The 70,058-nt window shown below is 47.1% G+C and overlaps 2 protein-coding genes, 2 long non-coding RNA genes and 2 pseudogenes across 7 annotated transcripts; 2 read left to right on the forward strand and 4 right to left on the reverse strand.

The window, feature by feature from the left end:
- The first annotated feature begins 5,182 nt into the window (after positions 1–5,182).
- On the forward strand, positions 5,183–9,192 carry LOC149911630 (uncharacterized). Its single transcript, XM_090133503.1, has 3 exons — positions 5,183–5,243; positions 5,349–5,477; positions 7,405–9,192. Exons 1-3 carry the CDS (start codon positions 5,183–5,185, stop codon positions 8,595–8,597), a joined length of 1,383 nt encoding a protein of 460 aa, XP_089989629.1. The 3' UTR covers positions 8,598–9,192.
- Positions 9,193–9,538: 346 nt separating this feature from the next.
- On the reverse strand, positions 9,539–15,276 carry LOC149911631 (zinc finger CCCH domain-containing protein 11A-like). Of its 4 annotated transcripts, XR_016463096.1 has the most exons (9): positions 14,052–15,276; positions 13,284–13,474; positions 12,872–12,995; positions 12,387–12,449; positions 12,054–12,140; positions 11,448–11,762; positions 11,298–11,347; positions 11,044–11,117; positions 10,547–10,586 (listed from the first exon to the last, which is right to left on the reverse strand). XR_016463096.1 is itself a non-coding variant. In XM_090133513.1 (8 exons), the coding sequence occupies exons 2-8, from the start codon at positions 13,335–13,337 to the stop codon at positions 10,574–10,576; spliced, it is 741 nt and encodes a 246-aa protein (XP_089989639.1). In that variant the 5' UTR covers positions 13,338–13,474; positions 14,052–15,274; the 3' UTR covers positions 9,539–10,573. The 4 variants fall into 4 exon arrangements, 3 of the variants coding, with proteins under 3 accessions (XP_089989639.1, XP_089989638.1, XP_089989637.1); XM_090133513.1 differs by lacking the exon at positions 11,298–11,347 and having other exon boundaries at positions 9,539–10,586; positions 11,033–11,117; positions 14,052–15,274; XM_090133512.1 differs by lacking the exon at positions 11,298–11,347 and having other exon boundaries at positions 9,544–10,586; positions 13,284–13,446; positions 14,301–15,271.
- Positions 15,277–16,266: 990 nt separating this feature from the next.
- On the reverse strand, positions 16,267–20,951 carry LOC149911632 (uncharacterized). Its single transcript, XR_016463086.1, has 3 exons — positions 19,812–20,951; positions 19,035–19,343; positions 16,267–16,767 (listed from the first exon to the last, which is right to left on the reverse strand). It is a non-coding gene; the product is annotated as an uncharacterized LOC149911632 (long non-coding RNA).
- Positions 20,952–21,177: 226 nt separating this feature from the next.
- On the reverse strand, positions 21,178–22,220 carry LOC149911633 (uncharacterized; annotated as a pseudogene).
- A 6,874-nt stretch (positions 22,221–29,094) lies between these two features.
- On the reverse strand, positions 29,095–46,267 carry LOC149911634 (uncharacterized). The gene is made up of 5 exons (XR_016463074.1): positions 45,029–46,267; positions 42,667–42,961; positions 37,722–39,712; positions 36,953–37,076; positions 29,095–30,226 (listed from the first exon to the last, which is right to left on the reverse strand). It is a non-coding gene; the product is annotated as an uncharacterized LOC149911634 (long non-coding RNA).
- Positions 33,600–36,904, forward strand: LOC149911635 (olfactory receptor 4M1-like; annotated as a pseudogene).
- Positions 46,268–70,058: the final 23,791 nt, after the last annotated feature.

Raw genomic sequence — 70,058 nt, forward strand, 5'->3', positions numbered from 1 at the left:
AACATGGTCTTAAGACAACTCCCCTAGGACAGGATCTGTAGCAGAACTGGAGCTTAACATCCCCCATCAGCAGTGCGGTTACAGGGGGCACTCCAGGAAGCCTGCTCCTTACCCAGCTGCACACACACCTCCCAAGCAGCACAGTCCAAAACCGCATTGCAGAGCCTTACTTCAAAAGTTCCCTATCTGTCCGTGCCCATATTTACATTCTGAAGCTGTTCCTTACAGGAGCTGCTTCAAATATCTCCTTCTTGATGCAAGAGCCTCAGTGATTAATTCAAACACATTTGTGCTTTCATTTAGGTGAAAAATAAAACTCATACTCCGCAAGGTCCTTATGTGAAAGATGGATACATGGAAAGTCTCCACAGAAGTGTCAAGAGCCCCTACCTCAGGCAGCAGCTGTGGCAGCAGAAGGCTCCTGCCCTGCCCTGCCCTGCCGGGGGCTCCTTCCCCCCCACGTCTCCCCACAGCGCCCTGGGCAGCTCCCCGGGCAGGCTGAGTGCTGAGTGCTGAGTGCTGAGTGCTGAGTGCTGAGTGTGGAGTGCTGAGCCTGGCAGGCGGCAGAGTCCCTGCCCCGGCACACAGCCCCTGGGGCACAGCAGGGACCTGCTCTGCAGGACAGCCCTGGGCACCCGGCTGCAGCCCCGGCTGCACAGCCTGCAGCCGTCCTGGGACACGCAGCCCTCAGGGCTGTGCTCTGATGCTGCAGCACCGAAGCCCTCAGCTGGGCAGGTCCTGCTCTGCAATAAAGAAGCATGGAGTGCCTCCTGACTGATATGCTGGTCTAACAGGACCAGGAGAGATTGCATGGTCTTGTGTACTTTGCCCTGCCAATGTAGACTTACTGTGTTAAGGTCTGCGAGCATTGATCCTTCCGTGAACTCAGCCTTCTCCCTTCTACACAGCGTGTTGCATTTCTCTCCCTTCTGTCTCCTCATTGTCACCTACAGGTCATGTCTTCAAAGTCCTGCACTGTGCAGAGAAGCTGCTCCTGTACCAGCAGCTGTATGAGCTCCCTGTGTCCCAGAAGCCCAGCCCAGCTCAGCAGCAGAGGCATAAGGGATCCCTTTCTCCATCCCTGTGGGCTCCCTGCAGATGTCCCTAGGGCTCCACAGGATGATATGTGGAAAAATACTGAAGGAGTCCTTGATGTTCCTTTCCTCTGTGTGGGAGAACATTTTCCTTCCCAGCAGTGTCACTGCTCCTGTCAGAGACAGAGTTAAGTGGAAAAGCCACCTTCCCTTGTCCCAACACAGACAGGACACCTGGGCAGTGACAGGCAGGGATCACAGGTGCCCAAGCAGAAGAAAATTACTCAGATGAGTTGACTGAGGTACCTCGTTCTGAATCTGGAGATATTCTTTTGGTGGGAAATCTCTATAAGTTAAGTGAAAGATACCTATGTGGAGTCAATTGAACCTCTTCTCTACTCATTTTGTGCAAAACAGCACCCAGAAATACAGAGCTGAGAAAATGGATTCATGTGCCATAAGGAGAACTACGTCTCTCTCTCTCTTCAGCCCAAGCTGTATTCCCCAGCTGCCCTGGGGGTAAAATGGTCTCTGTCTCATGTACATCCTTCATTGCCTAGCCATATTCAGGGTGGCTGAGTATAACACACATGCCTAAATACTGTTCCATATTGCCCCTCTGACTAAAAGCCAAATATGGCCTGCACTCTACTGCCAGACGGGTGGAGAAAAATGCACTGCCATTGTCATTGTGACATATCACTTGGCTGCCTTTGACTCCAGTTCATACTGGAATTCTAGCATGCCTGGCACAGCAGTGCTTAGCAAGGGCGTGACTTCATTCCGGCCATGATAGTCCTCTCATCCTCTATTCCCCACTAGACTATTGGGCCAAATAGGACATTAGTGAGTCTAGACGACCAAATGGGTGAGTGAATCTTGCTGATTACTCCTTGATTCTGCAGGTGGTGAATCAGATGATGAATGAGAAACAGGGAGTCCCTGCTGATGCAATATTGATGTCAACATGCCATTTCAGCAGCGATCGGCACCTGCTGTTTTTCTGCTCTTAGCAATCCTGCAACAGAAGGGTCCTCTGAGAGACCAGCTGAGCTATACAGCTGTTTAATGCCCTCCATCTCCAAGGCAGCTGTACTGAAAGCCCACCAATACTCTTTTTGGGTCCTTGAAGTGCTATCTCCCAAAGCAATCTGGAGCAGGGATGCACAGAGCCTCTGGGCCAGTCACAATGGTAATCATAAACATTCTTTTGCCACTCATTTAGTTAGGCTCACTTTGGCCTCTAGCAGAGTTAACTCTTGTGTTCCCCTGTCACTCCTGAAATACAAATCGGTTTTGTTCCTTTATAACTTGATGGCATTAGAGTACACTGTGCACCAGTGTCAGCTGGAGCCTCCTATTTCCGTGGCCCTGATGTGCCAGGCCATTGAATCCATGCAGTCCAATAAACCCAATTGCCCCTTTCCTCTACCTAGCCGCAGGCAGGGCTCCTCGAGTTCTGATTTATGTATTCATAACTCATCTTTTGTGTGTAGAAACCAGAAGGCGCACTGACAACCTCAGAGATAAGATCAGTCCATCAGGCTCACTGGAAAGTGGAGCTGCCATTTTCCTGGAAGGAGCCTTTCTTGTGATTGTTTTCCTTTGCACTTCACATACCCATGCCTGTAGGGCTGAGGTGGGTTTTGCCATCCCACATCCTCATACCCTCTCCATGGTCACGCAGGTAAAACCACAGGATGGTACATAGCTGTTACCTTGAAGCGTGGGGCGAGTGACACTCTGCACAGTTCCAACGCCATTTGTGCTATCCTTTTTTTTTTTTTTTTGTCAATCATGAAATCCCAAGCTGTGAGGTGTGGTTGACACGACCATGGATGGGAAGCTGGACGTGAGCCAGCAATGTGCCCTCACAGCCCAGAAAGCCAGCCGTACTCTGGGTTGCTTCAGAAGAAGCGTGGCCAGCAGGGTAAGATAGGTGATCCTGCACCTCTACTGTGTGCTGCTGAGAATTTACCTGGAGTACTGCATCCAGATGTGGAGTCCTCAGTACAGGGGAGACATGGAGCTGTTGCAGCACATACAAAGAAGGGCCACAAAACTGATCCACAGAATGGAACACCTCTCTTACGAGGACAGGCAGAGAGGTGAGGCTGTGCAGCCTGTAGAAGAGAAGGCTGCAAGGCAACCTGAGAGCAGCCTGTCAGTATCTAAAGGGGAGCTACAGGAAAGAAGGGGACAGAATCCTTAGTAGCTTCTGTGGCAAGGGCAAAGGGAAATGGCTTCAAACTCAAAGAGGGTAGATTTAGGTTAGATATAAGGAAGAAGTATTTTACAGTGAGGGTGGTGAGGCACAGGCAGACATGGACCACTGATGTGGTTGATGCCCTGCCCCTGGAGATTTTCCAAGTGAGGCTGGATCAGGCCCTGGGCAGCCTGATGGAGCTGTGGTGACCTTGTGCACTGCAGGGGAGTTGGGCTAGATGACCTTCAGAGGTCCCTTCCAACTCTAAGGACTCTATGATTCTACGATTCTAAGACTGGGCCATGTAGGAAGGGGTTTGTTGGGTATGCCACACTCCCTGCTATTCTCAGGCTAAGGGCATCGCTGAACACACCAACTAGTTGGTTAAGTTTCTTTCAGAAATACTTGAATCTGGGTGGTGTTTGCAATTGTATAATGCTGCCAACCAATTAACTAATAGATAAAGTAGGGGTGGCTGCCTCAACATGAAAGCCATTTGTCTATCTGTGAATACAACCATCCTAGAAGTTCATACCAAGCCAGGAAAAGATCCTATGGGATTTTGCAACAACCTGTACTGCTGAAAATGCCTCAGATTGGAGCAATATCAGTGGTACTATCTATACCCAAAAATCGCTAAGTGTGAGAAGCAAGAAAGTGTTTGGTAAAGTTATCCTGAATAAGCACCTGATAGATGTCACCTTTTTAATGCTTGCAATCAAATGTGACTGAGTGCATTTTCTTTCCTTTTGTGTCTACAGGAGACTTGAATGACCCACATGTGGACAGATGGACCTAGATTTCAGGATGACCCAGCAGGTTGAATAATGATATTAATAATCATAATAATGATACTATGTTTTACCATGGTGCAAATACAATCCTCTTTCATTTGTGTCCAGAAGGGCCCAGAATGGCCATGGGCCTGTGAGAGGCAGATTGGTTTTTTTTGCGGTGGAAGTTTCAGTATTTTCTGTATATAGCATAGGATAAGAAACCTTTTACAAAGAAAACTCCTGAACAGAGTCAAGTTGAGACTGGGGCGTTTCGACCTAGGAAGAATTGGTACACTCACTAAGGTAAAGAAGAGACAGAACAAGTGAAAATATTGTCCTTCTATCACAATAAAAAGTCCAGAATATTCCCATAGACAATGGATTGATAGCAGACATTGTGTGGAAGTGTAAACGTAGCTATGGAAGTGTAATGTAGCTATGGAAGTGTAATGTAGCCATAGTGTTAGAAGATTGTGAGCCTGAGATGTTCAACCAATGAGTGCCAGGAGAGGCTTTACTTGTGTCAGACCCAGGGTACATAACGGGATGGATTTTGCTGACTAGTTGTACAATTTCTCCCTGGTCAATAGGAGCTGTGCGCCCATTATTGCAATAATGAACAAACTGCTCTTCACAGAGATCTTTGCCTGATTAGAAATTGTTGACCTTGAGCATGTTTCTTACAGTATCTAAGCGTAAGATACACTTGCTGCTGTTATGAAGATCTGTTTTGAAACTTGCTTGCCTTCTAGCCAATGGATTTTTAGTGGAAATGTCCTGAATACACGTGTTAGACTATAAAAGCCTTGCATGGGAAAATAAAGGGGAATTTTTGCACAAGAACCCTGTGTCGTGTTCCTAGTCTGTGACAAGCAGCCCCTTGTCTTATGGTGCTGGCAGCAGCGAGACAAACACTGACACACTGGTACATATTGCCTGTTCCTGCCTGCTACCTCATTGCTACTGGGTGCCACTGGATGCCACTGTGGAGACAACAGGACTGCTCTCAATTCATGTGAGACCCCAGGGCTACCAGGAGTGTAGAGGTACAAAAGGAAAGCATGGAAGTGGAAAGAGAGCAGCACTCAAAAGACCACATCTTGCCCTTGCCTTGATTGCCGAGGATCGCCGCTTCGGAGCTGGTCCAGCCAGAAGCGCAGCGACTGATGGCGAGGTACAAGGGGGTTTCGGTCGCTTCCCTCACTCAGGGATCCCGGAGAGAGCAGAGTAGCCGGGCAGCTCTCGGCCGGGCAGTTCTCGCGAGAGCGGACGTCGCGGCGGGGGCGTTGCCAGGGCAACGGTTCCGCACCCACCCCTTCTTGCTTTAAAAAGCCTCGGGGAGCGACGCGTCGCTGCCCACCAGAGAAGGTGTGTGGGAAACACCTGGGCTTATCTGTCGAGGAGATTCAGTAAGCCACTCCTGCACGGAACTCCCCAGCAGGGACGGTTGTCATTGCCAGGGTGAGTGATAAGTGCGGGGCTCCTGTTAACGACCCGGCAGCGGTGCGGGGCAGTGCCAGCACTACCGGCAGCAGGGCGGGCCTGATCAGGCACACCCCGTTAAGGCTATCTAATAGTGTTGGTGTGCCTGCTGGTTGGCAATGCCTGCACCCCGGAGGAAGGCTAATAGCACAAGAATTGTGGAGTCCCAGGCGGAAGTCCCATGCTCCCGCAGAAAAAACACTGCGGCCAAAAAGAGTGTGGAGACTCAGACTGAGGCCCCAACGCGAGATGCTAGTACACAGGTCGCTGGCTGTCATGAGTGCCAGAGCCCGGCCTTTGCAGTGCTGGGTGATGACAGTGGTAGATGTATAAGATGTGACCAACTGCATGACTTACTCAGCCTTGTGGTTGACCTGAAAGAGGAGGTAGAGAGGCTGAGGACCATAAAAGAGTGTGAGAAGGAGATTGACTGGTGGTGCCAGTCCCTATCGGCCCCGAGATCTGGGCGCATAACTGAGGCATCATGTAGAGCACGTCACTCCCCCCTGCCTCGTAAACAGGTGGGAGAGGGGAAGCGGCACGTGGGTGCGGGGAGCCGGCGGGCTGAAAGTGCTGCAGTGAGCCTCCTGTCCTCTCCTCCTCCTATGAACAATTCAAGAAAGGGGGAGGAGTGGAAACATATACCGGCTCGACAAAGTAGGCGTCCCCCATCCCGACCATCCTCGGCTCCCCAGGTGCCTCTGAGTAATAGGTTTGAGGCCCTGGAACTCGAGGGAGAGGTGAGTGGGGATGTAGGGGGAGGTCAACCTGTGAGGTTGCCTTGGGAAAAGCACTTGGCCCCACGCCTCAAGACTGCCTCTGCCCGGAAGGACAGAAGGGTGGTTGTTGTAGGAGACTCCCTGCTGAGAGGAACGGAAGGTCCTATATGTCGGCCTGACCCTACCCGCAGGGAGGTGTGCTGCCTCCCTGGGGCACGGGTCAGAGACATTTCTAGGAGACTTCCTGGTCTGATTCGCCCTTCTGATTATTACCCGTTATTGATAATCCAGGCTGGCAGTGACAAAGTTGCAGAGAGAAGTCTCAGAGCTATCAAGAAAGACTTCAGGGGACTGGGGTGGGTAGTCGAGGGAGCGAGTGTGCAGGTCGTGTTTTCTTCCATACCTTCAGTGGCAGGGCGGGATACCGAGAGATACCAAAAAACACACCTCATAAATAAATGGCTCAAAAGTTGGTGCAAATCCAGGGATTTTGGGTTTTTCGACCATGGGGAAACTTACTCAGCACCTGGCATGATGGCAGCAAATGAAAGTAGTCTGTCTCTGAGGGGGAGGAGGATCTTAGCTGAGGAACTAGCAGGACTCATTGACAGGTCTTTAAACTAGGTATGAAGGGGGAAGGGAGCAAAATCAGGGATGTCGAGCTTGAGCGGGTCATTCCAGGGCTCGTACCGAACCTGCTGGGCGACGACAGTCAAGTACGAAGGGATGGACTGGGGCAGGGGGGTGTTGGGGATGCTGCTGTTCTAGGGGAACCTAGACCATCTATAAAGGCGGTGCGATGGAAAGCCGAGCTGAAGTGCCTTTATACTAATGCACGCAGCCTGGGAAACAAGCAGGATGAGTTGGAAACCGTGATGTGCTTAGAAAATTACGACCTTGTTGCTATCACGGAAACGTGGTGGGATGGTTCCCATAACTGGAATACCACCATTGAGGGCTATCAGCTCTTTAGAAGAGAGAGGCTAGGTAGGAAGGGTGGGGGAGTAGCCCTCTATGTCAAAGAGTGGATAGACTGTGAGGAGCTTCCTCTGAGAAACAGTCATGATCAGGTTGAGAGCCTGTGGGTTAGAATTAGGAATGGGTCTAACAAAGGCCAGCTGGTGATAGGAGTATACTACAGGCCACCTGATCAAGGGGAGACTGTTGACGAGGCTTTCTTTCTTCAGATGCGGGAGGCTTCGTGCTCACGGGCTCTTGTCCTGATGGGGGACTTCAACCATCCGGATATCTCCTGGATAGATCACATGGCGAGTTGCAAGAGGTCAGGAGGCTCCTGGAATGTGTTGATGATAACTTTCTGGTCCAGGTGTTGGACAGACCGACCAGAGGTGAAGCGCTGCTGGACCTGCTGCTCACCAATGTGGAGGAAATAATTAATGGTGTTAAGGTTGGAGGCAGCCTGGGTTGCAATGACCACGCTCTGGTTGAGTTTGTGATCTCGAGAACTGTGGGCCTGGTGAAGAGTGGCATCAGGACCCTGAACTTTGGGAGAGCAAACTTTAAGCTGTTCAATAGACTGTTGGCCGAGATCCCCTGGGATGCTCTCTTTAAAAACAAAAATGCTGAAGAGAGCTGGTTACTCTTCAAGGACGCCTTCCTAAGAGCGCAAGAACTCTCTGTCCCACTGAACAAGAAAGCGGGCAGAGGAGGGAGGATGCCGGCGTGGCTCAGTAAGGACCTGCTGAGGGAGCTGAGGGCGAAGAAAGGTGTGTACAAACTCTGGAAACAAGGGCGTGCCACCTGGGAAGAATACTGGGATGTTGTCCGGACTTGCAGATGTGGGATCAGGAAAGCCAAGGCGCAGGTGGAACTGAACTTGGCGAGGGACATGAAAAACAACAGGAAGACTTTCTATAGGTACATTAACCAGAAGAGACAGGCCAAAGCGAGTGTACCTCCTTTGGTAAATGTAAAAGGAGAACTGGTTTCAACGGGCGAAGAGAAGGCCGAGGTACTGAATGAGTTCTTTGCCTCGGTCTTCACTTGCAGCCAGGACTCCAGTACTCCTTCCGTCCCTGAGCCCTGCATCCCTACACCTCTGGGTGGGGACTGGGGTGGTAAATCCCCCCCTGCTGTGAGGGCAGAGCAGGTCCGAGACCGCCTCATGAGACTGAATGTGTACAAGTCTATGGGGCCGGATGGCGTGCATCCCAGGGTTCTGAAGGAGCTGGCTGAGGTGGTTGCCGAGCCGCTCTCCATCATATTTGAGAAGTCGTGGCTGTCTGGTGTGGTCCCGGATGACTGGAGGAAGGGTCACGTCACTCCCATTTACAAGAAAGGGAGCAAGGAGGACCCCAGGAACTACAGGCCAGTGAGTCTCTGTGCCTGGGAAGATGATGGAACAGATCATCCTGGATGACATGCTTGATCACATGAGGAAAGGGCGTGTGATCCGTGACAGCCAGCACGGCTTCACCAGAGGAAGGTCATGCTTGACCAACCTGGTGGCCTTTTATGATGGAGTGACGGCATCGGTGGACAAGGGAAAGGCGACCAATGTCATTTACCTGGACTTGAGCAAGGCCTTTGACATGGTCCCCCACCACATCCTTCTCTCCAAACTGGAGGGATGTGGATTTGATGGGTGGACCACTCGATGGATAAGAAACTGGTTGAAAGGCCGCAGACAGAGGGTGGTCATCAATGGCTCCATGTCCAGGTGGAGGCCAGTAACGAGCGGCGTCCCCCAGGTATCTGTCTTGGGACCGGTGCTCTTTAACATCTTTATCAATGACATCGATGACGGAATCGAGTGCACCCTCAGCAAGTTTGCTGACGACACCAAGCTGAGTGGTGTGGTTGACACGGTTGAAGGACGGGATGCCATTCAGAGGGACCTCGAGAGGCTAGAAAGGTGGGCCCGGGTGAACCTGATGAGGTTCAACTCGGCAAAGTGCAGAGTTTTGCACTTGGGCCGGAGGAATCCCAAGCATCCCTACAGACTGGAAGGAGAGGTCCTTGAGAGCAGCCCCGTGGAGAAGGACCTGGGGGTCTTGATAGATGACAAACTTAACATGAGCCAGCAGTGTGCCCTTGCGGCTCGGAAGGCAAATGGGATCTTGGGCTCCATCAGAAGAGGGGTGGCCAGCAGGGACAGAGAGGTGATTGCTCCCCTCTACTCTGCTCTTGTGAGGCCCCATCTGGAATACTGCGTCCAGGTCTGGAGCCCCCAGTACAAGAAAGACAGGGAGCTGTTGGAGAGGGTCCAGAGGAGGGCCACGAAGATGATCAGGGGACTGGAGCACCTCCCCTACGAGGACAGGCTGAAAGAGCTGGGCTTGTTCAGCCTGGAGAAAAGAAGGCTGCGGGGTGACCTCATTGCAGCCTTTCAGTACCTAAAGGGAGCCTACAAAGAGGAGGGGAATCAACTCTTTGAAAGGGTGAGTGACAGCAGGACAAGGGGAAATGGTTTTAAGCTGAGGGAAAGGAGATTTAGGTTGGACGTCAGGGGGAAATTCTTTACGGAGAGAGTGGTGAGGTACTGGAACAGGCTGCCCAGAGAGGTTGTGGATGCCCCGTCCCTGGAGGTGTTCAAAGCCAGATTGGATGGGGCCCTGGGCAGTCTGGTCTAGCATTAGGTGGAATGGTTGGTGGCCCTGCGTGTGGCAGGGGGGTTGGAGATTCATGATCCTTGAGGTCCCTTCCAACCCTGGCAATTCTGTGATTCTGTGAAATCGCTAAATGGTGCTGCAAAAGAAGGCTGCAACAAGGGGCACAGCAATGGAGGGGTTGTGCACGAAGGAAGCAAAGCCTCATGCAAACTGGAGGGCTGCGGGGGGTGGCACGCTACTGGGGCCAAAGCAATGGGGGGGCGGGGTGGGGAAGGGGAAGCAGGAATGGGATCTGGTGGGGGGAGGAGGAGGAAAGCCATGTGGCTGAAGTGTGCAAGATGGGATGGTGCGTTTGCATGGCAGGTGGAAGGGTGGTGGGCTGCACTCGTGTGTGTGTGGCACAGGGGGTGGAGCAGAGTGCAGTGGCCAAGTCCTCCCTAGGCAACGTCAGGTGTCAGCAACAGCAGGAGAACCTCCAAGTTCCACTGCCTCCAAGAAGAACAATGCCAGGATGGCAGCTTGGTGGTCCGAAGCTGCATAGTTTCTACTCTGGACCAGCAGTAGTGCAGCAGCTCATGGAATGCCACTGGACAAATCAGGCCGTGCGCTCTTTGTCAATCTCTAATTGTGACTATTTTTTATTGACTACAACCAAACATGGAGTGCCAAGTTGGGTGGCACTCAGAACGCTGCCCTGTAACTCTGCGTGCTGCAGCCGCTGCCTTCTGATGCTCTTCCTCTCAGTCCTTCAGCTGCAGCTTCTGCATCATCTCCACAAGGGTGTTCATTGCGGATGACTGGAAAGAAATAAGGCAAGTATAGAGATAGGACAGAAACAATCTAGGGCGATCTCATTAAGAAAGTCTGATCAGTAAACCTTCCAGAACGGCCCCATGCAGCACAGCACGTTCCTGCCATTCAGGTCACTGACATTCCTTCTCATAACACGCTGCCTATGGTAAGATTCATGCTCTGCTGGGGGAACGAGGTCCCAAAGGTCGCAGTGCCTGACATGGCAAGGCTCTTTATCACAGAAAAACCCTCCAGCCGTTACCAACAGTGTCCTTCTCAAGCCAGAGGAAGGCATCCAAGCTCCCCTAGGCAGCTGTCACTGACAGTGTGATTTCCTTAAACATACAGCTGGGTGTTTTTCTATTACATTGCTTGCCTTGGGATTCTGCAATAGCTTTCATGTCTGACAGGCAGAGGCACTGAGAACAACAAGAGCCGTGTCTGTGCTCACCAAGGACTCACCTCTGCACGTGCAGCGGCAGCTCTCAGAGAAGCCTTCTTCAATTCCACTCTTCTCTCTTTTCGTTGTCTTCTTGCTATAAAGCAAGAATAAAACTGAATTCGTTCTGTCAGCAGCAAAACTGCAGAAACATGGGTACCATAAAAACAGATGGCAGAAAAAAGACAAAGGAAATTGGAAGCCTCTCAGTGAATGACATTTCCAGTGGAAAGGTGCAGAAGACTACCATGGAGTTAATGGAGTCGGGGTTACATACTGTGGCACCTCACTGCCTTTGGACTTTGTAGGCTTCAACTCTTTTCCCCTCTGCAGAGAAGGAAAAAGCAAAGCAAACCCTATGCAACTTCAGTGTGCTTGATAAGGGCAGCACCTACCCTACAGGGTGGGTACCACAGCACCTTCTTACCTCTTAGCTTGGAGCTCCGTGCTGCAGCAGGCCCAGGCTGTGCTGCTGGAGCCGGCACGCTGTCTCCGCTCTGACCCCTCGCTCTTTTGGTAGCAGGCAACTGCGCTGCTGTTTGCTGCTCTTCTTCCAAGCCCTTGCGTTTACATCCAGCCAGGGACTTGGAGACAGAGCGGGGGCACGCTGCAGGGGAAGGTCTTCTCCCTGAGCTGGGACCTGCTGTTGTAGGAAGCCCTCCAGCCTGGAGATGAGCTCTCTCAGAAAGGACTTCCTGCACCGCTTTCGTGTAGATCTTTCCATTGGGCTCAGCACCTATCTCTGGCAAGAAAGAAGAAGCAAGAAGATATAACAAGAGTCCAATACTACTTTCGGTCTGCAAAATGGGTCACAATGCTAGCACATCTCATCTGCAGTGTTCACAGTCACGGATCTTAGGATCGTGGATGAACTGTGGGTTTGTATTTCAAATCAGCACAGGAAAGGTAACTATAAGTCCCGGGGATTAAGACCCCAAGCAACACGCAGTGAGAACAGTCCCAGGAAGAACAGACAGAAAGCCTAGTTAGAAAGACAGTGCACCAAACCCAGATGCCTGTTGTGCGTCTGTACCTCTCTTGGGTGCCATGTCATGGTCTGTAGCTTCCCCCTGCCTTTCTGCAAGGCTGCGCTTCAGAGGAAGGCCACTGGCATCAGCTTCTGACAGAAAGGAAACAAGAAAGACATGAAGAACATCTCTTTGGAGGAAGACTTTAGCACAGTCAGACACAAATTTCTGGTCTTCAAGCATAGTTTCTTCCATTTGCCTTTCTGCTGATTCAACACTGTGCCATTTCTGCAGTCAACACAGATCTGCAGTGTCCTTTCCTCTCCATCACACACAGCCCTGCATGCAGCCCTATTTAGAGGCAGGTACCCACACCACAGCTCACAAGAGCTGCTTACCTGCGGAGGCTTTCCGCTTCCCCCCTTGCCCAGCACCATTCCACAGACGCGCAGGCTCCGTCCCTACAACAAAATACAATTTGCTGATTTAACAGAAACCAGTAGCCTGTAGAAGTATTGTCCTGTCAGACCAAATCCATCCCCAAAACAACAAAAAACCAAAAGTCTCATTCTTGCTCAGATGACAGCAGAAGAACCCCAGCCTCCCTGACAGCTCCATTTGACAGAGCAGAGGTGCATCACCAAACAAAACACTATCAGGTGCAAAAGTTGAGACACATTTTGTGGCTCTAAAAGGAATTCACTCGACTCTAAGCATTTATATGCAGACTTCTGCCTCACTGCTGCCACCAACTGCCGCTGTCGGTCTCTCCAACACTTCCACAGTGGCTTATTTGACATCCCCTGCAGCACTGCACCCACTCAGAAGTAATACTCAAAATTCATTCCTCCATCCTTCATAACAGAGGCCTCAAGAAACTCACTTTTGCGTGGCAGTAAGGACGCTCTGTTCCCATCGCGTCCCTCTGCGCGCTGCAAGATGCGGTTGGATCTCCGGCAGCCTGCTGGCTGCTGCTCCCAAACACGGGGAAGCGCGCTGCGCTGCTTCTGGGGAGAGAAAGGAAGAAACGTCAGTGGGAACGGGCAGCCAAGGTTTGCAGAGAGGTTCCAGATTGTGCCAGAGATAGATTATCAGAGTGCTGAGAGATTAATTATCACTAAGGGAAAATACAGCCTAAGCCATGTCCACGTCATTAGCCCAGACTGTCAGCAGGGAGCGCAAAATCCAAGTGGTTTTTGAGGTGACAAAGGACCAGTAGGGCTCCTCCTGCTCCACCCCTTCCCTTAAACATGGGAAAAAGAAAGAAACATCAAGCAAAGGAAACCCAGCCATACCTTTCCTCTCACAGAGCAGGAATTAGAACCACGGTCATCTCCTTGCTGAGCCATGATGGCTGAAGTGTCAGAGGAAGACTTGCAAGGTCTGAGGGTTCTCTCCACAGGAACCTCCTTCGCTCTTAGAAGGAGCTGGCTTCACTCGTTCTTCAACTGCCTTGATCTCCGAGTTCTCCTTTTGGACAGGAACCCTTACAGAAAGTATCAGCAAGTGAAAAATCATGAGGAAGAAGCATTTTCCCAGCTTTCTTCTGCTACGCAATGTAGTCTCTTGAGGAGGGCAATGCATGGATCTCAGCTGTCTGCAAGAATTGCCCATCACTAGCTGCAGCTTGTGTCTGACTGCCATGGCTTCTGTCAGCAAGTGCCCCCAGGTCCCCTTTTCCCCCACAGGTGTGCTGACCGTCCATGTGCCCAGCTGAGCACCCGGCTCTCTGCCGTGACTTCAGCGCGGTTTGCTGAAACACCTGCTGGGTATGGCACACCAAGCAATCCATGGAGCAGTGAGACACAAGTTGCACTCTATGAAGTCTGCACTCTGCTTCCTTTTTTAGGTCTGACATGAAGGTGGGGGCCTGGCAGCAATTTTCCAGGGGAGGAATGACATTTCGTCATCCTCACCGAAACATGGGATGGAATCTCAAGAAGAACATGTTTCCTCTGGAAACAGCCATTCAGAAGGGCAGCGCTGGAGCTGAGAACTCCTCCCCAGCCCAGCTTTTCTGCTGAGACATCACTGGCAACCACCCAGCACCAAACCCAGCTCACCTGGTCAGCCTGCTCAGTCTGTGCTGTGCCCAGCTCACACACACCGCAGTGGTGCTTCCAATGGGCTCTCACAGGGTGATCTCTCTCAAGAAAAGCACAGAGCTCAGTCTCCGTGTGCAGCACGCTCACGAGAGCACCAGCTCTGCTCACCAGCTGTGGCACAAACGCTCCCACCCCAGCAACCATTGTGACCTCAGAGAGTGCCTGCATCACTTCTGTGCTTTCATCATAAGCAAAGGGAGTGGTCACCTCCTAGATCCAAATTTTAGGAAATCAACACCAGGGTCACCCAGTGGGGTGAATGGGGTTAACTGAATGGGGGTTAATTGAAGTAAAGCAACAGAGAAGTGAACATGACTCTTATGCAGCCCAATAAAAACTCAATATGGCCTCGTTGTGGTCAGTAGAGTCCCAGAGGAACTAGTAGGAACTGGGAGGAGTGCACACCAGTATAGACCAGAAAAGTCCAGTATGGCTAAGTAAAAACCAGTAAGGACCAGTATGGCCTCAGAGTGGTCAATGGAGTCCTATAGGAATCAGTAGAAACCAATAGGAAGGCACATCTGTGTGCCCTGGGGCCGGAGCTGGCCTGTGCCTCTGGCTTTGGGCCCCAGGGCTGGTGCCGGCCTCTCGGGCTGCAGATGTGGCTTTAGGCCCTTGGCCTGGTTCCGGCCTCTCGGGCTGTGGCTGCACCTTCAGGCCCCGGGGCCGGCGTAGGCCTTTGTGGCTGTGGTTTAGACCCGAAGCTGGTGCTGGCCTCTTGTGCCTGGCTTTAGGCCCTGGAGCCGGTGTCAGCCTTTCAGGCTGTGGATTGAAGTCCTGGGGACAGTGCCGGCTTCTCCAGCTTCGGCTTTAGGCCACAGCAGTGGTGCCAGCCTCTCTGGCTGTGGTTGTGGCTTTAGGACCTGGGGCCAGTGCAGGCCTCTCCAGCTGTGGCTTTGTCTTTAGGCCCTTGGCCTGGTTCCGGCTTCTCTGGCTGTGCTTCAGGCTCAGGGGCTGGTGCCGACCTTTCAGGATTTGGCTTTAGGCTCCACAGCTGGTGCCAGCCTGTTCGGCTGTAGATGTGGCTTTAAGCCCCATCTGGTCTGGTGCTGGCCTCTGTGGCTATAACTGTGGCATTATGGCCCAGGGCTGGTGCTGGGCTCTCTGGCTGGAGCTTCAGACTTCAGGGCCAGCGCAGACCTCTCTGGCTGTGGCTTTATACCCCAGGACTTGTGTCCCTCAAGGGTCTGTCTTGGGACCGGTGCTCTTTAACATCTTTATTAATGACATCGATGAGGGAATGGAGTGCACCCTCAGCAAGTTTGCTGATGACACCAAGCTGAGTGGTGCAGTCGATACGGTGGAGGGAATGGAGGCCATTCAGAGGGACCTTGACAGGCTGGAAAGCTGGGCTCGGGTGAACCTAATGAGGTTCAATAAGGCAAAGTGCAAGGTTTTGCACTTGGGCCGGAAGAACCCCAGGCACCTGTACAGGCTGGGGGGAGTTGTCCTTGAGAGCAGCTCGGCAGAGAAAGACCTAGGGGTCCTGATAGATGAGAAACTTAACATGAGCCAGCAGTGCGCTCTGGCAGCCCGGAAAGCAAATGGGATCCTGGGCTCCATCAGGAGAGGGGTGGTCAGCAGGGATAGGGAGGTGATTGTCCCTCTCTACTCTGCTCTTGTGAGGCCCCATCTGGAGTACTGTGTTCAGGTGTGGAGCCCTCAGTACAAAAAAGACATGGAGATTTTGGAAAGGGTCCAGAGGAGGGCCACGAAGATGATCAGGGGGCTGGAGCACCTCCCCTATGAGGACAGGCTGAGGGAGTTGGGTTTGTTCAGCCTGGAGAAGAGAAGGTTGCGGGGCGACCTCATTGCAGCCTTTCAATATCTGAAGGGAACTTACTCCCAGGAGGGGAATAAACTCTTCATAAGGGCTGATAATAGCAGGACACGGGGAAATGGTTTTAAGTTAAAAGAGGGAAGATTTAGGTTGGATGTTAGGGGGAAGTTTTTTACTAGGAGGGTGGTTAGGTCCTGGAACAGGCTGCCCAGGGATGTTGTGGATGCCCCGTCCTTGGAGGTGTTCAAGACCAGGTTGGACGAGGCTCTGGGCAACCTGATCTAGTAAAGGTGTATGTTTGGTGGCCCTGCTAGGCAGGGGGGTTGGAACTACATGATCCTTGAGGTCCCCTCCAACCCAGGTCATTCTGTGATTCTGTGATTCTGTGACTTGTGCCAGCCTCTCTGGCTGGGGCTGTGGCTTTATGCCCCAGAGTTGTTGCTGGCCACTCTGGCTGTGGCTTCAGGTCCTGTGGCCACTGCCAGTCTCTCTGGCTCTGTTTTTAGGCCTCAGGGCCAGTCCTGGCTTCTCTAGCAGCATCTTTAGGCCCCAGGACGTGTGTCAGCCTCTCTAACTGGACTGTGGCTTTAAGCATTTGGACTGGAAAGCACTCCATGGCCAGGCGCTGCTCAAATACTGGGCCTCCATTTCCTCCTGGGCATCCACACGTGCTCTGAGTCTCCTGCAGCTTTCTGCAGGGTTTGTAGCTTCCTGCTGAGGAGCTCCTCGTGTTCTTCTGCAACTGCCCCCCAACATCACTACTGCCTCCCCTGGTACCGTACTGGGAGATGCTTCAGAGTCCATTAGCCTGCACTTCCTTCCTCCCATCAGCAGCTGCTCCTACACAAACCTTCATTCACACTGGGATGCCGTCCACTTCTAGCACCAGCTGACCTGCAAGACAGAGGATTAGCACAAATGCAGAAGCCCAAGGCTGTGCCACCACCATGTGCTGCAGCCTTGGGAAGTCAGCTACAACTGCAAACTTTGTTAAAATTAAAACAGGCACCGTAAATTAAGTATGACTTCTGAACTGAAGTAATTGCCACAATCAGAAATAAATACTGAAATCGCTTACTTAACTGTAGGTGGTTACTTTTGAATTCTTTTGTTTTTGGGAAAATATGAACTTGGAATTGAAGGATACAAGAAAAATGAGGAGCACTTGGCAACTCAGGCAAACTGAGCAGTGCAGGGAAGATTGTTGCATTTCTTCTTCTCCTGGCCCAGAAATGAATTTTCCTAGCTTAAAATGAAAAGAGAAGAAGAGCCTGACATAGAGTAGACACAATACAGTCTCACATCACAGGTAGAAACTGGAGAGCTCTTGTGGCACAGAGCTCAGGACTGTAGAAATTAAGGTTGCCTCTAAGCTTTAAAAGAAGATGAAAGACAAGGTTAAATGCAAAACATTAGCAATTCCTGCAGAGCACATCACACAGCTGTAGGCACCACCTGAGAGGTAACAGTCAGGTGAGAAAGGAAAACCTTACTATGTGAACACAGGGACAAGCTACTCTCTTCTTCTGGGCCTTTGTTCCCAGTGAGGATTTCCCTCAAGAGCGCTGCTCAAGCTGCTGCTGTCTCCAGCTGTTGGTCACTTCTACCTGCTGGACGCTGTGCCCACAGGTCATTCTGCTTTGGGCAAAGCCTGCTGGCTTAACTCCAAACCAAGGTCACAGGCCACGTTAATCCAGCTGGTTTATCTGAAAGGGCTCAGAAGCCATGCATGGGATCCTTTCTGCTGGTGGTTCTTTCCAGGCAAGAACCTCCGCTCTCAGATCAACAGCCAAGAGCTGGAAGGCAGAAAAAGCTTTCCAATCCCCATGGATGTGGCTTCTGCAAAGACAACAGCTGCCTACTCTTCAGCAGGGTGATGCCCACCCAGCAAAGCACTCAGCCAGCAGATGCCTTTCCTTACACTGACAGAACTGTCCCACATTTGTGCAGTCCTTGGTATTGCATTTCCAATCCAAGTTCACATATACCTCAACCATTCCTGCTGTGTTAGTTTACTTGGATCCCCAGTTGGGGCTGTAGCTCAAGAGGTCAACGCAACAGAAATAACACAACATGCAACTGGAAAACACATCTCAAAGCCGAGAAGAGCCAACTCTCTGACCTTGGGCACAACTGGGCACCAAGAGCCAGGCCTTGCAAACTTGGCTGATCTGAGCATGCGGGAGGGGGCTGGCAATCAGACCAGGAGTCTCCATTTCAATTGCAGTTCCATGTAGAGAAGAACACCAAACAGTAACAGGTGTGAATGAATTCATTCAAAAGCTGCACAATGAGTTTGTTCTTTATTAAAAAAAGCATGCATTCCAAGTCAAAAAGTAACCGCGGGAGTTGATATCAATGGAAGCTGTTCTTATTCCTACACCTCATCCTCTTACCACAACTTTCCTTGCCTCATCCCTTACCCCAGCTCCTGGAAAATGCCCACAGACTTAAAGTCAACTCTCAAATCCATAGGACTCCTTTCACATTACTCCATTAATAAAAGATTGCAGACTTGTTTCATGCACTCAAACTGATCGAGCAGCGGTATCACCATCACTCGTAACACACGGAAGCATCCAAACCCTGAGGATTTTTTTCCCCTCCACCACCAGGTTCTTCTTAGCACACAAGACTTCTCTTGCTCCTATCAAAACAACAGCCAGCAGTACAAAGCAAGCAGCCACCGAGGACTTTAAAAACAAAGCCTGATCCACATAGCATATCTGAACCTCACAAGAGGCCGACTGTAGGCAGACCTGGAGGGGTGACAAAGGACAGCAAGAGGCTCAGTGACAGCATGGTGACAACGCAGGGCTTGCGGGGCCGGATGACAGTCGAGTCCCACCCTCTGTGTGGTGCTCAGTGTACAGGGAATAGTGTCATCCAAGACATGGTGACACACAAGTGATGGTGACACCAGATGACGATAACAACAGTGACAGCCAGGGATGGGGACACTGCGTCATGGCTGTTCCACATCGAGGTCACCTTGTGTCATGGTGTCACCTGAAGACAGTGACACTCAGTGACACCCAATGGCATCCAGTGAAGGTGACACCCAATGATAGTACCACCAACGATGATACCACCAACCCCATGTCACACCCCATGTGTCCCCCCACTGTCCCCAGCTCCCTCCCTGTAATCCTCCTCGTCACCTCTTCAATGAGGATGTCACCATGCTGCAGTTGTGCCACCAAGGCAGGGGGGACAGCTTGGGACAGTCATGGACAGCCAGGGTGACAGCGTCACCAGGCTCCAGGAGCTGTAGGATGCTGATGGGGCTCTCGAGGTAGACGGGTTGGTATGGCCCCAGGTTCCACGGTTACAGTGACAGTGAGAACTTCGGGGACAGGTGGTTGTCCCGGTGCCGACACTGCTGACGGTTGTCCTGGTGTCACCTGGTGGCCTGTGGGGAGTTGTTTCTGTGGAGCTTTGCACGGAGATTTAGCGAGAACCATCCATTTCTGAAAGGAAGTGGCGAAAAAAATACAACAAAATTGACATAGTATTTATTTTAATGGAAACAGATATTTTTGGGGACGATCCCATGGGGACAAAGCAGCATAAGAACGTGTCACTATGTGAGGTTGTCCTCAAAATCCCCATTCGAGAACTCTGGAACACTCCAGGAAACCCTGGGCACCCTCTGGTCACCCCAACAAACCCTCTGGGACATCTCTAGACCCTTCTGGATGAGTCCAGGATCCACTAGACACCCCAAGACACTTCAGGAACATTTCCAGACCCTTCCAGAAGACTACAGGACCATCTGAACCCACCGGAGGATGCCCCCAAAGCGTGTTCCAAGAAGGGCAACACAGCTGGTGAGGGGTCTGGAGCACAGGCCTGATGGGTGGGGGCTGAAGGAGCTGGGAGTGTTCATTGTGGAGAAGAGGAGGCTCAGGGCAGACCATATTGCTCTCTATAACTACCTGAAGGGAGGCTGTAGTGAGCTGGGCTTCGGCCTCTTCTCTCGTGTAACTGGTGACAGAACTAGAGGGAATGCTTCAAGCTGCACCAGGGGAGATTTAGGCTGGACGTTAGGAAATACTACTTCTCTCAAAGAGTGGTCAGGCAGTGGAATGGGCTGCCCAGGGAGGTGGTAGAGTCACCAACCCTGGAGTTGTTCAAGGAACATTCGGATTTTGTGTTGAGGGATATGGTTTAGTGAGAACTATTGGTGATAGGTGGATGATTGGACTGGATGATCTTGTAGGTCTTCTCTAACCTTGGTTTTTCTGTGATCTTCTGTGATCTTCCCAGTCCCCAGTCCTGCCCTGTGCTGGTGTTCTGCAACAAACAGCAATCCAACACACTGTGTCCCTGTAGAATCACAGAATCGTTCACGTTGGAAAAGACCTTCAAGAGCATCGAGTCCAACCACAACCTGAAGTACCCCAACTCTAACAACCCTCCTCTAAATCATGTCCTGGAGCACCACATCCAAATGGTTTTTAAACACGTTTGGGGATGGTGACTCAACCACCTCCCTGGGCAGCCCATTCCAGTGCTTAAGAACCTTCCTGTAGAGAAGTTTGTCCTGATATCCAACCTAAACTTACCCCATGTCTGTGTGTTCTGTGGAACCCCACAGATGTGACAGTGGAGTCTGGTTCTGCACTGGCTTCTCAAAGAAAACCAGCGCACGGTATCAGGAGCGGAGGAGGAAGCAGATGATTCTGCCACTGATGCTGTCATTGCGCGTCCCCCCCCAGGACTCCCACAGCTTCCTCTTCCCAGCCCCGCTCAGCTCCTCGCAGGCTGCAGACGCTGCTGAGGCTCTCGCACTCCACGGCCGTCATCTTCTTCTCGTGCTGCCGGACCGCTCTCTGCAGGGCTGCGCTGAGTTCCTGCCGCTGCAGCCAGAACCGCAGCTCCCGTGCTGACGGATGGAGGAGCTCCGTGCTGGCACCCACAGCACGTGGTCCCCGGGCTGCCGGTGGCACGGCAGGATGCTCCCCTCCCTGTCTCCCATCGCCCCTCAGCTACGGCATCCTCCTATAATCTGCCTAAGGACCCTGCAGAGGGCTACAGACAGGCCGATCGATGGCTGATGCCAGCGGCACGAGGTTCAACATCACTCAATGCCGGGTCCCGCACTTTGTTCACAACAAGCCCAGGCACCGCTGCAGGCTTGGGGCAGAGCGGCCGGAAGGCCGCGTGGAGGAAAAGGCTCTGGAGCTGCGGGCCGACGCTCGGCTGAACGCGAGCCAGCAGCGCGCCTTGTGCAGGCGGCCGAGAAGCCCGCTTTACCGGCAGCAGCGAAGGCAGCAGGAGCAGGAGGCGATCGCCCCGCGCTCAGCCCCGCCCCGCACAGCGCCGGCCTCGGGCCGGCACCGCGACCGCCTGGAGCGGAACGCCAAGGTGCCCGCGGAGCCGCTCGTCTCCAGCGAGTTCCCCAGCGCCACCGCCGGGCCGCGCCGCCCGCCCGGACGCCCCGCTCCCCCACCTGCCGGCGGCCGCCAGCCCGCGCTCGCCGCTCTCCAGCAAGGCCCGCACGGAGCGGGGCGGAGCGGCGCGGGCCCGGCCCCGCTGAGGTCCCCCACATCCCCGCCCTTCTCCTCCCGCAGCCGCAGCCGGGGCCCCGGAAGCGGAGCGGGCGCACGATGGCAGGCATCGCGAGGGCAGCGGGGCCGGGGCCACGGGGACGCGCGCGGTGATGTCGCAATGACGGCGCGCCCGCGGACAGAAAGGACCCCGCGCGGAGCGCCCGCCCCACTCGGCGAACCGACCAATGACAGAGCGGAGGAGGCGGGGCCGAGCGCGGGCTCTCCGCCAATGGCGGCTGCGGACGCGGGGCCGCCGCCATGGAGATGCTGATGGCGACGGCGGGATGGCGGAGCCACGGGGCTCCGCGCGGGGAAAGCGGCGGTCCGCCGCCCCGCGTCCCCGCCGCCGCCCTCCCCGTGCCTCAGGGACGCCGGGCGGTCAGGGGAAGGCGGCGCGGGGGCACCGTCCCGTCCGTCCCCCGTCAGAATCCGGCTGCCCTCGGAGGAGGAACCGAGCCGTCCTCCGTCGTTGCGGCGAGGCGCTGCCGGGCTGCGAGAAGCGGCGGCTGACCGCGAGAGGCGGGACCCGCCCGGTGTCCGGGAGCGGCTCCTGGCTGAGCCGGGCAGCCCCGGAAGAGAGGGAGCGATCGCGCGGATCGAGGCGCGTTCGAGCCCGGCACGGAGTCCGACCAGCGCCTTCGCTTCTCGCTCGGCTCCAGTCATCGGCAGCGCTGTGCTGAGCTGCTGCCCCGCAGCTGCAGTCTCCAAGCGCCGTTTTCCATCTGGTGCCGTGGCGACTGTGCGCCCTCCCTCATTGCAGCGCGTGAAGCCATCCTCGTGACGACAGCGCATGCGTGATGGCGTCCCCATGGCGACAGCGCCTCAGCGCGCCTGCGCCGCTCCGTCGCTGTGGCGCTGCGCCGTCCCCGCTGAGTGACGTCACCAGCCCCGCGACTGAGGAGGAGGCGGAAGTGGGGCGGCGCACCCCGGGGCTCCGAGCGCCGCCTCAGCTTCTACAGGTGGGTGTTCGGGGGGGGCACCGGGGCGGGGCCGGGGTTAAGGGGGCTGGGGGCCACGTGCCGCTCTGCGTTGGCCCCGCGGGGTCTCTGTGGCGCTCGGGGCTTCCGCTCGGCGGGGGCAGCTGCCCTGTGTCTCCCCGCCTCCCCCGCCCCGTGTATTTCACTGCCCTCCTCCCCTCCTCCTGCCACTGGTCGCCCACAACCTCCCCCGTCGCTCTGTGTGACCCCCGGGGTTGCGCCTCCCCTCCCCTTTTTCCCCCTTTCAGTTCCTCCATTCTGATCACTGTAGTCCTCTTCCACCCCTCCTGTCTGTGCCTCCCCCGTTCTGACCCCCGGGGTCCACCTGCCTGCCCCCTCCCCCTCCCGATCCCTCATTGCCACGTGAGCTCAGGTGCATCACCAACTGCCCCAGTACTTTACCATCACCCAGACCCGCAGTCACTGCGGAGCCCCGTTTGCAATGAGGATCTGGAGAACCTCTCCCAGCCATGGGGAAGTTGCACAGCAATGCATCCATCCCACGGTGAGGCGTCCAGAGCCGCTGCAAGCAGTTCCAGCCTTTCTCGCACGGAATAAACCAACGTACGGAGCGGTGTGGGGGGACAGCCGCTGCCCTCTTTCTCCTCGTGGCTTTCTCCCCGCAGCCTGGCCAGGGCTCAAGGGGAACGAAAGGAGTCGTGCTGTCAATCCTGCTCTAGCACGGGCCTCTTTAGCAAGACTGTCTGCCCAGCCCCTCTGCGTCGGGCTTCATCGGGTAACGAACACAGCAGCAAAGCCGCCCTCGGCTCCTCGGGGAGGGCCCGCCGTCCTCGTGGAAACGCAGCGTGACAGCACGCGGGTTCCAGCAGCACCGGCGCTGTGACTTCCTCTGCCCGCCCTGGAGCCGCAGCCCGCGAGCTTTCCCGGCCTCGCACACTGAGCAGCCGAACCTGCCATGCTGCACGCGGTCCCTCCGGGCAGAGGCCCGCCAGCTCTGAGCCTCGCCCGGCCGCCGCTTCAGCCGTGGGGAACGGCGGCACGCAGGCTGAGCCGGCCGCCATCGGCGCGGGGCGACGGCGAAGGCCCGGCCTCTCATTGGTCAGCGCCGGCGCCGCCCCGCCACCGGCCTCCCTCTCATTGGTCAGCGCCGGCGCCGCCGGCTCTCTTCTCGCTCCCCTTCCCTTCAGCTCCCTTGCGGCGTCTCTCCCCTGCCCCGTTCCCGTCCCCTGCCGTTACCTTGCAGCATCTCCCACCAGTTTCCTTCCCTTCCCCTCCCTTGCGGCGTTTCCCCCCAGTCCCCTTCCCTTCCCGCATCTCCCTCTGGTCTCCTTCCCTTCCCTTGCATCATCACCCCGGTTTCCTTCCCTTCTCTTCCCTTACAGCATCTCATACCGGTCCCCTTCCCTTTCGTTCCAGCCTTTCCCCCTGGTCCCCTTCCCTTGTAATGTCTCATCCTGGTTTCTTTCTCTTCCCTTCCCATGTGGCAAATTCTCCCAGTCCCAATCCCATTCCCTTCTCTTCCCTTACACAATTTCCCCTGTCGCCCTCCCTTCCTATACGGCATTTCCCCACAGTTGCCTTCCCATGCCTTCCCTTCCCTTATGTCATCTCTCCCATTTCCATCCTTTCCCTTCCCATGGGGTGTCTCCTCCTGGTCTCCTTTCTCTTCCATTACCTTGTGGCATCTCCCACCAGTTTCTTTCTCTTCCCTTCCCTTCCCGTTGCCCCTTGTGCAAGTCATGGAATCGTGCACCATTAAGTTTCATTATTACCATCAGAACACGCTGGATGTGAGAGTCACCTTTTTTGCCCCGTTAGTAGGCCATGACAGAATTGGATCTCCTCTGAAAGGACTCTGGGTTCCCACTGCTGCTGTGTGTGTGTCCCTGCATGATCCCTGCTGGATCACAGAACCCACAGGGTAGGAGGAGAGAAGCTTCAGACGAGACAAGGGGCATCGAGGTCAGCTCCTGGACATCAAATCACGTGCCTCAGAGCGTATTCCTCCAGCATCTCTGGATGCTGCCTTCTGACTGAGAGAACCACCAGGGAGTGTGTCATCAGTGACAAAAAATACAAAATGAATGTCTTCTGGTATTGCTGGAATACAAAAAAAGCCAGAAGGGGCAAGACAAGAAGCGAGACGAGGTAAGGGGAGGCCAGAAGAGGATGGCAAAAGAGGTGAGGTGAGATGAGGGGATGCCAGAAGGAGAATCCAAAAGAGGTAAGACAAAAGGCTAGAGGAGACAAAGGGGGATGAGAAGGGGATGGGAGAAGGGGATGCCAGAATGGGACACCAGAAGGGGGTCAATAAGAAGTGAGATGAGATGACACCAGATAGGGATTCCAGAAGGGGACACCAGATAGGGCAAGATGAAAGGTGAGATGTGATGAGGGGAGGACAGAAGGGGGCGCCAGAAGGGGCGAAACAAAAGGCAAGACAAGACAGGAGGTGAGGCGAGATGAGGGGACTCGAGACGAGGAGTTGGCAGCAAGGCTCAGCTTGAAAAAAGGACCATGAGCCCAGGTCCTTTTTTCAGCCGTAGTTATTTAACTCTTGAATAACTTCCCAAATGCCCCTGGGCTTGGCAGAGTCCCCTGGCACAGGCTGAGCCTGGTTTGCAGCCAGCTCGTACTTCGGCCCCAGGGCATGGGAAGGAGCCGTGGATCAGGGGACAGGCACTGAGTGCTGGGAACCCAATGGCACCGAGCCCCAAGCCACCAAATCAAGCATCTGGTACTTGCCTTCTGTCTTCCAGGACCACCTGGAGATGGTCCCTATATCAAGGATTTGTCCAAGTAGGTATGCCAGAGTCCTCTTAAGTCCTGTGAGGCACCAAGGTGAGAGACCGATCCCTTGGGGCCCTAGGAACATGACATCTGGGGACACTGAGAAGTGAGAGGCCAATGGGGACATGGACAGTGGGGACATCATGGTGATACGGGGACATCGTGGTGACATGAGGACAGGGGGACACATAGAAGCAGGTGGGTGACAGGGACATCAGAATACAGGACAACAAAGACACGCGTCCCTGGCAGTGTCCACTCAGCGCCCTTGTTGCCAAGCAGGAGATCGGGAGTGAATAAAAATCTGGCAGTGGCAGCTGGGTTTCCTTGTCATTTACTGCTGCAAAACCCAAAGACCATGACTTTTAGATCTTTGAAATCTCAGAATCGTGGGGTCTTAGACTCATAGAATGAACAAATCATGGAACCACAGAATCACAGTATCGTAGAACTATAAAGTCAAGGAGTCACTTGGGTGTGACAAGACCCCTACAGTCTCATCAGGAGACACGTCATGTATTTTCTGCTCATAACCAACATCAGGAGTCACCACGTTACATCCAGAAATCTGCATCGTGAATCTGAAACGGCAGTAGTGCTGCCTCTGTCCATGAGGACAATTTGTCCTTAGGACACGCAGTCAGGCAATCAAAAATTTGTGTTGGGGTTTGGAGTCACTGGGCTGTGTGCCTGAGTTTCAGCAGAACAAAAGGTGTCCTACTGGTTTTGTTCCCGTGATGGTCCAGCCTCCTGTCATGGCTTCAAAGAAAGTGACTCTTGTTTTATCCAGATGAAAAGAAATAATAAAATACTGATAAATGGCTCAGAACTGTAAATGGCTCAACGGTTCCTCAAGGAAAAGCGGTGTGCTAATTTTAAGTGTTATGTCTGGCAGAATGGATAGCTGGTCACGGCCTTGTGGGACGTTTCCCATAGATAAGAGAGCTGCTGTGCTCTGAAAAGATCACTTGAATGTCTGCTTTGGAAATTGCCCAGAGAGCAGTCAGCTGGAAGAGTTTCCTTTGGGCTGCTTCTGCTCTGCAGCGTTTGTCAGGGAGCTTATCAGTGCTGTGTTATTTGCTGTATTTAAATACAGACTGACATCACACTTAGGTGAGGTGAAGACTGTTTTTAAGATAAAGGCAAAGCAGGTGGGTGATACTTGGTAGTAACTTCACATTAAAGGTTCCACTCAGGAAAACCCTCTTTGCTGGTTTGATGATATCTAAAAAGGAATCCTAAGTTCTTTGTGACTGTACAATGCTGAAACGTAAAGTGTGATGGGGTCCGAGGTTCTCAGGCTGCTCAGCCAGCAGCTGAGCATGGAATCATGGCTTCTTTTAACTTGGAAAAGACCTCTCAGGTCATCCAACCATTAACTCAGTGCTGCCAATTCCACCGCTAAACCCACAGCCTGTGACATGTCACCATATCTGCATCATGTCACCCTGCTGGGCCCCGGGCTTGTGGTGCTGGGGAGTAGGTGCGGGGACAATGGCATGGCACATCCTTGGTTGGGCTTGATGTTCTTAGAGGTCTTCTCCAACTTAGTTCTTCCGGGATTCTAGGACAATAGGACTCTGGGATTCGGGCATGATATTAGGATTCCCCCCTTTGGGGCTCGGTGCCATTGGGTTCCCAGCACTTAGTGCCCTTCCCCTGATCCCTGGCTCCTTCCCATGCCCTGGAGCCAAGGTAGGGGCTGGCTGCATGCCAGGCTCAGCCTGTGCCAGGGGACTCTGCCAAGCCCAGGGGCATTTGGGAACATGAGGGGGGTCCCAAGAGAATAAATGCAGCCCTGGCTTCTTGCAGCCTCACCCAGCTCCCAGCGTACAGTGGAAGATGAAAGCAGTTGCTGTCATCGTGCTCCTGCTCCTCGCCTCCATGTGCCTCCAGGCACAGGCTAGGGTGTGCAGACGGGTTCTTGGTAACGGGCTGGCTCGCAACCACTTTCTCCTTGGGTTCCCTTGCTTCCTGCTCTTTGGGTCCCCTCTGTCCCCTTGGTTTCCTCGCTTTGGGTTCCTTTGGTTCCTTCTCTTTGGGTCCCTGGGTTCACTTGGTTTCCTCTTTGTGAGTCCTATTGATTCCCTTTCTTTGGGTCTTCTTGGTTTCTTCTCTTTGGGTTTCCTCTTTAGGTCCCCTCTGTCCCCTCTCCTTGGATCCTCTCGGCCCCCCTTCTTGGGTCCCCTTGTTTCCTTCTTTGGATCTCCACCTTCTGGTCTCCACCCCCAGCCGATCCCCACATTCCAGGGACTCCAGATGACATGTGGAAGCAATTGGGTCTGTGGGAACCAGTAGGGATTTTCCCTTTAAGACCAAGGGGAGGCCATATGGGGTTGTTGCGAAGGCATCACCCGCTGCCATATGCTTTCCTATTAACTCCAACCCAAACTGTCTCTCATCCTCCTTCCTCAGCTCCTGGTGGGAGCAAGCGGAGCTTTTGATTTAGGAGTGAGTACTACGGTGCCCTCAGGAGGTGCCTCCCATTTGGGGAGCCCCAGGTCCTCAGTGGTTTTTGAGGAGGTTCTGGTGCCCACTGGGATCTCCTCATTTCTCCCACTGCAGCTTAAGTTGCTACGAGGAAAACGGAACTCCCATTCCCTTCCCCCTCTGCTGGTGCTCCCAGATCCCGTGGTTGTGAATCTTCCTATCAAGGTGAGTGACACTGGGGGACCCCTGTATCCTGCAGGGTCCTGGGCTGTGGGGGGACCCCAAATCCCTCTGGACTGGGAGGTGTGGAGGAGATCAAAAAGGATCCAAGAAGAACAGTGTCATCCCTGTAAGGTGCAGGTGATCGTCGTGGTACCATAAGGACCCCATAAGGTCACCCAAAGAACACAAAGGGTTCTGGTGCCATACAGACCAAATAAAGTGACCATAAGGTCACCGCCTGCACTTTGACTTTCAGGATGAAACACTGGTGCTGTCCCCACCATGTTCCATAAGGACTTGATCATCCCTGCATATCGCCACCAGATCTTTGAAAGAACACAGTCTGTTTTCCCATAAAGAAACACCAATAAACACCGCCAGCAAAGCTCCTGCGTCTGTGTGTCCCTCTATTCTTGCATCCATCAGTCCCTTTGTCCTTTTGTCCATGTGTACCCATTATCCCTGCAGTAACTCCATTATTCCACGATTCTGTGATATCCAGTGGGTTGAACACAGTACTGAAGTCGAGGAGATGGCACTGAGTGACGCTGGGGGGGACAGCCCACCAGAGGTAGCACCCAGTGTCCTCTGGAGCCCTCAGCACAATTTCTGACTCCTTTTGGTGCCGTTTGGATGCATTCTGTCCCTCCTGCACTCTCCCTGTGGGGCAGCTGCAGCCCCTGCCCTCTGCTTCCCTCTCCCTCCATCTCTTCTTCCCTCCATCCCTCCCTCCATTCTTCCTTCAATTCCTCCTCACTTGGCCTTGCCTTCTACCCGCTCTCCCAGCCAGTGGTAGGGCACCCAGTGCATTTGAATTGAAGCCATAAGAGGGTGCTGTAGTCCTGGTGCTTTATAATCCTAACAAAGCTTTTTCATTTTCCCCTTGACGTAGCCCACCAAAATCTTTCTCCATTGCAATTAATGATCCCTTTAAAGGCTGTGATCTGGGGAGGTCAGCCAAAATTTCCTGGTGTATCAGTTGTTTCATACCTACAGAAAAGGAGCACCTTTTACTAAGTCAAGCTTATGCAAAAAATAAATAAGTGTTTTTGAGGTTGCTTACATTCATTTTCTTCCCGACTAATATATATATTCTATATATTATCTATATTATCTATCTATATTATCTATCTATATTATCTATCTATATTATCTATATTATCTATCTATATCTATATATTATCTATCTATCTATATATTCTATATATTCTAATATATTTAGCTTTTTATTCCCTTCAATCCTTTCTACAATATGGCAATCAATGCAGAAGAGAGAAAAAAACACATTTGAAATAAACAGAGAAAGACAAGCTCATTGTCACTGATGTGTCGTTTTGCTGTTGTGGCATGCCTTCTGGTATTCTGCCTTCTCTGTTATCTGTCTATACTATTAGCTTTTTGGATCAAAGCCATTTTCTCTACACATAGAGTTATATGAACGATATTGTAGAGCCTTTGGTTTCTCAGCACTGGCATTTGTGAAGGGATAAATGGCTACTGCCCCGTTGCAAAAAGGAACTACTAATACCAAGATGCATTTGTTGCTCTGAGCTGTCGTGGGCTGGAGTCCTGCAAAGTCAATCTGCAGTCATTCCCCTGGGCCTTCGGTACACTGGTGCTGGCCTGAGGCTTTTACTCCAGCATAATCAGCACTGGTCAGGGCACAAGCATGACAGTTCTTACATCAGCAATCTACTGTCTTCCTCATGTTACGTCACAAATCAGTGTCCTTCACTCCGCTTAGACCATTTGTTTTTGCTCATGGGTTAAGTGGATTAGACAGCTTTTAGTAAATTGAGGCACAGTCCAATAATGTTTGCCTTCTGCCACTATAGCACAATACATTTGATTTTCCCTTACTCAGAGGATTGGCCGGATGGATCTTTTCACACTGTTCCACTTAACTTCCCTAGCTGGAAGGAGATGTTCTCCCCAAATAATGGATTCTACCACAGTTACTTGGCGTGACCTGCACTCGACTCTTTCAGTCTGAGTTTGCCACAGATAATCCAGCATGTTTCGTGGATATCTGGATATCTACTAAGAACCAGGAAGAGTTTCTTGGATTCCAGTGGCCACTTCAACTGTGGATCATCCCCAACGATCCACTGTCTTATTGTGGGGGGGAGGATTTAGTGCCGGGCTGGGCTGCAGTACAGGGACAAAGACAACTGCTAGCAATCAGATCCCTTGGGGCTCTCCTTCCAGGCTCCATCTGCAGTCCCAAAGGGCTCTGGTCTCCTGCAGGTTCTCTCTGACAACTGTTAGTCCCAGGCAGGTACCTCAGGAACACCAGGGCCTCTCGAGATGGCACCGGCTGCTTGTGGTCACACGGTGGAGCTCTGCTTGAAAACCTGAAGTCATCTTCAGTGTTTTTCAAACACTCAGCACCTCCTCATGAGCTGCCCTGGTTCAATCCTGTCAGTGAAACACGCACACAATAAGTGGAATTTCTATCATGAGAAAACGTGACCTTTCAGGATGGATATTCACTGTATGGAAAGAAATACCAATCTTCCGCTGTTCTTGCACTGACAACTCTCTCTCATTCTGTGCATGTAACTGCCCTCATTTTACAGGTATTTCCACCTGCCCTGATTAGGCTGACCACGTTGGAAGCCACCTTTCCAGCTGCCTGTCTCAACCTTTGCAGTTTCTATTGTTATCCCAATTTCCTCTCCCCTTAATCTCTGATCATTTATAGCCCTTTTAATGAGTGCAGTTCTTTGAGTTTCAGGGAGCTAATGTTTGTCCCTCCTTAGCAGTTTGTCTCACTGTGTCCTTAGCCAGCTTACTGTTTAATTAATATGCCTTTCATATTAATATTTATCATTTCCTATCTATGTATTTCTTGTACAGTCATCTTTTGGGAAAGAGAACTTCAGTGGAGGCATACAGCTGAGGAGTACGTTCTATTTCTTGGTAACCTGTGTTACGCTTTGTTACGCTTACTGTTCTTTGTTTAAAGGTAAGAGAAACCCTTCTGCACCCGTGTCCTCTGAGGAGAGCAGGTGGCAGCTGCTACAAAGGATCTGAAACATTCAGTGCAGACTTTAGAAGAGAAGTCTGATGTAAGGAAAAGCAAGGCAAGTGCCAGGTGGCATTAAGCAGACAGGGCTGGGGAGATGGGCAGTCACGTTGTCCATGCAGTGTCAGATTAAGCAACTGCTCTTCCTGCCTATGCAGGTCTCCTTAAGGGACACCCTGGATCCACCCTGGATCCACATCAATTGGAGAACGATGCTCCAGAGCCAATGAAAGAACATTATGGAACAGACACAGCTCACTGTAACCTTCTGCACTTTAGAAAGATCCATGGTATATTTAGTGCTACTTCTGCGAACGTAAGGTACTGAGAGGAGAATCACGGAATCATTAAGGTTGGAAAGCTCATCCAGTCTAACCATCCACCTGCCACCAACACTGCCCAACAAACCCTGTCCTGAAGTACCACAGCTACCCTTTCCTTACACACCTCCAGAGACTCCACCGCTTCCCTGGGCAGCCTGTGCCAATGCCTCACCACCCCTTCTGGGAGAAACTTTTCTTACTATCCAATCTGAACCTCCCATGGTGCAATGTGAGGCCATTCCCCGTAGTCCTATTGCTATTTACCTGGGAGAAGAGGTCCCATCTCACTGTAACCTCCCTCCAGGTAGCTGGACGGAGCGATAAGGTCTGCCCTGAGCCTCCTCTTCTCCACACGGAACCATCCCAGCTCCCTCTCCCACTCCCCGTTAAGTCTTGCGCTCCAGACCCCTCCCAGCTTTGGTGCCCCTCTGTGGATACACTCCAGGGCCGCCATGTCTTCTTGTAGGGAGCGGCTGGGCTGGGCTGGGCTGCAGTTGATGGGACAAGGACAACCGCTAGCAATTTAGATCCCCTGGGGCCACTGGCAAATCACAGCGACGATCGCATCCCCGCTCCTGACTGCCCCATTTCAGGCTGCCATTGGGCTCCTTGGCCACTGGAGGGCACTGCCGGCTGTCACCAGCACCCCAGACCCTTTTCGTCCGTGCAGCCTTACAGCCGCTCTGCCCCAAGCCTGTAGTGACGGTGCCTGGGGTTTCTGTAGCCGAAAAGCAGCACTCAGCTCTTGACGTTCTTAAAGCTCATGCAGTTGCAGTCAGCGCAGTCATTCAGCCTATCTCAGTCCGTCTGTGGGACGCTTCCTCCTAACTTGGTGTCATCTGCAAACTTACTGAGGGTGCACCCAATTCCCTCATCCGACTCGTCAGTGAGTACACTGAACAGGACAGGCTGCAGCGCCGACCCCTGAGGAACGCCTCTCAGAACTGGACTCCATCTGGATCTCTCTGGGCCTGGCCCTCCTAGCAGTTTTTTACTCAGCAAAGAGTGTACCCATCCCAGCCATGGACTGCCAGCTTCTCCAGGAGAATGCTACAGGAGGCGGTGTCAGAGGCTTTGCTCCAGTCCAGGTAGCTTCCACCCACAGCATCTCATCCACCAGGTGGGCATGTAGTCATAGGAGGACATCAGGATGATCCTTATTGTAGATGGGCACCACATTAGCAAGTATTTGGTCACCTGGGAACTCCCTGATTGATTAGGGCTGCTAGGATGCCACGTCCACCAACTGCCTCAGTACCCTCAGGTGGATCCAGTCCAATCCCACGGATGTGTGACAGCCCGGGTGGAGCAGCAGGTCACGTGCTGTTTTATTCTGAATTGTGGAGAGTTTATTCTGCTCCCCACCCTGTCTTCCAGTTCAGGGGGCTGAGTACCCTGAGAATAACGGGCCTGACTATTAAAGACAGATGTAAAAAAGGCATTGAGAACCTGTCTGCTTTTCCTCATCCTTTCTCCTTGCACTGGGGTGGAAGGGGATCCATCCTGTGCCAGCCACGTGCACTTGTGTTAGGCTGTTAGGGTGCCTTGGCATGTTTATACAGATATTTATTTGGGTCCCAGATTGACCAACTGAACCGAGTTAGATTCAGAGAATCATAGACTGGTTTAGGTTGGAGCGATATTAAAGATCATACAGTTCCAACCCCTCTGCCATGGGAAGGGTTGTCATGCAGTAGATCAGGTTGCCCAGAGCCACATCCACCCTGGCCCTGAATGCCTCATAGGATGGGGCAATCCAAAACCTTTCTGGGGGACCTCTTCCTGTGCCTGACAGCCCCCACAGTGAAGAATTTATTTGATCACCAACAAAGATATTAAAAACAGCAGTCCCAAGATGGAACCCTGAGGGATTCCTTAATATAACCACTTATTGTTAGCCTCCACCTGGACACAGAGCTGCTGACCACAACCCTCAGGCTGCAATCATACAGCCAGCTACTAATCCACTTTTCAAATCCACGTATCTCCAAATCAGAGATAAGGATGTGGAGTGAGACCATATCAAAGCCTTGCACAAGTCCAGGTAGATTACTTCAGTGTATGGGAACTGCTGAGTCACGGCCTGAACCTCTGATTAGTCACCTGAGGCGAGTAATGAGGCAGCCCTGGGAACACAGGTGAAAGCAATTCGCCTGTGCTGCAGGAAGGGGTGGAGCCTGGCTGCACCTCTCCTAGACCCATTTAAGAGCTGACTACCAGTGGGGAAGGATCTCTCTCTCTCTCTTCGGAAGATCCACTCCACTGGTCTTTCCTGAGCGAGCCCACGACACGGGTGAGCCTTCTATTTATTCTCTTTGTCTCACTGTGCCTAACTCTCTTGCTTATTTCATTACTATAACATCTTAATATTATTAATATTCCTTAATATATATATATATATATATATATATATTCCTATAATATTCCTTTATATAATTTTCATTGATTATACACTTGGCGAGCCAGGCAGGCAAGCCGAATATACTGAAACTTACACTATGTCCTTTCTTTGGAATTTCTGTAAATGGTTCAAGGGGGAGAACACTACCCCCCTAGATAAGATAATTCCAGGGCAGATCCCAGGATTTGCGGGATCCCCTTATTATGAATTGGCAACTATCATTGAAAAATGGGGTCCCCTAAGTGTTGTGGGAAACGTTTCCCCATATCGCCTAGCGGATTACTTTCAGGGACTAGGCAAAGATATATTAGTCACTAGAGAAAGACAATTAGCTGCTTCTACAGTGGCATGGCTGCTATTAAATGCTTTAAACAATGCCAAAATAAGGAATAATACTTCAGTGAATGAAAATGAACTTTTAAAAGATCGTATTGAAAAGTTAGAACAGGAACTTGGCCTATTAACAGGAAAAAAACCCAATTCTACGTCTTCCAATAGGTCAAGTTCGTAGTATTTCAACAAACAATGACCAGGCTCCTGAATCAACGGACTGTGTTGATCAGGAAAATAAACCATCTAAATCGGATCTTGAATCCCCAATTTTGACGGACGCACTAGAAGTCCGTCCTGTTATATCTCAAAAAACAAAAAAGGTACAGGACAGACCAGCAGGGGTGCCGCCTGATCAGTGGCCCCCCACTCAAACCCACTTGCACGTAACAGCCCAACCGTACACGGCAACAGAACTGATGGACTTAGTCCAACGATTCAGGCAGAAACCTAGAGAAAGTGTGCCGGCTTGGTTATTAAGACTATGGGATTCTGGGGCAGAAAGTGTTCTGGTGAATGGCCTGGAAATAGCCAAATTGGCCACAATGACCGTCCATCCTGCTCTTAGACAGAGATTATATGCAGGTAATCAATATAATGATGAAAACCATTCAATAATAGAATGGTTAATGGCGGCCTGCCGTATGGTATGGCCCAATAAATCTGATGTTCCTTTACATACAGGGATGTGGTCCTCCATAAAACCAGGTAACGGTCACAGGATGTGCATTTTCAGTAGCCTAAGCGTAGCCCAAGTTGCTTAAATATTGCAACATATTGGCATTGTGTGTTTATTGCTGTCTGTTTTTCAGGGCTTGCAAGAGTCAAAATGGAGCATGAAAACTGTAGTTAGAGAGTTTATTCTGCTAGGATTGTCTCAATCCCACAAAGTCCAGTCAATTCCCTTCTTCTTCTTCCTCCTGTTCTACATCATAATTCTCCCAAGCAACATCCTTATCATTCTCACAATTCAGGGGGATTCCCAGCTGGGATCACCCATGCATTTTTTCCTGGCTAATCTGGCATTCTTGGATATCTGCTACTGTTCTGTGACCCCACCCAAAATGCTGGCTGACTTTTTCTCAAATCCTAAGATCAACTCCTACAAGGCCTGATTGACCCAGCCTTTGTTTCTTCACTTCCTGGGAGCAGCAGCAGCTTTCCTGCTGTTGGCCATAGCCTGTGACCATTACGTTGCTATTTGCAAGCCTCTCCACTACACCATGCTTGTGAACAGGACTGTATGCTGTGCCCTGGCTGGAGCTTCGTGGGGCGGTGGCTTCATTCATGGCATCATTCTATTTGCTCTCACCATCAAGCTCCCCTTCTGTGGCCCCAACGTCCTGGACGACTTTGTCTGTGATGTGCGTCAGTTGGCGAACTTGGCCTGTGCTGACCTTACACGGCGGAACTTCTGATGTTCCTCAACAATGGAGTTGTCATTGTCATGTGCTTTGCACTTCTCCTCATCTCCTACATAATCCTCTTGCTGAAGCTCCAGACACACCAAAACAAAGAACAAAATAACCTCCACCTGCATTTCCCACATCATCGTAGTTTTTGTCATGCTTGGCCCAGCTGTCTACATATATGTCCTACCCTCTGAGGCTGTCCCAATGGAAAAGGTTTCCATTGGGAAACCTTTCTTTTCCATACGGTTGTCTTCCCTTGACTAATCCCATGATCTACATGCTGTAACAAGGAGATCAAAAGCTCCGTGTGGAAGTTGGTCAGCAAATACATATTTAAAAAAAAATTTTTGAAAGAAATAAATGAAAGTTTATTTGTTCCTCGTTTTGTTCATGCAATTTTCTTAGGAACAAATCCACACTGTACGTTATGTAAAAGCATAATGTACAAGTGATAACCTTCAAGAAGTCCTTTTCTATCAAAAAAATCCCTAGAGTGATACTAAAACCTGTATGGAATAAGTTAAGGAAGAACCAACCTGTGTAAAGGAACCAACTCATGCACTATGAAGTTATCATTAAGAATCTTTTAAATTCATTAGAAAGTATCTGGTAGGTGTTGAGACTTCATAGAACTATTACTGGACTACTGGTTCAGCTTCAACCATGGTAATTCATTATTTCAGTTTATAGTCAAACTTTCACTGTTGATGCTGCCTTCTCGTTGGACTCATTCATGATCCCACCATTGAATGAGTTGATTACATTTCCACAAAGGGAGAGTGTGAAAGCTGCTGGATGATCCAGCTTGCAGGCAAGCTTTGCAATTCATATAGCATAGGCAAGACATTGCAATCTGTTAAGTAAAAATCAAAGACAATGTAGCTATAGCTTTACAGGACGTGCAGATCATAAACTTTATCCATACAGTTACAGACATTTGCAGCACAGATGTCTGTCTGAATTAGTCACTAAGGATTCCAGCAAAACTAACAGGCATTTCTAGGGAGAAGTTCAGCTAACCCTTTCTTAATTTCTACTTTGAGAAGTAATAAACCATGCCTTAGGCGTTTTTGTCTCGCCCCTTGTACTTGCCCTGTAATCCGCTTTATAGTTTGACCCCAAGGTGGTCAGCCAAATAATTCTTCTCAATGGGAAACTGTGCTTTCAGAGAGCATGGTTTTCTTACTGCAGTGTAACTTCCTTAGGCAGTGTAGATGATGCAGAGTGAGCTAAACACGTCTCCGTCCACAAAGTCCTCCAATAATCTCTCAGAAGACATTGCATCCTACAGGTCACGGAGTTCTTGGTTCTCACATAACGCTCTAGCATGCTGTAAATATCCAAATGCAGTTGCCCTTGCAGTAGGGTATTTTTGTTCTTGTTGTTCCTTTCTTCACTAACTTTCTACATATCACTAGGTGAAAGAAAACGCCATAAATTCAAGAGTGCCTTTCTCAGGAATGCACTCAGCTCTGAGCACCACCACTTATACACGGCCTTCTGTCACACTGCTGCCATCAGCTGCTGCTGTCGGCCTCCCCAGTGCTTCCACCATGGTTACCTGACATCCCTACAGTCCTGCACCCGCTCAGAAGTAATACTTAAAATGCATTCTTCCATACTTCATGACAGAGGACTGAAGAGACTCACTTTTGCGTGGTGCTAAGGATGGTCCATCCCCAACACGTCCCTTTGCGCGCTGCAAGGCCCAGCTGGCATTCTGGCAGCCTGCTGGCTGCTGCTCCCTAACGCAGGGAACCGCACTGTGCTGCTTCTGAGGAGAGAAAGAAAGGAGGGTCCATGGAAATGGGCACCCAACATCTGCAAAGAGATGCAGCGTTCCAGATCGTGCCAGAGACAGGATATCACAGTGCTGAGTCATTAGCTACCACTAAAGGAAACAAACATTTGGGAGAGTATTCACAGCAACTGCTGCAATTTCTGGGCATATCCCAGCTTTCTTACTGTTCAGGTGGAGAAGACTGGCGCTCACAGACATCAGTTCAGTGGGTTAAACCAACACACCTGCAAAATGCCAGCATTATTCAGGAAACAGTCTTCAGGTGCCACAGTTCAATCCACGCAAAGTTATTGTGCAGAGCCTTAGCTCTTGACTTCCATTTCTTCCCTAAATTTTACTACTGCAAGCAGCTAGAACAAACCTTTCAGGTGAAATTCAGGGCAGCAGGGACCTGGCAAACTATAACTAGGTGCAGCTGGCAGGAGGGCAGTTCACGCTCTTTGCTCCCACCCTGCCCCAGCAGGTTAAGGAGCCTGGCAATGCTGTCCTGTTGCAGCACATGCAGAATCCAACCGGTTATGGAGGTAACAAAGGACCAGTAGTGCTCCCCCTGCTCCAGCTTTTCCCCTTCAAAATGAGAGAAGGGAAGAAAACCCAAACAAATAAATCCAGCCATACTTTTCCATATGCAGAGCAGGAATGGGAACTGCGTCTGTCTTCTCGTTGAGACAGTGGTGGGGAAGCTCAGTTCCTGGGGTCCTCTCCACAGGGACTGCCCCCTGGCTTCACTCTTTCTTCAACTGCCTCAATCCCCAAAATCTCCTTTTGGAAAGAATCCCTAAAGAAAGAATCTGCAAGTGAAAAATAGTAAGGAGAAGCATTTTCCCAGCTTTCTTCTATCATGCACTTTAGACTCTTGAGTAGCACAGTGTCTTAAAATCAACTGGTTACAAGAACCATCCCCAAAATACAACTAGATTCTGTACAGCTGCCATGATTTCTGACAGCAAGTGTTCTCCATCTCCTCAACATTTACACACCTTGAAGCAAGTGGCTGGTGTTGCTGTCATGAAGAAAACTCCCTTTGTCTTCCACCCCTACTGCAGCCACAATAGCTGCACTGGTACGATCCACGTGTTCAACAGACCTCAGCTCTGCCTTAGCCAGGCACAGTGGCTGTCCTTCTCCCTCCCAGCTCACACACCAGAGCACTGCTGTGCCACATGGTAAGAGCAGCAGTGACAGTGGGCAGCACCCATCAGCCTCCACCCTGCTCTCACCACCAGCTGGGACAAGGGCTGACACAGCGGGCCCACCCCAGCCCAGCTTTTCTTCTGAGACACCTCCCAGCAACCACCCAGCACCAAACCCAGTTCACCCACTCGGCCTGCTCAGCCTGAGCTGTGCCCAGCTCATGCACGTGCTGCAGCAGTGCTTCTGACGGGTTCTCACAGGGCGATCTCTCTCAAGGAAGGCCCAGAGCCCAGTCTCTGCGTGCAGCACCAGCTCTGCTCACCAGCTGTGGGACAAACGCTCCCACCCCAGCAACAGTTGTGACCTCTGTGAGTGCCCACATCACTTCTGGGCCTCCATCAGACGTAATCCAAATTTTAAGAAACCAACAGCAGGGTCACCCAATGGAGTTATCTGAAGTAAAATAACAAAGAAGTTAAGATGACTCTTGTGTAGCCAGCTCAGGTCCCCCTCTTGCTCAGGTGCTGCATGATCGGACAAAGGAGATGTTGCCTCTGAGGTGGAGGCTGGAAGGGTCTGGGCTTTCAAACTGTCAGCAAGCATTTGGATGAGCCACCTTCCTGCTGAGGAGCTCCTTAACATCATTCCTGCCTCCTCCGGTACCGTACTGGGAGATGCTCCAGAGTTCATTAGCCTGGACTCCCATCAACAGCTGCTCCTGCACTGACCTTCACTCACACTCTGATACCGTCCACTTCCAGCACAAGCTGACCTGCAAGGAAATGTGGGATTAATGCAAATGCAGAAGCCCACGGCTGTGTCACCACCACGTACTGCAGCCTTGGGAAGTCAGCTACAACTACAACCTTGGTCAGAATTAAAACAGGCACAGTACATTAACTGTGACCTCTAAACTGAAGTAATTGTCACGATCAGAAATACATACTGAAATCACTCACTTAACTATTGGTGGTTACCTCCAAACTCTTTTGCTTTTGGAAGAATATGGACTCAGAATTGAAGGATACAAGAAAAATGACATCTGCTTCACTGGAGGTGGTTAAGCTTGGAAGTAGGATTCCAAAATGAAAAGGTTTTCAACTCCTTATAAGGCAGAAAGCGATGGGATGATTGCTGACGCCTGCAGAAAGCCTGATCTGCTCTGCCACAGGTGGCTGAATGACACAAAAGCTGTGCTGCTCATTCAGAAGTGCTTGGGGCATGGGGTGGGCATGGGGCACCAACACACGGGATGTCAACACTCCTCGGGCACTTTCCCATCAGAAGGGAATTCCCTTCTCCCTGCCATGCCATGTCCACACCACTCCTAAGGGCTGTACTGACACAGTCAGCACAGAATCCATGCAAACGTTCTTTTCTCATCGTGGTGGTTGTTAACAGACGCAAGCAATGAGACATCAGGTCACTGTGTGGGCTGCTGGGTGACACTGCCATCATTTCCAAGCCATTGCTTCCTAGGGGCAAATAAAGTAAAATACTTTAAGAAAATTTCACACAGAGATTGCATACTATACTATTCTTTTACACAAAGCAGGACAAAACAGGAGATACGTGCAGCTGCATCAACACCCCAGTTGCTGAAGGAATGGAAAGACAGATCAAATGACAATACATTATTCTCATACAAGGACTGCTCATCAGCACCCACTGCCCAAGGAGCAATGCAGGGAAGACTTGCATTTCTTCTTCTCCTAGCCAGAAACTGTTTTTCCTACCTTAAAAAGGAAAGGAAAAAAAGCCTGACATAGTGCTGACAGGGCAGGCAGATGTGGCACACCAAGGCATACTGAATCTGCAGAACATTTGAAACTTTCACCTTTCCTCCAAGAGCAGTCTAAACCTTCCATACCCACTCCTACTTTCACCACTATTCTTACCAAAGCTGCTTTTTCAGCTGGGGCTCCTCTCTGTCCTCAGCAGTATGACTCAGCACACAGATGCACGTCAGCTCCATTTCATTTCCACGCCCACTTTGTGGGACCGTGGGTTTCCCATCAGAAGGCTTCACACACACCGTGCGTTCAGCTCAGTGAAAGGAGACACAACTGATACAGGCTTGTTGTGCAAGAGAAATCCAGGTTCTCTTCTCATTCCCACAATCCTTCCAGTAGTTCAGTCCATTTGGTACATTACCATGTCCCGGATTCTCAGCTGTGTTTTCCACACACTAATCTGTCTACCAACAATGCATACACAGGAACCAAGAAACCAATAGCTACACTCAATCATAACCCAGGGCAAGGAAATCTCAGAGCAATCCTAAGTGAAAGCACCACTTTTCTGAAACTCTGCCTCAAGCTCCTCACGCTCCCCCTCAACTCTTTTCTCAGAAGCCCACTCCTCTGCTTTTTCCTTTTCCTCTGAATGCTTGCATTTTTGTGCAGCCAGGACTTGGGAGAAAGCTGGGATGCAAACTGCAGAGAACTGTCCCAGCAATGAAGAAACAGAAAGCCTGGGCAGAAAGACAGTGCATCAAGTCCAGATGCCTGTTATGTATCTGTACCTCTCTTTGGTGCTTTCTCCAGCTCTGTCTTCTTCCCCAGCCTTTCCGCATGGCCATGCTGCAGTGGAAGGCCACTGGCGTCAGTTTCTCACAGAGAGAAAGCAGGAAATACTTGAAGAGCAACTCTTTGGAAGAAGATTTTAGCACAGCCAGCCACTAACTTCAAGTTTTCAAGCACAGTTTCTTAAATTTGCCTTTCCACTGCTCTAACGTTATGCCTTCCTTACAGTCAACATGAGGCACTTTTCTCTCTCCTCCATCACACACACCCTTTCACACAGTCCTATTTAGATGAAAGTACCCAAAATACAGCTCACAAAACATTCTTACCCACAGAGGCTTTCCATTTCCCCCTTTCTCAATAAGAGTCAATAGAATCCCATGCTCCATCCCTAAAATAAAGTACAGCCTTTCCATGTCACAGAAAGCAGTTGCCAATAGAATCCTTATCCTGTTAGCCCACATCCACCAAAATCCCTCCAATACACCATTTCTACAGCCAAAACAAACTCATTTTTTCAACTGAAATGCATTTACAGAAAGTATTACTAGTCTCATTCCTGCTGAGTGAGTGGCAAATGAATCCACATCTGTCTGACAGCTCTACAATGCACAAAGCAAAGCTGCACAAGTAAACACAACGCTGTCAGGTGCATGAGCTGAGAAACACTTCATTCCTAAGTCAAACAACTGTGAGTACAAGTACCTCCACACTGTTTGGCCTCTCCAAGGAACAGACACAGCTCTAAGAACCATTTAGACACAGACTCGGATTGCTCTACTGCCACCGACAGCCACTGTCAGCCTCTCTATTGCTTCCAGTACAGCGCTGCCATCAGTCACTCTTTCCTCTCAAGACTCTCTTGTTTTCTCACTTACCTCCTTAGTTGCACTAAGGAAATGGTTTTGCCATTAGCTACGGCATCCACCCCCAACCAAACCAACACATCTATCAGTCAGCAGGGTTGCGCCCCATGAGGCCAGGCCTCATGCCATGACAGCAGAGGAGCAAGGTCCAAGGCTGCAGCAAGGGAGAATTTGCTCAAAGGCAACAGCCGTGGGCACAGAAATCAAGGCAAGAAGCTGCTTATCTTCAGAAGGATTCAGGTAGGCAGGGATCTCCTTTGCCTACACTGCCAACCCTTCAATGAGGGCTGGGAAGGGGTGGATCCTGGCTCCACCCCTTCTGTCATTCTGGAACATTGCATGCTCTGGGTTGGCCCTGCCTTTCTACCAGGTGAAAAATCAGGTTTCAAGCCATGTCTCAGCATTTACACTACAGCATCCCTTAGCATTAACTCCACAGGACAACCCTTAACCCTTTACCTTAACCTAAAAGGCTAATCCTTAACACTCACCCCAAAAGATACTCCTCAGCCCTAATCCAAAATGCTAACGCTTAACCCTCATTCCCATCTCAAAAGTGCTGCTGTTGTCCCTAACAAAAAGGACAAGCCATAAACCCCCAACCAGGTGGGCACACCCCCACCATCACTAACATCAAGTGTTAAGCCTTAACCTTTAAACCTAACAGAAAACAGTAACATGAAACCCTAACCCCAAAGGGTTACCCTCAGCACTTAGCTCTAGCACTAAACACTAACACTTCATCACAATCCACAAGTGTAAACCTTAGGATCATAGGATCACCACGGTTGGAAACAGCATCTAAGATCATCTAGTCCAACATTTCCCACTAAATCACATCCCTCGGTACAACACCTAAACACTCCTTGAACACCTCTGGGGATGGTGATTCCACCATTTCCCCTTCCATAAAAACCTAACCCAAAAGGGTATATCCCATCACCATCATCCACAAGGGTAACTGCAGACAAAGGCAATAGCAAATACAGCTGCTTTAAACCAGTCCTAAATTATCCAAGAAAAGTAAAGGACACAAACCTGTAAATACAGAATGAGCCAGCAGGATGAGGAAATGAGCAGATTTCAGAAACGCGTCTGCTGTCAGGGAGGGGAGTTCAGGCCTGCCCCAGCACCACAGATCTCCATGACACGACACAACATGGGGAGGTGGCAAAGGTGACAGGGCTAGGAGGAGAGCTGGCGGAGGAGGAAGGTTGGATGCCTGGCAGTTTGAGAGGGACTGAGGTAGCCTCACCCATCACAGACGTGGTCAGCGCAGACACTTTGGTGTCCGACATGATGTAAAGTGTCTTCGTAGGGCTGGACGTGGTCACTGCAGAGAAGGAAAGAACGTGGTCAGCAGTTGTGGGGACAGGGTGCCTACCCTGGGCTGCAGCCCCGGCAGCAGAGTTGCAGGGCTTCAAACTGCACAGAAAACCCCCTTGTCTCATTTTGTTTTCAGACTGACTCCAAAATAAACCCCAGCACTGCCACAGCCTGCGCAGAGCACAGCAAGGGAGCCCCAAACCTTTCAGCTCCCTTTCTAGACCCCTCAGAGTCTAAGAATCCTCCCTCCCTTTAGTGATCTCACTCTCTCCCCAGGGGGCTAGGACCATAGGCTTCTTCCTTGGCCATCCCACTCTCAGAGCTGTCACACAGCTCGTGCATCTTCAACTCTGACCCACCAGCACTGAAGCGCACACACCACCTGACATGGCTTCACAAGCAACCATCTGCCTTCGCATCACATGCCTCTACCTGCCTTTGCTAAGCAAGCACGCACCTACCTGCCTTTGCTTTGGAAGCATGCACACGCTTCCCTTTGCTAAGCAAGACCACAGTCCCTTTTAATCTCAGGAGGGAATAAAACAGCCCGAACAAAAAGGGTACGGCGAGGCTCTCTCTAGGACGCCTGTTGTCTCAGCAGAGTTGACAGTTACTTAAAATGCACAAAGTACCTACAAAACCATCACGCTCAAAAAGGAAAGTAAACAAGTCCAGGATGCCGTGAAGGGTTCCTAGCTCTTTGTAGGTAATACCTGCTCCGTGGGCACAGGATGCGCACAAACTGCCCCTCATCTCTTCCCCATCCCCTTGCCCCCCCCACCCCCCCGTGATTTCCACAGGCATTTAGAGACTCTGTGGAAAGGCAACATAAGGCTCATGGAGAAGACTGGATGTACATGAGGTTTTTCCCTTCCCTGGTGCTAGAGCACTGCTTGTCTAGATGATGAATGTTTTTCATACAAGCACCAACCAAGCGTGGCAACAAACAGCTGAAATGGCATTTCCCCTGCAAAACAACCAGCCTGTCTAAAGACCTCACCTCAGAGACTTGCCAAAAAGGCCAGAACTCCCTTTTGGCAGGCTTACTCACAGAACAGCAGGCTTCTCTTCACCGTGCATCACATGGACACAAACAGGCTGTTTGTGCAAGGAGGGCAATTTCACCCGAGCACCTCACCATATGTGTTCCCTCCACCCTGCTTTTCTGCAGAGATACAAGGATAAAAACCTCAGTTCCTCTGAGCAACGACTGGAAGGAACTCTGGAAAATTCTCCATTCAAAAGCAGCTCCTTTGTGGTCTTGGTTCCTGAGGGCTCCTTTGGATCACCTTTCAGGCAAAGTGTAAGAGGTTCCACTGTACAAACCTATGTATCTGGGTACCTTTTTCCACCCCAAAACTAATTCTGACAGAGTTGCGATGCAGGCATTGGACACGGAGAAGAAGAGAAAAAGAACAGAAGAGAGGATAAAATTAAGGATACCGGTAAGGAAGAAGCGCAGAAGATGAAAAGCACAATAGGATACAGGCAAGACAGCAAAAGAGATGAGCAGTAGCGGAGAGAATAAAGGGAAGAGACGCTGAGAAAGATAAGAGCAGAAGGAGAACAGACAAGAAAGAAAGAAGAGCAGAGAAGAAGAAAAAGGATGTAGGTAAGAAAAACAAGCAGACAAGGAGAAAAGCAAAAGAGGTATTAGCGTATACAGAGCGTATACAGAGAAGACAAAAGCAGAAGTTGGAGAGAAGCTGAAGAGGAAAAGCGAGAAAGGAAGTCTGGCAGAAGTACAAGAGACGGTAAGAGAGGAAAGTGGCAAATGAGAAGAGCAGAAGAGAAGTGAGTACAGAAGAGCAGAAAACGAAAAGAGCAGTAAAGAAGAGCAGATCGTGATATGAAGAGAACAGTAAAAGAAGAGCACATGAAGAAAGAGGAGAGAGGACAGTGAAGAAGGAACTGCAGAAGAGGACAGTAGAAGAAGGTGTGAGGACTGGAAAGAAACAAAGTGAGCGTAGTAACAGGACACCATTTCCCTTGGGACTCTGCAATCTCTTTCACTTCTGACAGACGGAGGCGCTGAGAAGAACAAGAGCCGTGTCTGTGTTCACCAAGGACTCACCTCTGCACGTGCAGCGGCAGCTCTCAGAGAAGCCTTCTTTAGTCCCACTTTCCTCTCTTCAGGTCCTGGCAGGCATGGGGAGGAGCCTGACCACCAATGAAGACCGAAGCAAGACACTTATTGAGCACCTCAGCTCAGCTTTTTCCATGTCTGAGGAAGCCAGTTCTCTGTCCTCATTTATCAGAGGGGGAACGCTCTCCTTGGCCTGTCTTCTGCCTGCGTACCTGTAGAACCCCTTCTTGTTATTTTTCACATCCCACACCAAGTTCAGCTCCACCTGTGCCTTGGCTTTCCTAATCCTATCCCTGCACACAGACAGCAGCCCTGGCAGGAACGCAGCGCTGTGGCAATTTGCAGAGCTTAACATGCAGTTCCATCAGCGCATTGTGTTTTCGCACTCAGACGTTACTGGCTGCCGAGCGGAGCGGCTGATAAGGCCATAGTGAGCCACTTTTTCCTAGCAGTGTATGTGGGACCTGAGGAAAATGTCCTCGCGCGTGTTGAGGCAAAAGATAAAAGTATTCTACTGGGACTCTGGTGCTTCTCGTGAGGCACAGTCATGGAGGCAGAAGGTAGAAGTATTCATTTGTGTCCCCATGCAAAGTTATTGAGGAGGAACAAGGCTGTTCTCCCACTAAAGCTGAAAGTTTCAGAACGATCACTCATGGATTCCTTTTGCTAAACTCATGCGCTGGTTCTTAAACTGATGTGCTAATCCCTACTGCTGAACAGAGCACCCCACATCAATCCCCCCTTTTCCTTTGAGGATTATGATGTTCACATCCTAATCCTCACCACCTTTGACCTTTCATACTTAGAGATACATCTCCACAGTCCAATCACACTACAAGGAAGGATGCATACATACAGCGATTACACACACCATCCCCACAAATAACTTCTTTAACCAGTGCAATTTGGGAAGCCAGGAAGTCACGTTGGTTTCAGCTCACATCGTCTTATGTTGTGCAGTATTTCACTTTGGTGCCATATCTTCTCTCCATCTGCTTCAATTCTACCACTCTGACCTACATGAACACAATATCATTTATTGCTGCATGAACTCCTTCTTGTGCACCTAACAAGATACCTGAAGCCCTTCTACATTGCAATACCACCCAGGCCAAGCTCTGGACTTTTTCCCTTTTCTTCTTCCTTTCTGCCCCTCTTCCCCTCTCTCCTTCTTCCTTTCCTTTCCTTCTTTTCCCTTGTCCCCTTTTTTTCCCCTTTTTCCATTTCCCTCCCTCCCTCCCTCTCTTCCCATTCCTCCCTCCCTCCCTCCCTCCCTCCCTCCCTCTCTTCCCATTCCTCCCTCCCTCCCTCCCTCTCTTCCCATTCCTCCCTCCCTCCCTCCCTCCCTCCCTTTCTTCCCATTCCTCCCTCCCTCCCTCCCTCCCTCCCTCCCTTTCTTCCCATTCCTCCCTCCCTCCCTCCCTCCCTCCCTTTCTTCCCATTCCTCCCTCCCTCCCTCCCTCCCTCCCTTTCTTCCCATTCCTCCCTCCCTCCCTCCCTCCCTCCCTCCCTCCCTCCCTATCAGCCTGGCTCTCACGCTGTTGTCCAGATGCCCGTCTTCCTTTTCCCACACCTCCATGCTCTGCCCACATCCCCCTGTTTGGCTGCATCTCCCTGCGGATGTCCCACCCCACAGCCCCACTCACAGCCGCCATCCCCGGAGCTCTGCCCTCCCCCAGTCGCTCCCCCACCTCCCCAGGAGATCCCTGAGGGCTCTCCGTTCCCCCCCCACCCTTCTTCGCCCCCCGCTGCCCCTCGAGCCCCACTCGGGCTTCAGGCCGTGCGTGCAGGCCGCGCTGCCACGGCGACAGCGCGCCCTCCCTCCTTGCGGCGCGGGAAGCCGTCCCCGCGGCGACAGCGCATGCGCGGCGGCGTCTCCATAGCGACAGCGCCCCGGCGCGGCCGTTGCTCGAGCGACGCGCCGTCCCCGCTCCCCGCGGAGTGACGTCATCACGCGGCGACCCGAGGACGCGGCCATGCGGAAGCGGAGCGGGGCCCCGCGCTGCTCCAGCGCCGCGGCGCAGCCCCGGGACTCCGAGCGCCACCTCAGCTTCTACGAGTGGGTGTTCGGGGGCGGCGGGGGCACCGGGGGCACCGGGGCTGGGGCCGTCCTGTCTTGGCCTCGTGGGTCCTCTGCTGCTCAGGGCCTCTGCTCGGCGGCGGGAGGTGCCCTGTGCCCCCCGCCCTTCCCCCCCACCCACGGTGTTTCACTGCCTTCCCCCCACCCCCCCGCCGCGGGTCGCCCACAACCTCCCGAGTCCCTCAGTCTGACCCCTGGGCTTACGCTCTCCCCCCCCGTTCCCCGCCTCCACTTCCCCCATTCTCATCGCTGGAGTCCTCTTCCACCCGTCCCCTCAGTTCCTCCGTCACTGTCTGTCCCTGTTCCCCATTCTGACCCCCAGGCTTCCGTGTCTGTCTCTCACTGATCCGTTGTGTCCCCATTCTCTCCCCCGACCCCCCCAAGTCTTCGCATTTTCTCCCCTAGATTCATCCCCCTCCCCCGTCCGTTCTGTCTGACCCCCAGAATTCCCTGTCCCCTCAAGTTCCCCTGCTCCAATTCCCCCATTCACATCATAGAATCTCCTACCATTCCCCAGTCCCCTCTGTTTGCACCCCCAGGGTCCCCTGTCTTCCCTTCCTCCCCCTGCTTCTGACCCCATTTTCTGACCCCTACAGTCCCCTGTACCCCCATGCCCTCCTCCCTGCCCTCTGGAGTGCATTCCCCTATGTTGGCCCCCAATTTCCCCCAACTGGACCCCCTTCATGTCCCATAGAAGCCCCCCCACGACCTCCAGTTCTCCCCTCCCACCCCTCCCTCCACCCCCAGAACCCCTTTCCACTCATGTGGTCTGCCTCTCCTCTTTACCCCCCCTCCCCAACTGGCACTCTCTCCTCCCAGACTCCCTTTACACCCCACAGAAGCTCCACACAACTCTCCAGTTTCCCTCCTCCACCCCTCCCTCCATCCCCAGACCTCCTTTCCACCCCACAGAAGCCTCACTAGCTCATTTCTCCCCCTCCCACCCCCTTCTGAACCCCCCTTATCCCCCGTTGGAATCATGCAAAAGGATCTGCAGGAGAAGTCCTGGAGAGGTCTGGGGGCATCCAGGGGGTTCCAGACTCATCCAGAAGGGTCTGGAGTTATCCCAGAGTGGTACTGGGGCATCCAGAGAGTCCCCAGGTTGATCCCGTGGGCCCCTGGAAAGATCTGTAAGCTCCCACTAGGAGTCCAGGAGCACTGAGAAGTCTCTGGTTGTGAGAATCTTTCTTTGTTTTTTGGCTCAAAGCTTGCTTCCTGAGGTATTTCTTGTGATAAGACTCTGATTGATTTGTTGAGGAGGCAAGAGATGGGTGCTACCGTGTGACAATTGATATCCCTCTGGGAACATTTGAAAGCCCCTTCCTCCAGAGTTGCTTACCTCTGGAAGAGAGTGCTCAGAAGTGCTTACTGGCGGAAGATCTGGCCTGTGACTAAATAGCTCCAGCCTTGTATGGGAAAAATGGGGAACGATACCATCGTGTCCTGTGAAAAACAGGATGCAGATGGGCATCTCTGCTCCCTCTTATCTGCTGGCAAGGCCCGGAAGGTGGGAACAAAGGAATTTCTGCTAAGATCCCAGAGCCAGAAACTGCCACTCCAAGGAGAGCTGACTCAACCACTTTGGATTTGAGCTGTCACTCCAAAGACAGCTGACTCGACCACTTTGAAAGCATTGGAAAAGGGCCATCATCACCATGGTCACCGTCATCGTCGTCGCCATCAACAACAATGCCCGATGACCCACCACTACTGAAGATCAAAGGCTGAACTACGAACCACGCTGGATCCATGGTGGTGACTATGTCCCTCTTTCTTCCTATAAAGACTCCTTGCTTCTTCTTTCCTACCTTTTCTATCGCCCTCCTTTCCTTCCCCATTACCATAATTCATAATAGCGTCCGTCCTCCCCTTCCCCATCTCCCTAATTAAGATCTGTAATAAACTGTTCGGACCAACATTTGAACCGTTGTTTCTTAATCTCACGCCGGGTATACAGATATTAAAAGAACCTCCTCTCCCTCCTATAAATCGGAGTGAGACACTGGTCTGATCTGAAGATGTCCCAGTAGAGTCTGGTACGGTGCAGGGAGTCCTCATGAGGGTCTGAATGGTCCTGGAGTCATCCAGAATGGTTTGGGGATGTTCCAGAGAGGACTTGGCGGGTCCGGGGGGTCCTCATGTTGATCCATGGGGTCTGTGGGTTCATCCAGAAGGGTCTGGAGATGTCCCAGAAGGATCCTGTGGGGTCCAGGGAGTCCCAGGTGTGTCCAGGACATCCTCAGAGGGATTCAGAAGGGTCTGAGGATGTCCCTGAGAGGACTTGTAGGGTCTGGGGGGTCCTTAGGTGGGTTCCAAGGGACCTGTTGTCTACTGGAAGGGTCTGGAGATGACCCAGAGGGGCACAGGGTGACTGCTGTCACCGTCATTGGGTGTCATTGGGTGTGGGCATCACTTGGGTGTCACCGTTACCACCATCTTTGAATGTCACCGTCATTGGGTGCCTCCAGGTGTCATTGGGTCTCACCGTCAACAGCTGTCACCATCACTGGGTGTCACCATTGTGACTGTCTTCAGGTGTCGCTATCATTGGGTGTCACTGCTTTTGGGTGTCTCTGTTGTCACCATCGCTGGGTACCACTGAGTGTCACTGTCCTTGGGGTGTCACCATCATTGGGTGTCACTGTTGTCTCTGTCATTGGGTGTTACCATCACTCTGGTGACACTGTTAAAAAGGTGACTGCATGTGACCTCAGTGTGGAACAGCTGTGGCACAGTGTCCGCATCACTGGCTGTCACTTTTGTCACCATCACTTTTGTATCACCATCACTTGTGTGTCACCATCTCTCGGGTGACAGCATTCCCTGTGCTCTGACCACCACATGGGGGCAGGCACAGGTGGCCCCACACAGTCACCGTGCTGTCACTGAGCCTCACACTGTCCTTTGTCACCCCTCCAGGCCTGCCTACAGCCGGACCCAGTGACACCGGCGCCCTCTGGTGCTGTCACCATCGTCTGTCACGAGGACAGGGATGCACACAGTGGTGAACTCTGTGCCACCACCAGAGGGGACCAGGGGTGACATCAGTGTGGAACAGCTCTGACGGGGTGTCATTGTCATTGGGTGTCATCCTCATGAAGAGGGGACAAAAGGACCCCCCTGGGGACATTCTGTCGAAGTTGGGGACAGCATGAGCAGCTTGAAGACTTTCCAGGGGAAGTGGGGACACCGCATCACGGTGTCACATCCCCAAAGTTGGGGATGCCTCCAGAGTGTGACGCCCTGAAGTTGGGGACTCCCCTATGTCATCCCCACAGTGTCACACCCCAAAGCTGCGAACAAATCTGTGTCACCCCAATGGTGTCACACCCCAAAGTTGAGGACACCCCCACAGTGTCACACCATGTAGCTGGGGACACCTCTCTGTCACTCCAATGGTGTCACACCCCAGCATTGGGGACACTGCCACAGTGTTGAACCCCAAAGTTGGGGACACTTTTATGTCACCTTGACAGTGTCACACCCCAGAGTTGGGGACAGTCCCACAGCTGGGGGCGCCCCCACATCCCCCCATGGTGTCACATTCCAAAGCTGGGGGGGCCCTTCTGTGTGTCCCCCACCACAGACCACACTGTTCCCATGGGGTGGGGGCAATATATATATGTTTTATACATATACATATGTATAACACATATACAGACCCTCATCTCCATCCCATACCCATATCCCAAATCCATCCCATATCTACAGCCCATCCCATAACCATCTCCCCTTTTCCCATCCCGTATCTCATCCTCTATCCATATCCCAGACCATATTCATTCCATGTGCACATCTAATCCCAAGTCCATACCCCCGTATCCTATCCCAAATTGATCCCATATCCATATCCCAAAATATAAAGAAACACAACCAACAGAACACCAAAGAAACAGGATTTAATGTCATGGCAAAGCAGAGATGACAACTGACAAAAAAAAAAAAAAAAAAAAAAAGAAAAAGAAAAAGAAAAAACAAAAAGCAAACAGAAAATAACACACAAGAAACACTAAGACACCATGAAACTACAAGCTGGAGGCATTGGCTCCAGGCCAGGCAGAGCACCAGCACAGAGCACGTCACAGCACAGATGACATCAGCCGGGCCCCTGGAGCCTTTATGCTGTCACAGTGCGTTTCCATGAGGACGGAGGGCCCTGCCCAAGGCAGCTGGGTGCAGGCACCTCCTCTGTGAGCTGCGCTGCCCGCAGCCGCTCGCCGTGCCCTGTGCCTCAGAGCAGCCCCGGCAGCAGAGAAGCTCAGCCTCATCCCGCTCTGGGTTGTGGCGAAGTGTTACCGTTTGTGTGATTGGTGAGTGCTGAGTTACCCTCTTGGGTTCGGCTTTCGGCTTAGGGCTTCCCAGATGGGGTTCTGCTTCAGGGTTACGTGTCAAGCGTTCTGCATTCGGGTCAGCTTTAAAGGTCACCCTTTTGGCTGAGGGCGAAGCGTTAAGGCAAACAGTTTGGGGTTTGTGTTACCGGTTTCTCTCTGGGGTTAGGCTTGTTATCAGTTTGGGTTCGGGGTTGTGCCGTTACGGAAGGGTAAAGGGTTACCGTGTTGGAGAAGCGGTAAGAGTGATGGGTACCCATTTTTGGTTTGGTTTAATGGTTGCCCTTCGAGGTTTGGATTGGGGTTTAGGATTCAGGGATACCCTTTTGCATTAGGCACAAGATCTACCTTTTTTGGATGTGGCTAGTGGTTGCCATTTTGTGTTAGTGATAAGTGTTAAGGGTGACACATTTCTGGCATGTATAAGAGTTACCAGATCCACAGAAATTCGTAGCAATATTCATAGGAAAAAAAACGATGGAAAGAAAGAAACTGCAAGGAAGAAATCAACAAAAGTAGAGAAAACATTGGAAAGCAGTAGGAAAAACTGAGGGAAAAAAAAGCAAACAAAGCCTATGACATCCAAGGGAACAAAATACCCAACAGAAAATAAATAATAACTAACAAAACGAAAGAAAAACAGGCAGGAGAAAAAAAAGACTAAGAAAAATCAAAGCAAAACTACGAAAGGGAATGGAAAGAAAAGGCAAAGACATACAATGCTGTATCATGGCAAAGCAAAGGATTCAAACAAAAAAAAATAAGCAAACTAATGCAAGAGGAAGTAAACGGAAAAAGAAACAGAAAAGAAAAAGAAAGGGAATAAAAGAGAACTAAGTAAAGCAAGCAGAATGAAAGGCCATGCAAAGGAAAGGTAGGAAGGAAAACCAAGAGCAAAGGAGAGCAAAGCAATGGAAAAAAGAATAAAATGAAAAGGAATATTCAGGAAAAAGAGAAAAGAAATGGAAAGGAAGAAACTGCCATGAAAATCCAACCCAAGTGAAGAGAACAGTGGAAAGCAAAGGAAAAAAAACAACAGGTAAGAAAACTAAGCAACAACAAAAGAAAGCAAACCAAAACAGAAAAGTAAAAACTAAATAAAAAGGCAAAGAAAAAAGAAAAAGGGAAGAAAACAGAAAACCTAAAAAAAAAAAGAACAAACAACGGTTCAAAAAAAAAACCCAGAATACAAAAAGAGACAAAACAGGCAAAACATGTAAAAGAACAAAAGGACAAAAAATGAAAACACACACACACACACACAATGATATATTTAAAAAACAAACAAACAAACAAAAAAAAAAGCACGAAAAGAAAAACACACAAAAAAACAAAAAAAAACCAAGAAAATAAAAAGCAAAACCAACATAAATTAAAAAAACCCCAAACTAAACACCAAACATACAAAAATTGCAACAAAAACACACAAGCATAAAACAAAAACCACAAATAAACAGAAAAAAATTAAAAAGAAAAGCAAAAATTAATCATAAAAAACAGAAAAGCAAAAAACAAAAGCACAAAAAAACACACAAGCACAAAAAACCAAAAAGATGTAAAAACGAAAAAAGAAAAAAGCAAAAAATAAACAAGCATAAAATAGAAACAAAAAAGCAAAAAGGAACGAAACAAAAACCACAAATACAGAAAATAAGAAACCAGAATGAGCACAAATCACAAATCAAAAACCAAAACCAAAAAAAACCAGAATACAAATACCAACAATGCACACCACAAATACAAAAGTTACAATAAAACACACAATGCAAAAATTACCATAGAACACACACACAAAATGAAGAAAAAAAAAAACAAAATGAAAAAACAAACAGGAAAAAAAAGAACTAAGCATAAAAAAAAGAAAAGCAAAAAGAAATGGGCAAAAATGACACAGTAAAGAGAAAAAAAGATAAAAAGGAAAAACAATAATAAAAAAGAAAAATCCAACAACAAAAAAAGAAACAAAAATATCCAAAGCAAACCCAAAAAGGGAAAAACAAAAAAAAAGCAAAGACAACAATATACAATGGCGAATGAAAGGATTTATACAGACAAAGACGGGGAAAAAAAAATGCCAGCAAACAACAGCTAAATGAGAACGCAAAAAAAAAAAAAAAAAAAAAAAAAAAGCCAAATACATTAAAAAGGGGAGCAAAGAGAATAAAAGGGAAGAAGCAAAGTAGAAAGTAGGAAAAGCAAAGCAAAACAAGAAAACCAAAAAGCCAAGGAAAAGAAAGAACAACAAAACGGAAAGCAAACCAAAGGAAAAAATAAAAATAAAATAAAAATAAAAGTAAAAATAAAAATAAAAATAAAAATAAAAATAAAAATGAAATAAACTTTGGAAACCTAAGCAAAGAAGCAGTAAAGAAAACGAAATCAAGTGAACAAACGAGAGCAAACCAATGCGACCCAGCGGAAAAAGAGACAAGAAACAGAAACAAAAAGAACCCACACCAACCAACAGAAGAGCAAAGAAATCTGCTCCTCAATTGGATGGCTCAGCAAAGATGACAAGAGACTGTGGTGCAGCCAGAAGCAAACCATCCGTGCCTGGGAGGAGGAAAGGGTAGCTACTGGGCATGCTGCGACCTCCACCAGAGATGCACTTTCTCAGCTAGCGCCCGTGCAGGAGTCCGCGGCTGCTAATGAGGACAAACCATCTCTCTGGAGGAAGGGAAGGCGCTCGTGGTCATGCCGAGGAGGAGGTAAGGGTAGCTACCGGGCACGGATGTGCCGGCCATCTGATGAAAGCCTCCAGTCCATGTCGAGGCATGAGGCAAGGACACCCAGGAGGCGGGAAGCCAGCTGAGCCATTGAGGAAGCACCAAGCAGAGGAGGAAAGCCGTGGGAGCTGGCTTGAGTTAAACAAGTCAGCAAAGGAAAGATAAAAATGAAGAATCCAGAGGACTAATGTCAGGTAAGTAAAGGCAATGTAAGAGGAAGCAGGCAGGCACGGGGACAAGGAAGGAGGAAGAATGTAATGAGAAAAAAAAAAAAAAAAGAGGAGCTCATGGAATGCAAAAAAAACTACATTGAAAAGAGGAGAAAAGAAAAGCAATACTTCTAGAACAGAAAAAAATAATGCAAAGGCATGGTCTGGAAAGAAAAAGAACCAACAACAAAGGAAAAGAAACAGCAGAAAGCAAAGCCAAAGGAGCAGTAAACAAATGTGAAAAGGAAAAGAAAAGTAGCAAAGTAAACCAAGGGAAAAAAGGACAAACAAAAAGCTAAGGCATAGACTGCAAGAATATGGCAAAGCAAAGAATTCAAGGAAACACCTGAGACAATAAAAAAGCTAACAAATTTAAGGAGAGTACATGGAAAAAAAAAGGAAAAAGAAAAAAGAAAATAAACGGGAATAAAAGAGAAGCAGCAAAGTAGAAAGCAGTAGGAAAACTAAGTGGAAAAAAAAGCAAACAAAGCCTATGACATCCAAGGGAACAAAATACCCAACAGAAAATAAATAATAACTAACAAAACGAAAGAAAAACAGGCAGGAGAAAAAAAAGACTAAGAAAAATCAAAGCAAAACTACGAAAGGGAATGGAAAGAAAAGGCAAAGACATACAATGCTGTATCATGGCAAAGCAAAGGATTCAAACAAAAAAAATAAGCAAACTAATGCAAGAGGAAGTAAACGGAAAAAGAAACAGAAAAGAAAAAGAAAGGGAATAAAAGAGAACTAAGTAAAGCAAGCAGAATGAAAGGCCATGCAAAGGAAAGGTAGGAAGGAAAAGCAAGAGCAAAGGAGAGCAAAGCAATGGACAAAAGAATAAAATGAAAAGGAATATTCAGGAAAAAGAGAAAAGAAATGGAAAGAAAGAAACTGCCATGAAAATCCAACCCAAGTGAAGAGAACAGTGGAAAGCAAAGGAAAAAAAACAACAGGTAAGAAAACTAAGCAACAACAAAAGAAAGCAAACCAAAACAGAAAAGTAAAAACTAAATAAAAAGGCAAAGAAAAAAGAAAAAGGGAAGAAAACAGAAAACCTAAAAAAAAAAGAACAAACAACGGTTCAAAAAAAAACCCAGAATACAAAAAGAGACAAAACAGGCAAAACATGTAAAAGAACAAAAGGACAAAAAATGAAAACACACACACACACACAATGATATATTAAAAAAAAACAACAACAACAACAACAAAAAAAGCACGAAAAGAAAAACACACACAAAAACAAAAAAACCCAAGAAAATAAAAAGCAAAACCAACATAAATTGAAAAAAACCCAAACTAAACACCAAACATACAAAAATTGCAACAAAAACACACAAGCATAAAACAAAAACCACAAATAAACAGAAAAAAATTAAAAAGAAAAGCAAAAATTAATCATAAAAAACAGAAAAGCAAAAAGCAAAAGCACAAAAAACACACAAGCACAAAAAACCAAAAAGATGTAAAAACGAAAAAAGAAAAAAGCAAAAAATAAACAAGCATAAAATAGAAACAAAAAAGCAAAAAGGAACGAAACAAAAACCACAAATACAGAAAATAAGAAACCAGAATGAGCACAAATCACAAATCAAAAACCAAAACCAAAAAAAAACAGAATACAAATACCAACAATGCACACCACAAATACAAAAGTTACAATAAAACACACAATGCAAAAATTACCATAGAACACACACACAAAATGAAGAAAAAAAAACCAAAATGAAAAAACAAACAGGAAAAAAAAGAACTAAGCATAAAAAAAAGAAAAGCAAAAAGAAATGGGCAAAAATGACACAGTAAAGAGAAAAAAAGATAAAAAGGAAAAACAATAATAAAAAAGAAAAATCCAACAACAAAAAAAGAAACAAAAATATCCAAAGCAAACCCAAAAAGGGAAAAACAAAAAAAAAGCAAAGACAACAATATACAATGGCGAATGAAAGGATTTATACAGACAAAGACGGGGAAAAAAAAATGCCAGCAAACAACAGCTAAATGAGAACGCAAAAAAAAAAAAAAAAGCCAAATACATTAAAAAGGGGAGCAAAGAGAATAAAAGGGAAGAAGCAAAGTAGAAAGTAGGAAAAGCAAAGCAAAACAAGAAAACCAAAAAGCCAAGGAAAAGAAAGAACAACAAAACGGAAAGCAAACCAAAGGAAAAAATAAAAATAAAATAAAAATAAAAGTAAAAATAAAAATAAAAATAAAAATAAAAATGAAATAAACTTTGGAAACCTAAGCAAAGAAGCAGTAAAGAAAACGAAATCAAGTGAACAAACGAGAGCAAACCAATGCGACCCAGCGGAAAAAGAGACAAGAAACGGAAACAAAAAGAACCCACAGCAACCAACAGAAGAGCAAAGAAATCTGCTCCTCAATTGGATGGCAGGGCAAAGATGACAAGAGACTGTGGTGCAGCCAGAAGCAAACCATCCGTGCCTGGGAGGAGGAAAGGGTAGCTACTGGGCATGCTGCGACCTCCACCAGAGATGCACTTTCTCAGCTAGCGCCCGTGCAGGAGTCCGCGGCTGCTAATGAGGACAAACCATCTCTCTGGAGGAAGGGAAGGCGCTCGTGGTCATGCCGAGGAGGAGGTAAGGGTAGCTACCGGGCACGGATGTGCCGGCCATCTGATGAAAGCCTCCAGTCCATGTCGAGGCATGAGGCAAGGACACCCAGGAGGCGGGAAGCCAGCTGAGCCATTGAGGAAGCACCAAGCAGAGGAGGAAAGCAGAGGGAGCTGGCTTGAGTTAAACAAGTCAGCAAAGGAAAGATAAAAATGAAGAATCCAGAGGACTAATGTCAGGTAAGTAAAGGCAATGTAAGAGGAAGCAGGCAGGCATGGGGACAAGGAAGGAGGAAGAATGTAATGAGAAAAAAAAAAAAAAAAGAGGAGCTCATGGAATGCAAAGAAAACTACATTGAAAAGAGGAGAAAAGAAAAGCAATACTTCTAGAACAGAAAAAAATAATGCAAAGGCATGGTCTGGAAAGAAAAAGAACCAACAACAAAGGAAAAGAAACAGCAGAAAGCAAAGCCAAAGGAGCAGTAAACAAATGTGAAAAGGAAAAGAAAAGTAGCAAAGTAAACCAAGGGAAAAAAGGACAAACAAAAAGCTAAGGCATAGACTGCAAGAATATGGCAAAGCAAAGAATTCAAGGAAACGCCTGAGACAATAAAAAAGCTAACAAATTTAAGGAGAGTACATGGAAAAAAAAAAGGAAAAAGAAAAAAGAAAATAAACGGGAATAAAAGAGAAGCAGCAAAGTAGAAAGCAGTAGGAAAACTAAGTGGAAAAAAAAGCAAACAAAGCCTATGACATCCAAGGGAACAAAATACCCAACAGAAAATAAATAATAACTAACAAAACGAAAGAAAAACAGGCAGGAGAAAAAAAAGACTAAGAAAAATCAAAGCAAAACTACGAAAGGGAATGGAAAGAAAAGGCAAAGACATACAATGCTGTATCATGGCAAAGCAAAGGATTCAAACAAAAAAAATAAGCAAACTAATGCAAGAGGAAGTAAACGGAAAAAGAAACAGAAAAGAAAAAGAAAGGGAATAAAAGAGAACTAAGTAAAGCAAGCAGAATGAAAGGCCATGCAAAGGAAAGGTAGGAAGGAAAACCAAGAGCAAAGGAGAGCAAAGCAATGGACAAAAGAATAAAATGAAAAGGAATATTCAGGAAAAAGAGAAAAGAAATGGAAAGAAAGAAACTGCCATGAAAATCCAACCCAAGTGAAGAGAACAGTGGAAAGCAAAGGAAAAAAAACAACAGGTAAGAAAACTAAGCAACAACAAAAGAAAGCAAACCAAAACAGAAAAGTAAAAACTAAATAAAAAGGCAAAGAAAAAAGAAAAAGGGAAGAAAACAGAAAACCTAAAAAAAAAAGAACAAACAACGGTTCAAAAAAAAACCCAGAATACAAAAAGAGACAAAACAGGCAAAACATGTAAAAGAACAAAAGGACAAAAAATGAAAACACACACACACACACACAATGATATATTAAAAAACAACAACAACAACAACAACAAAAAAAGCACGAAAAGAAAAACACACACAAAAACAAAAAAACCCAAGAAAATAAAAAGCAAAACCAACATAAATTGAAAAAAACCCAAACTAAACACCAAACATACAAAAATTGCAACAAAAACACACAAGCATAAAACAAAAACCACAAATAAACAGAAAAAAATTAAAAAGAAAAGCAAAAATTAATCATAAAAAACAGAAAAGCAAAAAACAAAAGCACAAAAAAACACACAAGCACAAAAAACCAAAAAGATGTAAAAACGAAAAAAGAAAAAAGCAAAAAATAAACAAGCATAAAATAGAAACAAAAAAGCAAAAAGGAACGAAACAAAAACCACAAATACAGAAAATAAGAAACCAGAATGAGCACAAATCACAAATCAAAAACCAAAACCAAAAAAAACCAGAATACAAATACCAACAATGCACACCACAAATACAAAAGTTACAATAAAACACACAATGCAAAAATTACCATAGAACACACACACAAAATGAAGAAAAAAAAAAACAAAATGAAAAAACAAACAGGAAAAAAAAGAACTAAGCATAAAAAAAAGAAAAGCAAAAAGAAATGGGCAAAAATGACACAGTAAAGAGAAAAAAAGATAAAAAGGAAAAACAATAATAAAAAAGAAAAATCCAACAACAAAAAAAGAAACAAAAATATCCAAAGCAAACCCAAAAAGGGAAAAACAAAAAAAAAGCAAAGACAACAATATACAATGGCGAATGAAAGGATTTATACAGACAAAGACGGGGAAAAAAAAATGCCAGCAAACAACAGCTAAATGAGAACGCAAAAAAAAAAAAAAAAAAAAAAAAAAAGCCAAATACATTAAAAAGGGGAGCAAAGAGAATAAAAGGGAAGAAGCAAAGTAGAAAGTAGGAAAAGCAAAGCAAAACAAGAAAACCAAAAAGCCAAGGAAAAGAAAGAACAACAAAACGGAAAGCAAACCAAAGGAAAAAATAAAAATAAAATAAAAATAAAAGTAAAAATAAAAATAAAAATAAAAATAAAAATAAAAATGAAATAAACTTTGGAAACCTAAGCAAAGAAGCAGTAAAGAAAACGAAATCAAGTGAACAAACGAGAGCAAACCAATGCGACCCAGCGGAAAAAGAGACAAGAAACAGAAACAAAAAGAACCCACACCAACCAACAGAAGAGCAAAGAAATCTGCTCCTCAATTGGATGGCTCAGCAAAGATGACAAGAGACTGTGGTGCAGCCAGAAGCAAACCATCCGTGCCTGGGAGGAGGAAAGGGTAGCTACTGGGCATGCTGCGACCTCCACCAGAGATGCACTTTCTCAGCTAGCGCCCGTGCAGGAGTCCGCGGCTGCTAATGAGGACAAACCATCTCTCTGGAGGAAGGGAAGGCGCTCGTGGTCATGCCGAGGAGGAGGTAAGGGTAGCTACCGGGCACGGATGTGCCGGCCATCTGATGAAAGCCTCCAGTCCATGTCGAGGCATGAGGCAAGGACACCCAGGAGGCGGGAAGCCAGCTGAGCCATTGAGGAAGCACCAAGCAGAGGAGGAAAGCCGTGGGAGCTGGCTTGAGTTAAACAAGTCAGCAAAGGAAAGATAAAAATGAAGAATCCAGAGGACTAATGTCAGGTAAGTAAAGGCAATGTAAGAGGAAGCAGGCAGGCACGGGGACAAGGAAGGAGGAAGAATGTAATGAGAAAAAAAAAAAAAAAAGAGGAGCTCATGGAATGCAAAAAAAACTACATTGAAAAGAGGAGAAAAGAAAAGCAATACTTCTAGAACAGAAAAAAATAATGCAAAGGCATGGTCTGGAAAGAAAAAGAACCAACAACAAAGGAAAAGAAACAGCAGAAAGCAAAGCCAAAGGAGCAGTAAACAAATGTGAAAAGGAAAAGAAAAGTAGCAAAGTAAACCAAGGGAAAAAAGGACAAACAAAAAGCTAAGGCATAGACTGCAAGAATATGGCAAAGCAAAGAATTCAAGGAAACACCTGAGACAATAAAAAAGCTAACAAATTTAAGGAGAGTACATGGAAAAAAAAAGGAAAAAGAAAAAAGAAAATAAACGGGAATAAAAGAGAAGCAGCAAAGTAGAAAGCAGTAGGAAAACTAAGTGGAAAAAAAAGCAAACAAAGCCTATGACATCCAAGGGAACAAAATACCCAACAGAAAATAAATAATAACTAACAAAACGAAAGAAAAACAGGCAGGAGAAAAAAAAGACTAAGAAAAATCAAAGCAAAACTACGAAAGGGAATGGAAAGAAAAGGCAAAGACATACAATGCTGTATCATGGCAAAGCAAAGGATTCAAACAAAAAAAATAAGCAAACTAATGCAAGAGGAAGTAAACGGAAAAAGAAACAGAAAAGAAAAAGAAAGGGAATAAAAGAGAACTAAGTAAAGCAAGCAGAATGAAAGGCCATGCAAAGGAAAGGTAGGAAGGAAAAGCAAGAGCAAAGGAGAGCAAAGCAATGGACAAAAGAATAAAATGAAAAGGAATATTCAGGAAAAAGAGAAAAGAAATGGAAAGAAAGAAACTGCCATGAAAATCCAACCCAAGTGAAGAGAACAGTGGAAAGCAAAGGAAAAAAAACAACAGGTAAGAAAACTAAGCAACAACAAAAGAAAGCAAACCAAAACAGAAAAGTAAAAACTAAATAAAAAGGCAAAGAAAAAAGAAAAAGGGAAGAAAACAGAAAACCTAAAAAAAAAAGAACAAACAACGGTTCAAAAAAAAACCCAGAATACAAAAAGAGACAAAACAGGCAAAACATGTAAAAGAACAAAAGGACAAAAAATGAAAACACACACACACACACAATGATATATTAAAAAAAAACAACAACAACAACAACAAAAAAAGCACGAAAAGAAAAACACACACAAAAACAAAAAAACCCAAGAAAATAAAAAGCAAAACCAACATAAATTGAAAAAAACCCAAACTAAACACCAAACATACAAAAATTGCAACAAAAACACACAAGCATAAAACAAAAACCACAAATAAACAGAAAAAAATTAAAAAGAAAAGCAAAAATTAATCATAAAAAACAGAAAAGCAAAAAGCAAAAGCACAAAAAACACACAAGCACAAAAAACCAAAAAGATGTAAAAACGAAAAAAGAAAAAAGCAAAAAATAAACAAGCATAAAATAGAAACAAAAAAGCAAAAAGGAACGAAACAAAAACCACAAATACAGAAAATAAGAAACCAGAATGAGCACAAATCACAAATCAAAAACCAAAACCAAAAAAAAACAGAATACAAATACCAACAATGCACACCACAAATACAAAAGTTACAATAAAACACACAATGCAAAAATTACCATAGAACACACACACAAAATGAAGAAAAAAAAACCAAAATGAAAAAACAAACAGGAAAAAAAAGAACTAAGCATAAAAAAAAGAAAAGCAAAAAGAAATGGGCAAAAATGACACAGTAAAGAGAAAAAAAGATAAAAAGGAAAAACAATAATAAAAAAGAAAAATCCAACAACAAAAAAAGAAACAAAAATATCCAAAGCAAACCCAAAAAGGGAAAAACAAAAAAAAAGCAAAGACAACAATATACAATGGCGAATGAAAGGATTTATACAGACAAAGACGGGGAAAAAAAAATGCCAGCAAACAACAGCTAAATGAGAACGCAAAAAAAAAAAAAAAAAGCCAAATACATTAAAAAGGGGAGCAAAGAGAATAAAAGGGAAGAAGCAAAGTAGAAAGTAGGAAAAGCAAAGCAAAACAAGAAAACCAAAAAGCCAAGGAAAAGAAAGAACAACAAAACGGAAAGCAAACCAAAGGAAAAAATAAAAATAAAATAAAAATAAAAGTAAAAATAAAAATAAAAATAAAAATAAAAATGAAATAAACTTTGGAAACCTAAGCAAAGAAGCAGTAAAGAAAACGAAATCAAGTGAACAAACGAGAGCAAACCAATGCGACCCAGCGGAAAAAGAGACAAGAAACGGAAACAAAAAGAACCCACAGCAACCAACAGAAGAGCAAAGAAATCTGCTCCTCAATTGGATGGCAGGGCAAAGATGACAAGAGACTGTGGTGCAGCCAGAAGCAAACCATCCGTGCCTGGGAGGAGGAAAGGGTAGCTACTGGGCATGCTGCGACCTCCACCAGAGATGCACTTTCTCAGCTAGCGCCCGTGCAGGAGTCCGCGGCTGCTAATGAGGACAAACCATCTCTCTGGAGGAAGGGAAGGCGCTCGTGGTCATGCCGAGGAGGAGGTAAGGGTAGCTACCGGGCACGGATGTGCCGGCCATCTGATGAAAGCCTCCAGTCCATGTCGAGGCATGAGGCAAGGACACCCAGGAGGCGGGAAGCCAGCTGAGCCATTGAGGAAGCACCAAGCAGAGGAGGAAAGCAGAGGGAGCTGGCTTGAGTTAAACAAGTCAGCAAAGGAAAGATAAAAATGAAGAATCCAGAGGACTAATGTCAGGTAAGTAAAGGCAATGTAAGAGGAAGCAGGCAGGCATGGGGACAAGGAAGGAGGAAGAATGTAATGAGAAAAAAAAAAAAAAAAGAGGAGCTCATGGAATGCAAAGAAAACTACATTGAAAAGAGGAGAAAAGAAAAGCAATACTTCTAGAACAGAAAAAAATAATGCAAAGGCATGGTCTGGAAAGAAAAAGAACCAACAACAAAGGAAAAGAAACAGCAGAAAGCAAAGCCAAAGGAGCAGTAAACAAATGTGAAAAGGAAAAGAAAAGTAGCAAAGTAAACCAAGGGAAAAAAGGACAAACAAAAAGCTAAGGCATAGACTGCAAGAATATGGCAAAGCAAAGAATTCAAGGAAACGCCTGAGACAATAAAAAAGCTAACAAATTTAAGGAGAGTACATGGAAAAAAAAAAGGAAAAAGAAAAAAGAAAATAAACGGGAATAAAAGAGAAGCAGCAAAGTAGAAAGCAGTAGGAAAACTAAGTGGAAAAAAAAGCAAACAAAGCCTATGACATCCAAGGGAACAAAATACCCAACAGAAAATAAATAATAACTAACAAAACGAAAGAAAAACAGGCAGGAGAAAAAAAAGACTAAGAAAAATCAAAGCAAAACTACGAAAGGGAATGGAAAGAAAAGGCAAAGACATACAATGCTGTATCATGGCAAAGCAAAGGATTCAAACAAAAAAAATAAGCAAACTAATGCAAGAGGAAGTAAACGGAAAAAGAAACAGAAAAGAAAAAGAAAGGGAATAAAAGAGAACTAAGTAAAGCAAGCAGAATGAAAGGCCATGCAAAGGAAAGGTAGGAAGGAAAACCAAGAGCAAAGGAGAGCAAAGCAATGGACAAAAGAATAAAATGAAAAGGAATATTCAGGAAAAAGAGAAAAGAAATGGAAAGAAAGAAACTGCCATGAAAATCCAACCCAAGTGAAGAGAACAGTGGAAAGCAAAGGAAAAAAAACAACAGGTAAGAAAACTAAGCAACAACAAAAGAAAGCAAACCAAAACAGAAAAGTAAAAACTAAATAAAAAGGCAAAGAAAAAAGAAAAAGGGAAGAAAACAGAAAACCTAAAAAAAAAAGAACAAACAACGGTTCAAAAAAAAACCCAGAATACAAAAAGAGACAAAACAGGCAAAACATGTAAAAGAACAAAAGGACAAAAAATGAAAACACACACACACACACACAATGATATATTAAAAAACAACAACAACAACAACAACAAAAAAAGCACGAAAAGAAAAACACACACAAAAACAAAAAAACCCAAGAAAATAAAAAGCAAAACCAACATAAATTAAAAAAAACCCAAACTAAACACCAAACATACAAAAATTGCAACAAAAACACACAAGCATAAAACAAAAACCACAAATAAACAGAAAAAAATTAAAAAGAAAAGCAAAAATTAATCATAAAAAACAGAAAAGCAAAAAGCAAAAGCACAAAAAACACACAAGCACAAAAAACCAAAAAGATGTAAAAACGAAAAAAGAAAAAAGCAAAAAATAAACAAGCATAAAATAGAAACAAAAAAGCAAAAAGGAACGAAACAAAAACCACAAATACAGAAAATAAGAAACCAGAATGAGCACAAATCACAAATCAAAAACCAAAACCAAAAAAAAACAGAATACAAATACCAACAATGCACACCACAAATACAAAAGTTACAATAAAACACACAATGCAAAAATTACCATAGAACACACACACAAAATGAAGAAAAAAAAACCAAAATGAAAAAACAAACAGGAAAAAAAAGAACTAAGCATAAAAAAAAGAAATGCAAAAAGAAATGGGCAAAAATGACACAGTAAAGAGAAAAAAAGATAAAAAGGAAAAACAATAATAAAAAAGAAAAATCCAACAACAAAAAAAGAAACAAAAATATCCAAAGCAAACCCAAAAAGGGAAAAACAAAAAAAAAGCAAAGACAACAATATACAATGGCGAATGAAAGGATTTATACAGACAAAGACGGGGAAAAAAAAATGCCAGCAAACAACAGCTAAATGAGAACGCAAAAAAAAAAAAAAAAAGCCAAATACATTAAAAAGGGGAGCAAAGAGAATAAAAGGGAAGAAGCAAAGTAGAAAGTAGGAAAAGCAAAGCAAAACAAGAAAACCAAAAAGCCAAGGAAAAGAAAGAACAACAAAACGGAAAGCAAACCAAAGGAAAAAATAAAAATAAAATAAAAATAAAAGTAAAAATAAAAATAAAAATAAAAATAAAAATAAAAATGAAATAAACTTTGGAAACCTAAGCAAAGAAGCAGTAAAGAAAACGAAATCAAGTGAACAAACGAGAGCAAACCAATGCGACCCAGCGGAAAAAGAGACAAGAAACGGAAACAAAAAGAACCCACAGCAACCAACAGAAGAGCAAAGAAATCTGCTCCTCAATTGGATGGCAGGGCAAAGATGACAAGAGACTGTGGTGCAGCCAGAAGCAAACCATCCGTGCCTGGGAGGAGGAAAGGGTAGCTACTGGGCATGCTGCGACCTCCACCAGAGATGCACTTTCTCAGCTGGCGCCCGTGCAGGAGTCCGCGGCTGCTAATGAGGACAAACCATCTCTCTGGAGGAAGGGAAAGCGCTCGTGGTCATGCCGAGGAGGAGGTAAGGGTAGCTACCGGGCACGGATGTGCCGGCCATCTGATGAAAGCCTCCAGTCCATGTCGAGGCATGAGGCAAGGACACCCAGGAGGCGGGAAGCCAGCTGAGCCATTGAGGAAGCACCAAGCAGAGGAGGAAAGCAGAGGGAGCTGGCTTGAGTTAAACAAGTCAGCAAAGGAAAGATAAAAATGAAGAATCCAGAGGACTAATGTCAGGTAAGTAAAGGCAATGTAAGAGGAAGCAGGCAGGCATGGGGACAAGGAAGGAGGAAGAATGTAATGAGAAAAAAAAAAAAAAAGAGGAGCTCATGGAATGCAAAGAAAACTACATTGAAAAGAGGAGAAAAGAAAAGCAATACTTCTAGAACAGAAAAAAATAATGCAAAGGCATGGTCTGGAAAGAAAAAGAACCAACAACAAAGGAAAAGAAACAGCAGAAAGCAAAGCCAAAGGAGCAGTAAACAAATGTGAAAAGGAAAAGAAAAGTAGCAAAGTAAACCAAGGGAAAAAAGGACAAACAAAAAGCTAAGGCATAGACTGCAAGAATATGGCAAAGCAAAGAATTCAAGGAAACGCCTGAGACAATAAAAAAGCTAACAAATTTAAGGAGAGTACATGGAAAAAAAAAGGAAAAAGAAAAAAGAAAATAAACGGGAATAAAAGAGAAGCAGCAAAGTAGAAAGCAGTAGGAAAACTAAGTGGAAAAAAAAGCAAACAAAGCCTATGACATCCAAGGGAACAAAATACCCAACAGAAAATAAATAATAACTAACAAAACGAAAGAAAAACAGGCAGGAGAAAAAAAAGACTAAGAAAAATCAAAGCAAAACTACGAAAGGGAATGGAAAGAAAAGGCAAAGACATACAATGCTGTATCATGGCAAAGCAAAGGATTCAAACAAAAAAAATAAGCAAACTAATGCAAGAGGAAGTAAACGGAAAAAGAAACAGAAAAGAAAAAGAAAGGGAATAAAAGAGAACTAAGTAAAGCAAGCAGAATGAAAGGCCATGCAAAGGAAAGGTAGGAAGGAAAAGCAAGAGCAAAGGAGAGCAAAGCAATGGACAAAAGAATAAAATGAAAAGGAATATTCAGGAAAAAGAGAAAAGAAATGGAAAGAAAGAAACTGCCATGAAAATCCAACCCAAGTGAAGAGAACAGTGGAAAGCAAAGGAAAAAAAACAACAGGTAAGAAAACTAAGCAACAACAAAAGAAAGCAAACCAAAACAGAAAAGTAAAAACTAAATAAAAAGGCAAAGAAAAAAGAAAAAGGGAAGAAAACAGAAAACCTAAAAAAAAAAAGAACAAACAACGGTTCAAAAAAAAACCCAGAATACAAAAAGAGACAAAACAGGCAAAACATGTAAAAGAACAAAAGGACAAAAAATGAAAACACACACACACACACACAATGATATATTAAAAAAAACCAACAACAACAACAACAAAAAAAGCACGAAAAGAAAAACACACACAAAAACAAAAAAACCCAAGAAAATAAAAAGCAAAACCAACATAAATTAAAAAAAACCCAAACTAAACACCAAACATACAAAAATTGCAACAAAAACACACAAGCATAAAACAAAAACCACAAATAAACAGAAAAAAATTAAAAAGAAAAGCAAAAATTAATCATAAAAAACAGAAAAGCAAAAAGCAAAAGCACAAAAAACACACAAGCACAAAAAACCAAAAAGATGTAAAAACGAAAAAAGAAAAAAGCAAAAAATAAACAAGCATAAAATAGAAACAAAAAAGCAAAAAGGAACGAAACAAAAACCACAAATACAGAAAATAAGAAACCAGAATGAGCACAAATCACAAATCAAAAACCAAAACCAAAAAAAAACAGAATACAAATACCAACAATGCACACCACAAATACAAAAGTTACAATAAAACACACAATGCAAAAATTACCATAGAACACACACACAAAATGAAGAAAAAAAAACCAAAATGAAAAAACAAACAGGAAAAAAAAGAACTAAGCATAAAAAAAAGAAATGCAAAAAGAAATGGGCAAAAATGACACAGTAAAGAGAAAAAAAGATAAAAAGGAAAAACAATAATAAAAAAGAAAAATCCAACAACAAAAAAAGAAACAAAAATATCCAAAGCAAACCCAAAAAGGGAAAAACAAAAAAAAAGCAAAGACAACAATATACAATGGCGAATGAAAGGATTTATACAGACAAAGATGGGGAAAAAAAAATGCCAGCAAACAACAGCTAAATGAGAACGCAAAAAAAAAAAAAAAAAGCCAAATACATTAAAAAGGGGAGCAAAGAGAATAAAAGGGAAGAAGCAAAGTAGAAAGTAGGAAAAGCAAAGCAAAACAAGAAAACCAAAAAGCCAAGGAAAAGAAAGAACAACAAAACGGAAAGCAAACCAAAGGAAAAAATAAAAATAAAATAAAAATAAAAGTAAAAATAAAAATAAAAATAAAAATAAAAATAAAAATGAAATAAACTTTGGAAACCTAAGCAAAGAAGCAGTAAAGAAAACGAAATCAAGTGAACAAACGAGAGCAAACCAATGCGACCCAGCGGAAAAAGAGACAAGAAACGGAAACAAAAAGAACCCACAGCAACCAACAGAAGAGCAAAGAAATCTGCTCCTCAATTGGATGGCAGGGCAAAGATGACAAGAGACTGTGGTGCAGCCAGAAGCAAACCATCCGTGCCTGGGAGGAGGAAAGGGTAGCTACTGGGCATGCTGCGACCTCCACCAGAGATGCACTTTCTCAGCTGGCGCCCGTGCAGGAGTCCGCGGCTGCTAATGAGGACAAACCATCTCTCTGGAGGAAGGGAAAGCGCTCGTGGTCATGCCGAGGAGGAGGTAAGGGTAGCTACCGGGCACGGATGTGCCGGCCATCTGATGAAAGCCTCCAGTCCATGTCGAGGCATGAGGCAAGGACACCCAGGAGGCGGGAAGCCAGCTGAGCCATTGAGGAAGCACCAAGCAGAGGAGGAAAGCAGAGGGAGCTGGCTTGAGTTAAACAAGTCAGCAAAGGAAAGATAAAAATGAAGAATCCAGAGGACTAATGTCAGGTAAGTAAAGGCAATGTAAGAGGAAGCAGGCAGGCATGGGGACAAGGAAGGAGGAAGAATGTAATGAGAAAAAAAAAAAAAAAAAGAGGAGCTCATGGAATGCAAAGAAAACTACATTGAAAAGAGGAGAAAAGAAAAGCAATACTTCTAGAACAGAAAAAAATAATGCAAAGGCATGGTCTGGAAAGAAAAAGAACCAACAACAAAGGAAAAGAAACAGCAGAAAGCAAAGCCAAAGGAGCAGTAAACAAATGTGAAAAGGAAAAGAAAAGTAGCAAAGTAAACCAAGGGAAAAAAGGACAAACAAAAAGCTAAGGCATAGACTGCAAGAATATGGCAAAGCAAAGAATTCAAGGAAACGCCTGAGACAATAAAAAAGCTAACAAATTTAAGGAGAGTACATGGAAAAAAAAAGGAAAAAGAAAAAAGAAAATAAACGGGAATAAAAGAGAAGCAGCAAAGTAGAAAGCAGTAGGAAAACTAAGTGGAAAAAAAAGCAAACAAAGCCTATGACATCCAAGGGAACAAAATACCCAACAGAAAATAAATAATAACTAACAAAACGAAAGAAAAACAGGCAGGAGAAAAAAAAGACTAAGAAAAATCAAAGCAAAACTACGAAAGGGAATGGAAAGAAAAGGCAAAGACATACAATGCTGTATCATGGCAAAGCAAAGGATTCAAACAAAAAAAATAAGCAAACTAATGCAAGAGGAAGTAAACGGAAAAAGAAACAGAAAAGAAAAAGAAAGGGAATAAAAGAGAACTAAGTAAAGCAAGCAGAATGAAAGGCCATGCAAAGGAAAGGTAGGAAGGAAAAGCAAGAGCAAAGGAGAGCAAAGCAATGGACAAAAGAATAAAATGAAAAGGAATATTCAGGAAAAAGAGAAAAGAAATGGAAAGAAAGAAACTGCCATGAAAATCCAACCCAAGTGAAGAGAACAGTGGAAAGCAAAGGAAAAAAAACAACAGGTAAGAAAACTAAGCAACAACAAAAGAAAGCAAACCAAAACAGAAAAGTAAAAACTAAATAAAAAGGCAAAGAAAAAAGAAAAAGGGAAGAAAACAGAAAACCTAAAAAAAAAAAGAACAAACAACGGTTCAAAAAAAAACCCAGAATACAAAAAGAGACAAAACAGGCAAAACATGTAAAAGAACAAAAGGACAAAAAATGAAAACACACACACACACACACAATGATATATTAAAAAAAACCAACAACAACAACAACAAAAAAAGCACGAAAAGAAAAACACACACAAAAACAAAAAAACCCAAGAAAATAAAAAGCAAAACCAACATAAATTAAAAAAAACCCAAACTAAACACCAAACATACAAAAATTGCAACAAAAACACACAAGCATAAAACAAAAACCACAAATAAACAGAAAAAAATTAAAAAGAAAAGCAAAAATTAATCATAAAAAACAGAAAAGCAAAAAGCAAAAGCACAAAAAACACACAAGCACAAAAAACCAAAAAGATGTAAAAACGAA

This window comes from Phasianus colchicus, unplaced genomic scaffold, assembly GCF_987193195.1.
Source record: "Phasianus colchicus unplaced genomic scaffold, bPhaCol1.hap1.1 HAP1_SCAFFOLD_73, whole genome shotgun sequence".
Taxonomy (NCBI): Eukaryota; Metazoa; Chordata; class Aves; order Galliformes; family Phasianidae; genus Phasianus; species Phasianus colchicus.

Coding starts and splice junctions, on each gene's coding strand:
- LOC149911630 (XM_090133503.1), top strand. CDS start 5,183: ATGGCGAGGTACAAGGGGGTTTCGGTCGCTTCCCTCACTCAGGGATCC. Junction 5,244..5,348: donor GGGATCCCGGAGAGAGCAGA/GTAGCCGGGCAG, acceptor TGCTTTAAAAAG/CCTCGGGGAGCGACGCGTCG. Junction 5,478..7,404: donor GGACGGTTGTCATTGCCAGG/GTGAGTGATAAG, acceptor TTCTTTCTTCAG/ATGCGGGAGGCTTCGTGCTC.
- LOC149911631 (XM_090133512.1), bottom strand. CDS start 13,337: ATGGCTCAGCAAGGAGATGACCGTGGTTCTAATTCCTGCTCTGTGAGA. Junction 12,996..13,283: donor CCTGCTCTGTGAGAGGAAAG/GTATGGCTGGGT, acceptor TTCTCTCCCCAG/AAGCAGCGCAGCGCGCTTCC. Junction 10,587..11,043: donor CTGCCGCTGCACGTGCAGAG/GTGAGTCCTTGG, acceptor ATTTCTTTCCAG/TCATCCGCAATGAACACCCT.